General features: G+C 33.0%; 6 protein-coding genes across 8 annotated transcripts; all 6 read right to left on the bottom strand.

Annotated features, from left to right (window-relative positions):
• Positions 1-3,685: 3,685 nt before the first annotated feature.
• On the bottom strand, positions 3,686-4,504 carry LOC112033018 (zinc finger protein ZAT11). The gene has a single exon (XM_024065790.2). It carries the CDS (start codon positions 4,413-4,415, stop codon positions 3,900-3,902), a length of 516 nt encoding a protein of 171 aa, XP_023921558.1. The 5' UTR covers positions 4,416-4,504; the 3' UTR covers positions 3,686-3,899.
• Positions 4,505-14,222: 9,718 nt separating this feature from the next.
• Positions 14,223-21,501, bottom strand: LOC112033025 (uncharacterized). The gene is given in 5 exon segments (XM_024065802.2): positions 14,223-14,899; positions 20,374-20,384; positions 20,873-21,147; positions 21,150-21,323; positions 21,326-21,501. Coding segments are annotated over 5 exon segments (1,125 nt in total). The 5' UTR covers positions 21,378-21,501; the 3' UTR covers positions 14,223-14,286.
• Positions 21,502-25,108: 3,607 nt separating this feature from the next.
• On the bottom strand, positions 25,109-34,991 carry LOC112033000 (kinesin-like protein KIN-5B). 3 transcript variants are annotated; one of them, XM_065773231.1, is made up of 24 exons: positions 34,696-34,991; positions 34,128-34,326; positions 33,333-33,462; positions 33,063-33,218; positions 32,626-32,963; positions 32,364-32,502; positions 31,968-32,065; positions 31,723-31,879; positions 31,555-31,624; positions 31,396-31,472; positions 30,996-31,049; positions 30,833-30,913; positions 30,637-30,748; positions 30,453-30,539; positions 29,929-30,104; positions 29,662-29,823; positions 29,455-29,562; positions 29,178-29,336; positions 29,009-29,092; positions 28,703-28,908; positions 27,774-27,875; positions 27,574-27,683; positions 27,337-27,488; positions 25,109-25,699 (listed from the first exon to the last, which is right to left on the bottom strand). In XM_065773231.1, exons 2-24 carry the CDS (start codon positions 34,304-34,306, stop codon positions 25,523-25,525), a joined length of 3,114 nt encoding a protein of 1,037 aa, XP_065629303.1. In that variant the 5' UTR covers positions 34,307-34,326; positions 34,696-34,991; the 3' UTR covers positions 25,109-25,522. The 3 variants fall into 3 exon arrangements, with proteins under 3 accessions (XP_065629303.1, XP_065629302.1, XP_065629301.1); XM_065773230.1 differs by lacking the exon at positions 25,109-25,699 and adding an exon at positions 26,332-26,532 and having other exon boundaries at positions 30,637-30,706; positions 34,696-34,986; XM_065773229.1 differs by lacking the exon at positions 25,109-25,699 and adding an exon at positions 26,332-26,532 and having other exon boundaries at positions 34,696-34,985.
• Positions 34,992-47,878: 12,887 nt separating this feature from the next.
• LOC112033020 (sm-like protein LSM36B) lies at positions 47,879-48,368 on the bottom strand. Its single transcript, XM_024065794.2, has 2 exons — positions 48,218-48,368; positions 47,879-48,097 (listed from the first exon to the last, which is right to left on the bottom strand). Exons 1-2 carry the CDS (start codon positions 48,351-48,353, stop codon positions 48,051-48,053), a joined length of 183 nt encoding a protein of 60 aa, XP_023921562.2. The 5' UTR covers positions 48,354-48,368; the 3' UTR covers positions 47,879-48,050.
• A 618-nt stretch (positions 48,369-48,986) lies between these two features.
• Positions 48,987-50,814, bottom strand: LOC136061499 (sm-like protein LSM36B). The gene is made up of 3 exons (XM_065773232.1): positions 50,674-50,814; positions 49,326-49,439; positions 48,987-49,205 (listed from the first exon to the last, which is right to left on the bottom strand). Exons 1-3 carry the CDS (start codon positions 50,786-50,788, stop codon positions 49,159-49,161), a joined length of 276 nt encoding a protein of 91 aa, XP_065629304.1. The 5' UTR covers positions 50,789-50,814; the 3' UTR covers positions 48,987-49,158.
• A 3,852-nt stretch (positions 50,815-54,666) lies between these two features.
• Positions 54,667-59,561, bottom strand: LOC112033009 (diaminopimelate epimerase, chloroplastic). The gene is made up of 9 exons (XM_024065778.2): positions 59,156-59,561; positions 58,895-59,062; positions 58,679-58,749; positions 58,309-58,366; positions 57,941-58,120; positions 57,135-57,219; positions 55,998-56,057; positions 55,803-55,876; positions 54,667-55,310 (listed from the first exon to the last, which is right to left on the bottom strand). The coding sequence occupies exons 1-9, from the start codon at positions 59,444-59,446 to the stop codon at positions 55,194-55,196; spliced, it is 1,104 nt and encodes a 367-aa protein (XP_023921546.1). The 5' UTR covers positions 59,447-59,561; the 3' UTR covers positions 54,667-55,193.
• Between the last annotated feature and the right edge of the window lie 12,528 nt (positions 59,562-72,089).

Below are 72,089 nucleotides of genomic sequence, written 5' to 3' on the forward strand. Positions count from 1 at the left end.
TAAAGTAATTTAATTTTGGCCACAATTTGGGCCAAATTAACTTGAGTTTTTTACATTTTGAGCCAATGTAGGCTTGACCTATTAACACAATGTAAGCATAACTAACTCCTAAGAAAATTTCCTGGCTCCGCCAGTGACTATATGGATGTGTGTTTGAATTTTTTTTTTTTGACTTATCTTCGCCCCCCCCCCCCCTTCACCCCCAACTTGAAATCCTGCGTCCATCCCTGGTTATGACCTTTCAATGTGGCAGACATTGCTTCGTGGGGAGTATGTTTCTACATGCTACGCTCCACATGAAGTGCTTTATTTTGTTTAGGCACTATAAGTTCCGAATGAGCTTCCAAATAGCTGACATTTTGGAATTATCCAAGTACCCTGGTCCACCTTTGCTCCCCATAGCTTCAGTGAGATATTTTACCGCCACTTTGTATGCACTCTTGACAGAGAAAATGCCAAGAGTTGATTTTAGTTGTTATGGGACGATCGAACTAGGACCTAGCTACTACTACTAGAAATTTAAAATTTTTCACTGACCATGTCATTCATACAAATAGGGCTGTCTAAAACAACCCGCCACCCGCCCCACCCGCCCAGACCCGACCCGATCCGACTGCTTTGGCGGTCGGACTTGGGTCCTAACTTCAAAAACCCGTCGCCGGCGGGTTGAGTGGCTGTTTTCTTCTCCAAAACCCGAGCCACCCGACTCGACTGATGTTATCTACAAACCCTCCCAACTCCAGCGAGATCAAGCTCAGATTCGAGGAGATCTGGCGAGTTTTTCCAGGATTCGACGAGTTTTTCTAGAATCCGGCGAATTTTTCCAGATTCTGGTGAGCTTTTCCAAATTTTGGTGACTCTTTTTTCTCAGATTTCGTTGATTTCTTTATTCCGGCGACCCAACCGGCCTGACCGATGCTCATCCTCATGAGAAACCGACTCGACCGATTTTCAGACGGGTCGAGTCCGGGTTTCTCCGTCCCCCACTCGACGGCGATGGGTCGAGTCCGGGTTGGGTCCAAACCCGACCCGTGGACAGCCCTACATGCAAAGACGACAAAGAATACAAGATTGTACTGTGTTCACAGTTTACGCAATATTTTTCTTTTGGGTTGAATTTTACAAGTTACACGCTGTGCTACTCTCTAAAATATAAACAAAATTTAGCTACAAAACTTATTGTAATTTAAGATTACAACCTTATTTAATAAAATAAATATTATTACATATTTTGAAAATTTAACTGTTGAATTGCATATTTTTTATGCTCTTAATAGATATATCAAATTTTGTATCAATCATATATTATTTACTATATAAAACTTATATTTTATGCATAATTTTAAACTACAAAAACTTGCAATTTAAACAATTTTTTGATGACATAATTATTAATCTTTAATTTTTTAAAAGTCTTGTAAGCATGAAAAATATGAGAAAAAGATATAATCTAATAGTAAATTTGTCAAAATTCACTTTCAATAAAAAGATATTGAGTAAAGTTGTAGCCTAAGGTTATAACTAATTTTATAACTAAACTTTATCCCTAAAATATATACGCACACTTTAAGGTTGTAACTATATTTTTTCTAATGTTAATAGGTGGTCTAGAGCATTTGTTAATGAACTATTTTAGGGAGAAAAATGCTATATCCATAACATTTTTACAAAAAAATCGTATGCGGCAGATTGTGACTAGTTGTTACTGATGGATAAAAAAGTAATTTCAGTGATAGGTCCAATTAAAACCAACAAGAAGTTACTACCTATAATTTTTTGTGAAAATATTATAGACGTAACATTAATTTTTTAAGAAAATTTTAATACAACTTTCATGAAAAATATAAAAAACTATCAAAAAAGTTCGTTGCTCTTTTTTGTTTTTTTGTTTTTTTTAAGTAAATACTAGTACATATTTGTTATTACCCATTTATTTTGAACTAAAATCATGACTTAAAGTCACAGCACAAAAAGTGTGTGAGTATACTATTGAATAAATAAACACCAACATTTTTATGGATGAACGTTCCAGAATGTTTTGTAGTATTCGTGTCGGTTGATAGAATAGTAGTTAGAACTCCTACATCAAACTATCATATTAGCACCTTAATTTTACGCGGTCCAGTTTGATTATTGTTATTAATATTATTATTGGCCTTCTTTTGCCGTTTTTGGCTTACTCCGCAGAAACGTATTCACATAATAACTGAAAAGGCCACCATCAATATGACACCTAGAATGCCTCAACGTGTGGGGCACACCGCACACTACTTGACTTGGAATAATGTTTGGAGCAAATTTGTGAATGTTTAGAAAATGTTCACATGCAAGAGCAGCAAGTGGTAACCAACTTCGGGAGGAAGTATTCTGTGTTTCAAGTGTACGCTTCTTTCCTTCACAGTTGGTGGGATCTATCAGTTGTGAGTTCATGTGTGATGGGAAAAAACATATACCTGAAACAGATTGTATTTTCTCTAAGTTCTTGGAAATTCAACATTATTGTTCCAAGAGGTTTCTAAGAAGACTCATGAACAAAAAATGGAATAGCTTAGCTAAAGATTAAGACACCACTTTTTATATTATAATGTTTTTTAAAGTAATGGAAAAGAAATTAAGGCTAGCTATTTCAACATAATAGTCAAATTTTAAGTTCTTATTGAATTTTTCAAACACCCTACCCCTCTTTACAGTGCTTAGCAAGTCCAAGAGTCATGGATTGGACCTCCTAAATAAAATTGTAAATCACAAGATAAATAGGCAATAGCGTGTAAGAATTATTCGGTAAAACACAGCCACCAATGAAATATTCAACATCAACATAAAAAAAATGCACATGTTGGATAAACTACACATGGAGCTACCTTCACATTTCAATTTTGACCTAACAACTTGGACTCATACTTATCGGTTAATGAGCTTTTGTGCACATACATTCAGCATTATAATTTTCTTCCAACATGCTTCATAAAGAAGAATTGTCACAAGATACATTGTGCCATTTACCAAAAGAACTATTCAACTTTTATTAAAGATACATGTTGCTCAAAAACATGCACTTCCTAGGTTTTCTGAATAAGAAATTTGTATCATCCACCTTGACATGATATTTGGACTCATTCTCATCAGTTGATGAGCACAATTCTTGATGGAAAAAGGAGATTTAGTTAACATACTATCAAGCTAGCTTTAATTAATATCTTTCCATCATTATTAAGGAGTTAACTAAAACTAACACTAACTAATCTGAAGTCAATTTAAATCTGCAAAAGGAGTTCTCTGAAGATGCGGTATCTTGCTTTCTGTAAGAGCCAACTTCACTCCTTTCTCTGAAATTTGATAGGCAGGTGTTCTCATCTCCTCAATGGATGCCAAACTTAAGGACATGCCAATGCAAAAGGCCAAAACTATTTTTACAACTAAGATCCAGGGTACGTTTGGTACGCTGTAATAACTTCTGTAATGGAATAGCTATTCATGTGTAGTATCAATTCAGTCATTTGGTTGCATCTTTATTACATTGATTAATTATTACATTGGAATAATTATTCTTTAAATTGAAGAATAGCTATTCCTCTTTAAAATGGATGTAATAACTATTCCTTAGTGTATATAATAGGTTTTAAAATTAATATATTTCTAGAAATGTAAAGTTTCCTTATACATCTTCTTTTACAAGTTTTCCATATGTAACAACCAAACTTATGAATAGTAATAATTATTTCATTACAATGTCTTCTATTTTTAGTAATAAAGATTACCATTTCTAATGTAATTTACATTCAGTTTACCAAACGTACTCCCAATATATTCAATACAAATTGGAAAAAATTAAAAAATAAAATAAATCAATGAATCTGAAAGGAAAAATTGTTAGCACCTACTACAATTGTGGTATCAAATCAAATCATCAAAGTAAAGTCAATTTGAGGAGCCTTCTTCCCAAATAGCAACTTCAAATCGTTCTCCAAAGGTGTCAAGTTCAAGTCCAAGCACATAACCCTCGTACTATTTGATCTTTTCAGCACCGGCACTTTCTTTTCTATGGCAGCAGAAGAAAATCCACCATCCATCATTGCTCTATGCCTCCTCATGTGACCACCCAAAGCTTGCCCCATAGCAAACTCAAGCCCACATATTGAGCACTCATGCATCTTAGGCTTATTCCCCAAGTTCTGAGTTTTTGTACGCTCTTTCAGTTCTTCCCCCATCAATTTTGGTCTCTTGTGGCTCGCTGATCTGTGGCCACCCAAAGCTTGAAACGATGGGAATTGACGATTACAAGTCTTGCACTCAAACACATCAGCCCGTGAGGTTTTCCTGGGCTTGGTCTCTAAGCTATGAGAGAGCAACATTAGACAACTAGCCATGTCTAAGCTCTCTATCCCACCATCTTCTCTCATTCTCTTCATTGTCATAGCTATGTAAAAAGAAGTTTGAACACAAGTGTTGAACTTTTGGTAACGAAAATGATATGAAAGGCAAATGTTTAACGAGGAAGAAAAGCAAGTCGGTCTGGGTATTTATAACAGGCGTGTCGCGTGTGGGCGAGTTAAAGGGTCTAGAAGTCAAGAATGGTTTTTTGGACCAAATTGAACGGGATTGGACTGAGCAGCGGTTTCACACTATAGAAATATAGTACTATTAGTAGCATCTTGGACTATTTCTTTGACTAGAGCAATCACGAGGGAATAGCAATATTATTGGTATATATTACTTTTATGTTAAGAATCTATAATAGTAATTCCCTGTCTTTTTCGTATTAAATGATGAATGATGAATTGATGATATAGTTTTATACACGTGTCCTGCCCTCCACGTTATAGGTGACGATGTTCAAATTTCATACCGTGTGGCGGCCTGTCTTAATACTTAATTAAGCATATAAATTAAATAACGTGTGAACTGTGACTTTTATATTTTAGAAAAGTCCTATATATTCACAGAGTATTTTCATAATATTTTATAATATTTTTACAAAATATTAATGTGACAAATTCTTTCTAGTTCTAATCTGAGTCCACTACTAATATCACATTTTTACTTACCAATAATTATTTTGAAAATACTTAATCCATATCAGCAATTTGTAAAAATGTTGTAAAATAGTTTGTGAATGTAGCATTACTCATAAATCATAAGTGGTAAATTATTATAATTTCTAATTTGAACACATTGTTGCAATTACTTTTTTGTCCGCTAATAAAAACTAATTGTTTATAATTTATTGTGAAAATGTTGTGAGAATAAAATTTCTCTATATTTTATTGTATTATTATTATTATTATTATTATTTCTTTTAATTTGGGGTAAGACGTAAGTAGTGACTCTAAGTTGATGAGCCAACAGATTAATATGAGGTCATGAGTGGCGAGCTAAGCTAATAAATGAATCTTCCTCTAGGCTTCCCAGGTTTTAAGAATAATCCTGCTAGATTGAAATCTCAAAGTAGGTGTAGGTTATGGTCTCAAAAAGTGTCTTAATCCCATTTTCTTTCTAAAACAGGGTACATCAAGATTTGAAATCTTAATTAACATCGTAAGGACATTAGTTTATAAGCTATTTCTAAAAATATTTTATAAAAAAATGATAAAATAATTAATTTTTTTGATAACATTTTATATTTCTCATAAAAGTGATATTAAAAATTTTTTTAATATATCCTAAGAACCTTCATTAACACGATCCATTTATTTTCATTCGATAGGAACCGCCACAAACTTTTTTGGTGGGCTCTAGCAGATAAACTACACAAAAGTTTATCTCCAGTCTAGTGCAGATGTTGATTTCAGTTGTTAATTATGGAACGGTCGAATATCAGGGCCTAGTTGTTAATTATAGTACGTACAACTAAAAATTGTTCTCTGACCATGTCGTTCATACAAGACGACAAAGAATACAAGATTGTACTGTGTGTTCACATTTTGCGCAATATTTTTCTTTTGGGTTGAATTTTACAAAGTTACACTGTGCTGCTCTCTAAAGTATACGCACGCTATAAGATTGGTTAGCTTACGTTCTCATGAAGAAAGAATATGAAAGGAGAGTGTCTGCTGTTTATATTTTTTTTTTAATGTTAAAGGTGTGTTCAAGCATTTGAGAGTGAACCATTAAATAAATAAAAAAATATTATATCTACAATATTTTTATATGAACACGGATTTCCTCCAAACATATTTGGAGAAAATGCTGCAAACAGGACAGCTATCAATTAAATAAAAAGACACTTAAACTTGGAGGCATGTGCAACGCACATGACCCATTTTAAGTAAAGAGCTGTTAACCTAACGTTAACAGCATTAGCCAAACAGTCACACCTCTCACCCACAGCAACAGCCTCTCTCTCATCTCCTTAACAGAGCTTCCTCTCTTTCAACCTCCAGCCACTTCTGTTTTTCTTCAGCAACCTCAGATCGGCAAGGGCATCTACTCTCTCAATCTAACCCAGATGGCACACAGCCAAGCCAAGCCCCTCTCATCCTCCTAACCACCGATACATAATCGGCGAGACCAACAGCTACCAATCGGTGGTGAATCTTGGTTTCTTCACTATTTTATTTGAGGTTTGGCTTGGAGTAGGTTTGATTTGGTATTTTCTGTGTGGGTTGGATTTTTTTTTTTTTTTTTTTTACACCATCCATCATTGCTCTATGCCTCCTCATGTGACCACCCAAAGCTTGCCCCATAGCAAACTCAAGCCCACATATTGAGCACTCATGCATCTTAGGCTTATTCCCCAAGTTCTGAGTTTTTGTACGCTCTTTCAGTTCTTCCCCCATCAATTTTGGTCTCTTGTGGCTCGCTGATCTGTGGCCACCCAAAGCTTGAAACGATGGGAATTGACGATTACAAGTCTTGCACTCAAACACATCAGCCCGTGAGGTTTTCCTGGGCTTGGTCTCTAAGCTATGAGAGAGCAACATTAGACAACTAGCCATGTCTAAGCTCTCTATCCCACCATCTTCTCTCATTCTCTTCATTGTCATAGCTATGTAAAAAGAAGTTTGAACACAAGTGTTGAACTTTTGGTAACGAAAATGATATGAAAGGCAAATGTTTAACGAGGAAGAAAAGCAAGTCGGTCTGGGTATTTATAACAGGCGTGTCGCGTGTGGGCGAGTTAAAGGGTCTAGAAGTCAAGAATGGTTTTTTGGACCAAATTGAACGGGATTGGACTGAGCAGCGGTTTCACACTATAGAAATATAGTACTATTAGTAGCATCTTGGACTATTTCTTTGACTAGAGCAATCACGAGGGAATAGCAATATTATTGGTATATATTACTTTTATGTTAAGAATCTATAATAGTAATTCCCTGTCTTTTTCGTATTAAATGATGAATGATGAATTGATGATATAGTTTTATACACGTGTCCTGCCCTCCACGTTATAGGTGACGATGTTCAAATTTCATACCGTGTGGCGGCCTGTCTTAATACTTAATTAAGCATATAAATTAAATAACGTGTGAACTGTGACTTTTATATTTTAGAAAAGTCCTATATATTCACAGAGTATTTTCATAATATTTTATAATATTTTTACAAAATATTAATGTGACAAATTCTTTCTAGTTCTAATCTGAGTCCACTACTAATATCACATTTTTACTTACCAATAATTATTTTGAAAATACTTAATCCATATCAGCAATTTGTAAAAATGTTGTAAAATAGTTTGTGAATGTAGCATTACTCATAAATCATAAGTGGTAAATTATTATAATTTCTAATTTGAACACATTGTTGCAATTACTTTTTTGTCCGCTAATAAAAACTAATTGTTTATAATTTATTGTGAAAATGTTGTGAGAATAAAATTTCTCTATATTTTATTGTATTATTATTATTATTATTATTATTTCTTTTAATTTGGGGTAAGACGTAAGTAGTGACTCTAAGTTGATGAGCCAACAGATTAATATGAGGTCATGAGTGGCGAGCTAAGCTAATAAATGAATCTTCCTCTAGGCTTCCCAGGTTTTAAGAATAATCCTGCTAGATTGAAATCTCAAAGTAGGTGTAGGTTATGGTCTCAAAAAGTGTCTTAATCCCATTTTCTTTCTAAAACAGGGTACATCAAGATTTGAAATCTTAATTAACATCGTAAGGACATTAGTTTATAAGCTATTTCTAAAAATATTTTATAAAAAAATGATAAAATAATTAATTTTTTTGATAACATTTTATATTTCTCATAAAAGTGATATTAAAAATTTTTTTAATATATCCTAAGAACCTTCATTAACACGATCCATTTATTTTCATTCGATAGGAACCGCCACAAACTTTTTTGGTGGGCTCTAGCAGATAAACTACACAAAAGTTTATCTCCAGTCTAGTGCAGATGTTGATTTCAGTTGTTAATTATGGAACGGTCGAATATCAGGGCCTAGTTGTTAATTATAGTACGTACAACTAAAAATTGTTCTCTGACCATGTCGTTCATACAAGACGACAAAGAATACAAGATTGTACTGTGTGTTCACATTTTGCGCAATATTTTTCTTTTGGGTTGAATTTTACAAAGTTACACTGTGCTGCTCTCTAAAGTATACGCACGCTATAAGATTGGTTAGCTTACGTTCTCATGAAGAAAGAATATGAAAGGAGAGTGTCTGCTGTTTATATTTTTTTTTTAATGTTAAAGGTGTGTTCAAGCATTTGAGAGTGAACCATTAAATAAATAAAAAAATATTATATCTACAATATTTTTATATGAACACGGATTTCCTCCAAACATATTTGGAGAAAATGCTGCAAACAGGACAGCTATCAATTAAATAAAAAGACACTTAAACTTGGAGGCATGTGCAACGCACATGACCCATTTTAAGTAAAGAGCTGTTAACCTAACGTTAACAGCATTAGCCAAACAGTCACACCTCTCACCCACAGCAACAGCCTCTCTCTCATCTCCTTAACAGAGCTTCCTCTCTTTCAACCTCCAGCCACTTCTGTTTTTCTTCAGCAACCTCAGATCGGCAAGGGCATCTACTCTCTCAATCTAACCCAGATGGCACACAGCCAAGCCAAGCCCCTCTCATCCTCCTAACCACCGATACATAATCGGCGAGACCAACAGCTACCAATCGGTGGTGAATCTTGGTTTCTTCACTATTTTATTTGAGGTTTGGCTTGGAGTAGGTTTGATTTGGTATTTTCTGTGTGGGTTGGATTTTTTTTTTTTTTTTTTTGAATTGGTGGTGGTGGTTTTCTATTTGTGGGTCTCGTTGGTGATGGATTTGGGTTTGAGAAGAGCTGGGTTTTGTTGAATTTTTTGGTGTTTCTGGGGTGGGTTTATGAACCTTGAGTTGTTTGAATATTGTGTATTTTCTGTGTATGTGAACTGTGATTTGTAGGTATGAATTCAAACCCAATCTCTCCTTTGTTTGGATACTTCTCTGATTTGGGCAAGTGTTCTTCAAGGGACAATGACATTGATCTCATGGCATCGATAATGACAGATTTGGTTTCACCGATGGTGGTGCATGGGTTTAGTGGTTTGGGTGGCTGAAATTGGTTTGGCTTGGCTGTGGATTTTTGAATTAGTTTGATTTAGGTAGCTGTGACCATGGGTTTGCGGTGGTTGGGTTCCTATTTATGGTTTTAGCTTGTGGTGGTGGACTTTGTAACGATGGTGGTGAGGCAATGGTTGTGGTCTTAACGAGTTGATTTGTCAGTTGTAGTGGTTTTTTTTTGGGTGCAATTTGAGTTCGGACTTGTGGGTTGTGTCATGAATTGCGAAGTCTGTGGGTTGTGGACCTTTGGTGTGTTGTGCTTTGGTGGTTGGGTGTGTTGTCGTCTGAGTATTGGTAGTCACGATGGTTGTTTGAGAGGAAAAAGAGGTCTAAGATAGAGTGAGAGAGAGGTGTGAGGAGATGGAGGAGGATGAGAGGGGCTTGGCTTGGTTGTGTGCGGTCTGGGTTAGATTGAGAGAGTAGATGCCCTTGCCAGTCTGAGGTTGCTAAAGAAAAACAGAGGTGGCTGGAGGTTGAGAGAGAGGAAGCTCTGTGGAGGAGATGAGAGAGAGATTGTTGCTATGGGTGAGAGGTGTGACTATTTGGCTAATGCTGTTAACGTTAGGTTAACAGCTTTGCACTTAAAATGGGTCATGTGCATTGCACATGCCTCCAAGGTTAGGTGTCTTCTTATTTAATTGACAGATGTCCCTGTTTGCAGCATTTCCTCCAAACATGTTTGGAGGAAATCAGTGTCCTTTTTATATTACTTTCACAGTGAATAGTAAGTGACATGTTGTAACTGGTTGTTATTAGTAGATAAAAAAGTAATTCTAGTGATAGATTTAAATTAAAACCAATAATAAGTTATCACTTATAATTTTTTGTGAAAATGTTGTGGACGTAGTACTCATCTTTTAGGAAAGTTTTAATACCATTTTCATGAGAAATATAAAAAGAGTAATGTTACTGACACAAATTATTTTACAACATTTTCACAAACTGCTGACGTAGTTTTAACATTTTCCAAATAGTTATTGTAAGTAAAAATGTGACGTCAGTAATAGGCCTAAATTAGAATTAGTAAGAATTTGCCACTTTAATAGTTTGTAAAAATGTTATAAAATAGTTTGTCGCTATAGCATTTATATAAAAAACAGTAAAAAAAAAGTTAGTTGCTTCTTTCTTTTTTCTATAAAAAATTTCTAAAAATATTTTGTTAGGTTTTAAATATTTAGTCTTAAATGTTTAGGTTCTAATTTTGCTATATGTTGGCAAATTGAGAACAAAAACAAGTCTAGTTTAAGATCTTACTGTCTTAGAAGTGTTTTAGACATTGCTCAAATTGATACAAGTCAAGATTTAAGAACATAAAAGTTGCAGAAAGAAGAATTCAGAATCTGTCAAGCTCAACCAATCAAAGAGAAGCCTCAACTGATCGAATTGCGATTCTGCAGAATTTTAAATAAGGCTTAACAGCCCACGAAATGTCTAGGGTTTGAGTCCAACGCTACTAGGACTAAAAGGGAAATCCTAATACACATTTTTCAAGTCTTGAGAGTTACTCATGTGAGATCTGTAAGGTTTTATAACTTTTTAACTCTACAAGCATCTACCAGAGATCAAATCCATATTGCTAGTATCGGTGGAATAAAGTTGCTGCCAAGCCTTCAGCAATCAAGTGTATTGAAGATCATAGCATGACTAAGTGGTTCATGTGAGAACAAGATCCAAATCAAGGAAGTCTGTGGAGTCAGAGCCTAGTTTGGTAACTGTGTTAGATTTACTACAAATTGGTATTCGTGATTGTAAATCTCAATTTGATATAATGAATTGTTCTCTTGGGATAGTTCCCTCCCAGTTTTTTTACCTTGAAACGAGTTATTTCATTAGTTTTCTTGAGTCATCACATCTTGTGTTATTTACTTTTGCGTTGTGTTTATTTTATGTGATGATTGTTTAACCTAGATCTGAATAATTAATCTAAGTAACTACTTAGCTAATATATATATATATATATTTTTTTTTTTTTGAGAATGAACTTAGCTAAGTTAACTTTTCCTTCTTCTTTTTTTTTTTTTTTTTTCCGTAAATACTAGTGCACATTTGTTATTAAAAACAATTTTTTTTGAATTGAAATCTTGATTTATAGTCATGGTGCAAAAAGCGTGCAAGTGAAATAGTATATATAATAACAAGTGTGAAATCAACACCACCATTTTTGTGGTGTGAAATAAACACCAACATTTTTATGGTGTGATGTCGGTTGATAGAATAGCAGTTAGAACTCCTACACCAAATTATCGTATTAGCACCATAATTTTACGCGGTCCAGTTTGATTATTGTTATTAATATTATTATTATTTACCTTCTTTTGCCGTTTTTGGCTTATCCGCAGCTATGTAATCACATAATATCTGAAAAAGCCACCATCAATATGACAGCTAAAATGCCTCGACGTGTGGGGCATACCGCACACTACTTGACTTGGAATAATATTTGGAGCAAATTTCAGGTGAATGTTTAGAAAATGTTCACATGCAAGAGCGGCAAATAGTAACCAACTTCTGGAGGAAGTATTCCTCGTTTTGTACGTATGCTTCTTCCCCTCATAGTTGGTGGGACCCATTGTTGTGGGTCCATTAGCTGTGGGGTACATACATCTAAAGGTGTATTTTTTCCAAGTTCTGGGTTATTCGGCATTGTTCCAAGAGATTTCTAAGATGACTCATGAATAGGATATTGAATAGTTTAGCTAAAGATTAAAACACCGCATTTTTCTATTATATATATATATATATATATTTTTTAAGTAATGGAAAAGAAATTAAGGCTAGCTAACTTTCAACATAATAGTCAAATATTAAGTTCTTATTTGAATTTTTCAAACACCCTACCCCTCTTTACAGTGCTTAGCAAGTCCAAGAGTCATGGATTGGACCTCCTAAATAAATTTGTAAATCACAAGATAAGACAATAGCGTGTAAGAATTATTCAGTAAAACAGAGACACCAATGAAATATTCAACATCAACATTATAAAAAATGCACATGTTGGATAAACTACACATGGAACTACCTTCACACATTTGAATTTTGGCCTAACAACTTGGACTCATACTTATCCGTTAATGAGCATTTGTGCCCATACATACAGCACTATAATTTTCTTCCAACATGCTTCATAAAGAAGAATTGTCACAAGATACATTGTGCCATCTACAAAAAGAACTATTCAACTTTTATATATGATACATGTTGCTCTAAAACATACACTTCCTAGGTTTTCTGAATAAGAAATTTGTATTATCCAAGACATTTCAACCTTGACATGATATTTGGACTCGTGTTCATCAGTTGATGAGCACAATTCTTGATTGAAAAAGGAGATTTACTTAACATACTAACAAGCTTGCTTTAATTAATATCTTTCCATCATTATTAAGGAGTTAACTAAAACTAACACTAACTAATTAGAAGTCAATTTAAATATGCAAAAGGAGTTCTCTGAAGATGCAGTATCTTACGTTTTGTAAGAGCCAACTTCACTCCTTTCTCTGAAATTTCATAGGCAAGTGTTCTTTGTTAATGACATATTTTTATGTAATTGACATATCATTTGACAGAACGCACTTTACTTGTATTTGGGTATATCTAAGAAAGTTCAAGATGATCATCACAAGTGGTTAAATTGAGGACACGAAGATTACTCAAGAAAAGTGTAATCTGCAAGTCTCGATACTTTCTCGACAGAAGCTTGATCTATTGAGATTCATTAAAGCTCGACACGTATCTCGATCTATCGAGCTTACGGGATTCAGACTATAGCTAGCAACGTTTTTATTCTAAAAGACTATTTGTTTATGGGTTTGTATAATCCTTATTAGACTAGGAAAACCTAAGGTTTGTGTATACCTATTTGGAATAGGAGAGCCCATTGAGCTCATATTTAAACAAGGAGGTAGAAAAATAAAAACCTAACCTTAGAGAGCTTCATAAGTTTTTCTTTTTGAAACCTTAGCCTCCTCCTATAAAAGTAAGAGTTTTTGTCGCGTTTCTTGTACGCATTTGAGTTCTGTAACCAAGCAATGTCTCTCATACCATCATTAAAGATCTTATTGGTGTTTCTATGTAAAGCTGTTACAAATCAACTACATCAATCAAAGGGTTGCTATGGAGTTAGACCCGTACTAGGATTCGTGCAAAGGAGTTAGTCACGTACTAGGATTCGTGTATCATTAATTAGTCATGTACTAAGAGTCGTACATTGAAAGGAGAGATTGCCGCTACATTACAAGTCCAATTGGGAATTGGATTAAGGGTTCAATTGTAAGTTGGTATTAGGTACTGGGATTTCTTTTACTTGTAACCGCTTGTTTTGATATTAGTAGATTATAGAGAGTAGTGACATTAAATTCACCCGGTGGGGTTTTGCCTCGATGAATTTCTCCATTTGTAAACAAATAACCTATGTCAAATTTATTTCTACTAAATTTAACTTAGTTGGTGATTTGTTAGTGCTACCAAGCTTACTGCATGTAATTAAATCTAATTAATTTCACTTGGCTAATTAATTTGATTAAGTTACCAAAGGGGTCAATACATTCTTGGCCTATCATTCTCATCTCCTCAATGGATGCCAAACTTAAGGACACGCCTATGCAAAAGGCGAAAACCATTTTTACAACTAAGATCCAATATATTCAATACAAAATTGGAAATTAAAAAAAAAAAAAATGGCATTCTACATAAAAAATAAATAAATAAATAAATTCAAATGAATCTGATATGAAAAATTGTTAACACCCATTACAATTGTGGTATCAAATCAAATCATCAAAGTAAAGTCAATTTGAGGAGCCTTCTTCCCAAATAGTAACTTCAAATCATTCTCCAAAGGCGTCAAGTTCAAGTCCAAGCACATAACCCTCGTACTATTTGATCTTTTCAGCACCGGCACGTTCTTTTCTATGGTAGCGGGAGAAAATGCACCATCCATCATTGCTCTATGCCTCCTCATGTGACCACCCAAAGCTTGCCCCATAGCAAACTCAAGCCCACATATTGAGCACTCATGCATCTTAGGCTTATTCCCCAAGTTCTGAGTTTTTGTACGCTCTTTCAGTTCTTCCCCCATCAATTTTGGTCTCTTGTGGCTCGCTGATCTGTGGCCACCCAAAGCTTGAAACGATGGGAATTGACGATTACAAGTCTTGCACTCAAACACATCAGCCCGTGAGGTTTTCCTGGGCTTGGTCTCTAAGCTATGAGAGAGCAACATTAGACAATTAGCCATGTCTAAGCTCTCTATCCCACCGTCTTCTCTCATTCTCTTCATTGTCATAGCTATGTAAAAAGAAGTTTGAACACAAATGTTGAACTTTTGGTAACGGAAATGATATGAAAGGCAAATGTTTAACGAGGAAGAAAAGCAAGGAAGTCTTGGTATTTATAATAGGTGTGTAGGCGAGTTAAAGGGTCTAGAAGTCTAGAATGGTTTATTGGACCAAATTGAACGGGACTGAGCAACGGTTTCAGTAGGCAACTTGGACTATTTCTTTGACTAGTGCAATCACCAGAGAATAGCAATATTGTTAGTATATATTACTTTTATGTTAAAAAACTATAATAATTCATTGTCTTTTTCGTATGAAATGATGAATGATGATACAGTTATATCCACGTGCCCTGCCCTGCACACTATAGGTGACGACGATGTTCAAATTTCATACCGTGTTGCGGCCTGTCTTTATACTTAATTAAGCATATAAATATCATGTGAACTGTCACTTTTATATTTTAGAGAAGTAGTACGTTTCACAGAATTTTCATAACATACCACCATGCACTCTTGATGCAGTAGTTACTTTATAAGTATAAATATTTGTAGGGTATAGGAGATAAGAGCCGGAGTTCAAGTCTCCAAGAGAGCTTTACACATATATATATATATATACTTAGATTAAGTTAGAGTAAAAATTTTATCTTGTAAAAAAAAACATTTTTACAATAAATCATGAGTAATGCTACATTTACAAACTTGTAAGGTTGAAATTTATCAACTATCTTGTTGGCTTTATTCCATGCCAATTTGCTTGTAATTTAACACTTAGTAATCCTGTATTTATATAGGATTAATGTAAGGGTAGTGTGTGAGAAGAGGTGAAGAAAAGTTTAAGTATGTGCAAGAAAGTAAGGGTTCGCGGATAGGACTCGCGGCTAACTCGCGACTTAGACAAGCCGCGAGGTCAAGCCGCCAATCAGCCCTATTTGGCAAAAACTAACTCTTCGTATTCCAAACATACACCACTATATATAGACCCTTATACTCACTAATTTGAGAGAGCTTCCAGAGAGAATTTTGTGAGAGAAACCCTAGAGAAAAACAAGACTGCCTCATCCCCAATCTTTACCTTAGAGACTCTACAAATTCCTTACTCTCTTCCTCTCCATTGTTACATTCTTGAGAGACCTTTAGCCAAATCCTTATCTCACCACACCCACGTCTGTGAGAAGGTTTATTTGGTGCTGTTGGGAAGCAGTTTGGAAAGAACCAATATACATTGGTTGATGCTATGGTCTAATAGCGAAATCCGGTAAGTTAGAAAAGAAAAAGACTCGGCGCAACCTCGTTGGAGCAGGAAGCTTTGAGGGCTTAGGTACCTGGGTAAATTAGGCTTGGAAGGTCTATTTCTGTTCATGTATCCCAACTACATTTTCTAGTGGATTATTAACCGCTTGAAGGGCGGCGGAGAGGTTTTACGTCGAGAACTTCGGTTTCCTCTTCGATAACACATTGTGTGTTGTTCGTGTATTTGCATCTTCCTTCCCTTTATCTTTGCCTCATATTTACTGCTGTGAATGTGTTTATATTTGGCTTAGATTGTTTATCAATTCTGTTATGAGCTTGTTATTATATTCCGCACATTAATTGTTTGATATAAAACTTGAATTGGTAACTTTGTATTTGGGAGTCTAAACATTCAAGAGTGTTTTATACACATATTGAACTTTCAAAACTATTTTACAATAATTTTACAAACTATTAATGTGACAAATTTTTACTAGTTTTAATCTAGACCCACCACTATTATTACATTTTTATTAACCAATAATTATTTTTATAATACTTAATCCATATCAACAATTTGTAAAAATGTTGTAAAATAGTTTGTATCCGTAACATTACTCATAAATCATAAGTGGTAAATTATTATTATTTCTAATTTGAACACATTGTTGCAATTACTTATTTGTCTGCTAATACAAACTTATTATTTATAATTTGTTGTGAAAATGTTATGCAAATAAAATTTTTCTATATTATTATTATTATTAATTTGGGGTGAGACGTAAATAGTGACTCTAAGTTGGTGAACCAACAGATTAATATGAGGTCATGAGTGGCGAGCTAAGCTAATAAATGAATCTTCCTCTAGGCTTCCAAGGTTTTAAGAATAATCCTGCTAGTTTGAAAGCTCAAAGTAGATGCAGGTTATGGTCACAAAAAGTGTCTTAATCCCATTTTCTTTCTAAAACAGGGTACATCAAGATTTGAAATCTCTTAATTAACGCCTTAAGGGCATTGGTTTATAAGCTATTTCTAAAAATATTTTATAGGAAAATGATAAAGCAATTAATTTTTCTGATAGCATTTTATATTTCTTAATCCCATTTTCTTTCTAAAACAGGGTACATCAAGATTTGAAATCTCTTAATTAACGCCTTAAGGGCATTGGTTTATAAGCTATTTCTAAAAATATTTTATAGGAAAATGATAAAGCAATTAATTTTTCTGATAGCATTTTATATTTCTTAATCCCATTTTCTTTCTAAAACAGGGTACATCAAGATTTGAAATCTCTTAATTAACGCCTTAAGGGCATTGGTTTATAAGCTATTTCTAAAAATATTTTATAGGAAAATGATAAAGCAATTAATTTTTCTGATAGCATTTTATATTTCTTAATCCCATTTTCTTTCTAAAACAGGGTACATCAAGATTTGAAATCTCTTAATTAACGCCTTAAGGGCATTGGTTTATAAGCTATTTCTAAAAATATTTTATAGAAAAATGATAAAGCAATTAATTTTTCTGATAGCATTTTATATTTCTTATGAAAGTGATATTAAAAACTTTCCTAATATACCATAAGAACATTCATTAACATGATCCATTTATTTTTATTCGATAGGAACCGCCACAAACTTTTTTGGTGGGCATTAGCAGATAAACTACACAAAAGTTTGTCCCCAGTCTAGTCCAGATGTTGATTTTAGTTGTTAATTACAGTACGTACAACTTAAAATTGTTCTCTGACCATGTTGTTCTTACAAGACGACAAAGAATACAAGATTGAACTGTGTTCACAGTTTGCGCAATATTTTTCTTTTGGGTTGAATTTTACAAAGTTACACACTGTGCTGCTCCCTAAGGATTGGTTAGCTTACGTTCTCATGAAGAAACAATATGAAAGGAAAGTGTCTACTGTTTATATATTTTTTAATGTTAAAGGTGCGTTCAAGCATTTGTTAGTTAACCATTAAAAAAAAAAAAGTTATGTTGACAATATTTTTACATTACTTTCACAATAAATAGTAAGTGACATTATAAGGTAAAGCGAGACAACCAGCAGCTACGATTCTGCAGAAGGCACGGTTGTTGCTTGATGAGTTTCAACTAGCAAACTTCCAACCTTCAAGGCCGGTGCTGCATGATAGGGGACAGTGGACCACCCCTTCTCTGCCATGGTACAAGGTCAACGTCGATGGAGCGGTATTTGAGTCCCAACAGGCCTCGGGTGTGGGTGTCATAATCAGGGATCATGGTGGTTTAGTAGCAGCGGCCTTGAGCAAGAAGGTGGTCTGCCCTTTAGGACCTTTAGAGGCAGAAGCGAAAGCTTTGGAGGAGGCAGTGGACTTCACTTGGGATGTTGGCATTAGGGATGCTCATTTTGAATGTGACTCAAAGATGGTTGTAGATGCAATGCTCGGTGTTAGCTGTCCTCAAGCATCCATCTATAACATCATTACAGGCATTGGTCAAAAGGTACAAGCATTCAGATCTTTCCAGTTCTCACATGTTAAGCGCACAGGGAACCGGCCAGCTCACATCTTGGCTCAGCATGCCAAGAATATTGACAACTACGTAACTTGGATAGAGGAAAATCTAGTTTTTGTTGAGTCTGCTTTGGCTCAAGATGTACTGTTTTTATCTTCTTCGTAATAAAGTTATTGTCTTCCTATAAAATTAAAAAAAAAAAAAAAAAATAGTAAGTGACAGGTTAAGACTGATTGTTATTGATAAATAAAAATGTAATTTTAGTGATAGATTCAAATTATAACTAATAACAAGTTACCACTTATAATTTTTTATGAAAATGTTTTAGGAATGTTAATACCACTTTCTTGAGAAATATAAAAAGAGTAATGCTACTGATACAAACTATTTTACAACATTTTTACAAACTGCTGATGTGGCTTTAACATTTTCTAAATAGTTATTGTAAGTAAAAATGTGATTTTAGTGATAGGCCTAAATTAAAATTAGTAAGAATTTGTCACATTAATAATTTGTAAAAATGTTATAAAATAGTTTCTCATTATAGCATTTATATATAAAAAAAAAAGTAAAAAAGTAAAAAAAAAAGTTAGTTGCTTCTTTCTTTTTTCTATAAAAAGTTTCTAAAAATATTTTGTTAGGTTTTAAATATTTAGTCTTAAATGTTTAGGTTCTAATTTTATTATATTTTGGCAAATTGAGAACAAAAACAAGTCTAGTTTAAGATCTCATTGTCTTAGAAGTGTTTTAAATATTGCTCAAATTGATACAAGTCAAGATTTAAAAACATACAAACTATAGAAAGAAGAATTCAGAATTTTTCAAGCTCAACCAATCAAAGAGAAACCTTGACTGATTGAACTGCGATTCTGCAGAATTTTAAATAAGGCTCAACAACCCGCGAAATGTCTAGGGTTTGAGTCCAACACTACTAGGTATAAAGGGGAAATCCTAATACATATTTTTCAAGTTTTGAGAGTTACTCTTTTGAGATTTGTAAGGTTTTGTAACCTTCAAACTCTACAAGCACCTACTAGAGATCAAATCCATATTGCTAGTATCGGTTGAATAAAGTTGCTGCCAAGCCTTCAGCAATCAAGTGTATTGAAGATCAAAGCATGAACAAATGGTTCATGTGAGAACAAGATCCAGATCAAGGAAGTCTGTGGAGTCAGAGCCCAGTTTGGTAACTGTGTTAGATTTAGATTTACTACGAATTGGTATTCTTGATTGTAAATCTCAACTTGATATAGTGGATTGTTCTGTTGGGATAGTTCTCTTACAGGTTTTTATCTTAAAACGAGTTATTTCGTTTGTTTTCCTAAGTCATGACATCTTGTGTTATTTACTTTTACGTTGTGTTTATTTCATGTGATGATTGTTTAACTTAGATTTGAATAATTAATCTAAGTAACTACTTAACTAATATATTAGGTTAAACAAACTGTGTTTTTAAGAGTTCTAAACTTTAACATATTTCATAAACCAATACCTCTAAGGACATTAGTTAACTTTTCCTTGTTTTTTTTCTTTTTCTTTCTCCAGTAAATACTAGTGCACATTTGTTATTAAAAACAATTTTTTTGAATTAAAATCTTGATTTAAAGTCCTGGTGCAAAAAGAAAAAGCGTGTAACTGAAATAGTGTATATAATAACAAGTGTGAAATCAACACCACCATTTTTATGGTGTGAAATAAACACCACCATTTTTATGGTGTGATGTCGGTTGATAGAATAGTAGTTAGAACTCCTACACCAAATTATCGTATTAGCACCATAATTTTACGCGCTCCAGTTTGATTATTGTTATTAATATTATTATTATTTACCTTCTTTTGCCACTTTTGGCTTACTCCGCAGCTACCTATTCACATAATAAATGTAAAGGCCACCATCAATCTGACAGCTAGAATGCCTCAACGTGTGGCGCACACCGCACACTACTTGACTTGGAATAATATTTGGAGCAAATTTCAGGTGAATGTTTATAAAATGTTCACATGCGAGAGCAGCAAGTGGTAACCAAGTTCTAGTGGAAGTATTCCCTGTTTTTGTTTCGGTGTATGTTCCTCCCCTCACAGCTGGTAGGACCCATCAACTGTGGGTTCTGTGAGAGGGAGGGGAGAAATAATTGAACGTAATGTTAGGAATTCCATTAGTCCAACAAACCAACAACATAGAGGATGTAAACTAGTTTTAATACATTAGACATGAACTAAAATAAGAGTAAAATTGTAATTCAATACAAAAATTGGAAAAAATAAAAAGAATGGTATTGTACATGAAATAAATCAATGAATCTGAAATGAAAAATAGTTAGCACCCACTACAAATTGTGGTATCAAATCAAACCATCAAAGTAAAGTCAATTTGAGGAGCCTTCTTCCCAAACAGTAACTTCAAATCATTCTCCAAGGGTGTCAAGTTCAAGTCCAAGCACATAACCCTCGTACTATTTGATCTTTTCAGCACCGGCACTTTCTTTTCTATTGTGGCGGAAGAAAATGAACCATCCATCATTGCTCTATGCCTCCTCATGTGACCACCCAAAGCTTGCCCCATAGCAAACTCAAGCCCACATATTGAGCACTCATGCATCTTAGGCTTATTTCCCTGGTTCTGAGTTTCGCATGCTCTTTCAGTTCTTCCCCCATTAATTTTGGTCTCTTGTGGCTAGCTCTGTGGCCACCAAGAGCTTGAAATGATGGGAATTGGCGATTACAAGTCTTACACTCAAACACATCAACCCGTGAGGTTTTCTTGAGCTGGGTCTCTAGGCTATGAGAGAGCAACATTAGACATTTGCCATGTCTAAGTTCTCCATCCCACCATCTTCTCTCATTCTCTTCATTGCCATAGCTACGTAAAAAACAGAAGTAAGAACACAAATGTGGTTAATGTTGGGGGTTTTTTAGAGGTCAACTTTTGGTAACGTAAATGATATGAAACTATGAAAGGCAAATGTTTTACGAGGAAGAGAAGCATGGAAGTATTGGTATTTATAAATTATAATAGGCGTGTGAGCGAGTTAAAAGGGTCTAGAAGTGTAGAATGGTTTATTGGACCAAATTGAGCGGGACAGTTCTGACCTACGGTTTCACAATTCACATCAAGGAAATATAGCAGCAGCAGCAGCAGCCTAGTAGGCAACTTGGACTATTTCTTTGACTAGTGCAATCACCAGAGAATAGCAATATTATTAGAATATATTACTTTTATGCTAAGAAACAATAATAATACATTGTCTTTTTCGTATTAAATATGGATGATGATATAGTTTTATCCAGGTGCCCTGTCCTCCAAGTTATAGGTGACGATGTTCACTTGTTCAAATTTCATACTGTCTGACGTCTTGTCTTAATTAAGCACATAAAATAGCATGTGAAATCTTTCTTTTAAAAAAAAAAAATTGTGAAATCGGTAACTTTTATATTTTAAAGAAATGTAATGTACACCACATTTTCATAATATGTTCATAATAAATTATAAATTATAAATGACAAATTGTTATTAATTTTTATTTGAACTCATTGCTACAATTTTTTTTGTCTACCAATATAAGTTAATAACAATCTGTCATTTATAATTTATTGTAAAAATATTATAAACATTACATTTTTTTATATTACATTATATTTTATTTTGTTGCATTATTATTATTATTATTTCTTTTAATTTGGGGTGAGACGTAAGCAATGACTCCAAGCTGGTGAACCAACAGATTAATATGAGGTCATTAGTGGTGAGCTAAACTAATAAATGAATCTTCCTTTGAAAGTTTGAAGCTTCCAAGGTTTTAAGAATAATCCTGCTAGTTTGAAATCTCAAAGTTGGTGTAGGTTACGGTCTCAAAAAGTGCTTTAATCTGAATTTTTTTTCTAAAAAAGTACAACAAGATTTATTTATTTATATTGGATAGGAACCGCCACACACTTTTTTGGTGGGCACTAGCAGATAAACTACACAAAAGTTTTTTTTTTTTAAATCATAAACTACACAAAAGTTTATCCCTGTCCAGATGTTGATTTTAGTTGTTATGGAATGGTCGAATCAGGACCTAGCTACTACAACTAGAAATTTAAAATTGTTCTCTGACCATCTCGTTCATACAAAGACGACAAAGAAAGAATAAAAGATTGTGTTCACAGCTTACGCACGTTTTTTTTTTTTTTGGGTTGAATTTTACGAGTTACACACTGCTGCTCCCTAAAATGTGGACTGGTTTAGAGCATTCCACTGCAGCAAAAAAATTTATGTTTATTTTAGGATAAAAACTTATATTTTTATATATTTTACATAATTAATTTTCAATAATAATCTATTTTAAACATTAGTTCAATAAAATTTCAATTTTTTAGTTATTTTTCTTTCTTTATATATAACAACCATTATTTATTCTCTTTCTTCGTCATCAAGATATGTAAATAAAGAAGAAAAATATACTAAATACAAAATGAATAGTGTTAGTATATATTTACATAGTTGTTACTTGTTATAGCAAATTTGCAAATTTACAATGCATTCGCATTAATTCGTGCAAAATTTATTGTCTATTTTAATATAAGAACTTACTTTTTTTTTTTCAATTTTTTTTTTTTTTTACAGATGATTCTCAACAAATTGTGAAAATATTATAAACATATTATTTTTTATTGCATTATTATTATTATTGCATTATTATTATTATTATTATTATTATTATTTCTTTTAATTTTGGGTGAGACGTAAGCAGTGACTCTAAGCTGGTGAACCAACAGATTAATACGAGGTCATGAGTGGTGAGGTAAACTAATAGATGAATCTTCCTTTGAAGCTTCCAAGGTTTTAAGAATAATCCTGCTAGTTTGAAATCTCAAAGTTGGTGTAGGTTGCGGTCTCAAAAAGTGTCTTAATCTGAATTTTTTTCTAAAAAATTTCAAGAAGATTTATTTATTTATATTGGATAGGAACCGCCACACACTTTTTTGGTGGGCCCTAGCAGATAAACTACACAAAAGTCTTTTCTTTTCTTTTTTTTTTAATCATAAACTACACAAAAATTTATCCCTAATCTAGCCCAGATGTTGATTTTAGTTGTTATGGAATGGTCGAATCAGGACCTAGCTACTACAACTAGAAATTTAATATTGTTTACTGACCATCTCGTTCATACAAAGACGACAAAGAATACAAGATTGTGTTCACAGCTTACGCACGTTTTTTTTTTTTTGGGTTGAATTTTACAAGTTGCACACTGTGCTGCTCTCTAAAATGTGGACTGGTTTAGAGCATTCCACTCAAGCAAAAACTTCATGATTATTTTAGTACAAGGACTTACATTTTTATTTATTTTATATAATTAATTTTCAATAATAATCTATTTTAAACATTAGTTCAATAAAATATCAATTTTTTAATTATTTTTTTTCTTCATATAGAACAACCATTATTTATTCTCTTCTTTCATCATCGAGGTATGTAAATAAAGAAGAAGAAAAAAATTAAATACAAAATGAATAGTGTTAGTGTATATTTACATAGTTGTTATAGCAACTTTGCAAATTAACAAAGCATTCGTATTAGTTTGTGCAAAATTTCTTGTCTATTTTAACATAAGAACTTACTTTTTTTTTTTTTTTCACATACTTATTTTTTAAAGCACTCCACATAAGATATCTATTTTATACTATATTTCATTAAAAATTAAAACATCAATTTTTCTTAATTTTTATAATTGTTTCTCTTTTTTCACATACAACAACTATCATCCATTCTAAATTAAATTTATATGGTTTAATGTAATAATCATATATTTTTACACAACTTTACAAGACCATTTATGTGAGTGAATTTTGGATTTGATTAGCTAAAATGTGATACTTTTTTTATTATACAAAAACGTGTAATACAGGTGCACTAATGGGTACGCTTAGATTTGTTTTCCTTAAGTTCTCACGAAGAAAGTTTTATTTTTTTTGGATGAACGTTCCAGAACGTTTCGTAGTACGTATTGGTGTCGGTTGACAGTGTAGTAGTTACTGTGTATTAGCACCTTAATTTTACGCGGTCCAGTTTGATTATTGTTATTAATATTATTTTGCCGTATTTGGCAGGTAGTGTAACAATTTGATATCAATTAGTTTTCTTTTCATACGGTGCGACTGTTCGGACACTGATCTAATTTGTCTTTTAAGAACAGAGGTCTTGGTTGCTTCCTCAACGTGTGGGGCACGTTACCACGTAGCCACGTACACCGCACACTACTCGACTAGGAATAATATTTGGTGCAACTTTCAGGTGAATGTTACAGGCAAATGCAAGATCGAGCACCAGGTGTTTGGGACATTAGGCACTATTGTTCCAAGAGATTTCCGAGCTAAATAGTAATGGAAAAGAAATTAAAGCTAGTTAACTTTCAACGTAATAGTCAAATTTTAAGGTCTTGTTTGAAATTTTCAAACGCCCTCTCTTCTTTACAGTTCCAGTACAAAGTCATGGATTCCAACCTCATGTATAAAATTGCAAATCACAAGATAAATGGGCAAGAGCTTGTAAGAATTATTCATTCAAAGACAGCCACCAATGAAATATTCAACATCAACATAAAAAATGCACACGTTGGACTACCTTCACATTTCGATTTTGACCTAACAACTTGGACTCATCAGTTAATGAGCATTTGAGCACATACAGCATTTTCAGAAAATAAAGTTGTCACAAGATACATGGGAAACAGCAGGCAGGAATTATTCAATGCCAGTTGCCAAAGAACTAGTATTGTTCAACTTTTATATAAGATACATGCATGTGCTCATACACTCCTTGGCTTTCTGAATAAGAAATTTGTATTATCCAAGACATTTCAACCTTGACATGATAATATTTGGACTCGTGCTCATCAGTTGATGAGCACAATTCTTGATTGAAAAAGGAGACTTAATTAACATACTAATAAGCTAGCTTTAATTAATATCTTTCCATCATTATTAAGGAGTTAACTAAAACTAACTTTCTAATCAGAAGTCAATTTAAATCTGCAAAAGGAGTTCTCTGAAGATGCGGTATCTTGCTTTCTTTAAGGGCCAACTTCACTCCTTTCTCTGAAATTTCATAGGCAGGTGTTCTCATCTCCTCAATGGATGCCAAACTTGGCACTACTATAACTCGTTTCTTTGGTGTTGTGCTAGTATGGTTATCTACCTGTTCATGCAAACACCAGTAAACAGCTTAAAATTCTGCAATAGCATCTCCAGAGCTTTGTTTTTCATTATTTTGAGATCATCAATCAAGAGTTCTGTGTATTTGCCTAGGTGTCTAATAATCACTTGGTAAACCATTCTCACATTTGGGCCCAATTGGTAGAGGTTATCAAGTATTGATGTTCAAAATGATGTGAAAATTATGATTTAAAAAATGTTGTGAAAATACGAGTTTAAAGTATTTATAATGCAAAAAATGTGTTTGGTACCATATTTCAAATAGAGTGATGCTACATCCACAACATTTTTACAACAAATCATAGGTACTTAGTTGTCACTGGTTAAAATTTGAACATAACACTAAGATTACTTTTTTATCCCAACAATAACAACCAATAATAACCTGCCACTTAAGATTTGTTATAAAAATGTTGTGAAAATATTGTGGACATATCATTTCTCTTTCAAATAACATATTTTAAAATGTGAAAAAAAATATAATTGTGTGTTCAATATGTGTATGTGTTTTTTTTAGTGATGATTATATAGTAAAAGAATACTATTTTATTGAAGGAGAGAGAAAAAAAGAAGAGAGAAGGAAAAATAGGTGCGTCCATAGGAGGAAAAAAAAAAAAACTAACACTTTCTAATCAGAAGTCAATTTAAATATGCAAAAGGAGTTCTCTGAAGATGTGGTATCTTGCTTTCTGTAAGAGCCAACTTCACTCCTTTCTCTGAAATTTCATAGGCAGGTGTTCTCATCTCCTCAATGGATGCCAAACTTGGCACTACTATAACTCGTTTCTTTGGTGTTGTGCTAGTATGGTTATCGACCTGTTCATACAAACACCAGTAAACAACTTAAAATTCTGCAATAGCATCTCCAGAGCTTTGTTTTTCATTATTTTGAGATCATCAATCAAGAGTTCTGTAGTTTATCTGTGTATTTTCCTAGGTAAACACCATTCTCACATTTGGGCCCATTTGGTGTTCAAAATAATGTGAAAACTGTGATTTAAAAAGTGTTGTAAAAATACGAGTTTAAAGTATTCATAATGTAAAAAATGTGTTTGATAATTTTAGAATGTGAAAAAACATAATTGTGTGTTCGGTATGTATATGTGTTTTTTCTTTTAAAGTGATGACTGTATAGTAAAATAATACTATTTTATTTAAGGAGAGAGAAAAAAAGAAGAGAGAAGGACAAAGAGGTGCGCCAATAGGAGAGAAAAAAAAAAAAAAAAAAGAGGTTGGTCTTGTCAATGGGTATGAATTCTCGTTTACAAAATACATGTTTTAAACACTATAATTTGAGAATTATAACTCAAAAACCCATAATAAAACATAGCTATCAAACAAGTCTTTTTCTTTTTTTTTTTGCCTACAATTTTCAGTGTTTAAACATTGAAAACTATTATATCGTTATACCAAACAGGCCTTAGGCTGTCAAAAACTCTCTTTTATATCCTATGCTTGAGAAACAAATAAGTTTCAAGTCAGAGTGAGAACTTTAAAAGAGAAAAAGGAGTTTTAAGTGAGAACTCTCAAGTCCTTTTTCAAATATTTCAGCAATTTGAGAACTCTCTCTTTTCTACGCTATAATTGAGAAAAAAAGGAGTTCTAAGTGAGAGAGAGTACCAGATAATCTTTTACTAGGCACTTTTCTGCCTGGCTTCGGATGTCTGATATGCTTGTACCATGCGTCTCTTGTATCAATTTAATTTGATCCAAGCACAAGGTGGTCATGGAGTCTATTTCCTTCTTATTCTCATGGTCCAGCATTAGCGAATCTGCCCAGTTCAGATAGGTTTGAGAAGAATGCATAATTTAATAAGAAAAAGAAACTTAAATCAACATGTAACGAAATTTAGTTACCATTAACAGCTGCCGACAATTCACAAGCTCCAGCATCAAAATCTGCATTTACAGAGGAAGATGCAGATACAAATTCCTCATGTGCAAAATGATTCGTGTATATATTTTCCCTGTTGAAACAATGGTTGAAGACACAAATGGTATAAGCTAAAGAGATACCAAGAAGAAACTTTCCAAAAAAAAAAAACAGAAAAACTTACTTCACAGTAGATTCCATATCTGCAACACCAGTCTTATTAAGACTGTTTATGGATGACTGGGCATTTCCCCATTGCTGCCAAGAATAATCCACTCTCTTCAAGCTGCATCAAAGAAAGATACAATGATATGTACGTGACAATTAATGAGATTATCAATAACACTAGTCAGAATAAGGATGTTTTTAATTACCAAAAGACTTAAATATGGCTGCTTCATCACTTCAAGCATTTTTCTATAACATCACCTGATACTACTCAGGATTTGTATTTTCTTACCCATATACCCAAAAAAATATAACAGAAAACAACACAGAGAGAATCAAATATTACAGTTAACTGGTCTTTGAAGTAAATCACAATCTTGAGTGGCAAGCATTTTTCTATAACATCGCCCTGATACTACTCAGGATTTGTATTTTCTTACCCATATACCCAAAAAAATATAACAGAAAACAACAGAGAAAGAATCAAATATTACAGTTAACTGGCCTATGAAGTAAATCGTACTCTTGAGTGGTATAATGAAGGATATGATCATAAAATTCTTTTGAAGATAACATACTCAATGAAATGTGAGTTCCAAATTGAGCAAAGACCCCTTGAAGGACAATTGTATCACTGTACTTTTGCGAAAATTACTAACAAATTTACTGTAAACCTCAACACATCCTTTCCAACTGACCATTGAACTACTAATTTTTGTATAATTTCTGGAGAATATTTCACTCAAAGATACTTCTGTGCTGTATTATTTTAGAGAGGCAATGAGGATAATTGCACCCTATATGATATCAGTTATAAATTTAAATTGCTTCTTTTGTCTTGGTTTTTATTATTTGCCTTTTCAGTATCTTTCCAAAATAATCACCCGGAATGAAGCTGGGGTTCTTGTTAATTTTGAAATTGAAGTCATGAAAATAAAAGCTTACCACTCATGGAGGCATTCTTCCATGATAGCCCTAGACTCAGTGGCTGAGAATGTGTCTTCTATGAAATGGCTTTCTGCCTTTTCTATGTATTCACCCAACTCCTCCTTAGCAACAGTTGAAACTTGCTGCATCTCAGACATCTCTTGCTTCAGTTTTTTGCTCTCATGTATACTTGAGTCCTGGATGTTCCTTGCTGCCTCTGAGACCTAATATAACATTTTTAATTGTCAAGCATTAAAAATTTGCACACTGTTCAATTTAAGTTAACATAATAACATTGAAATAACAGAGAGTGACTTAACCCACCATAGCAGTTTTGCTAGATGTCAAAGTTGCTAATATTCCTGCAATTTTCTCCAGAGCCTGTTTTTCTTCTCTAGCAGCCTTGTCCTGTTTAATAGCAGTAGAAGTCAATCAACCTTCAATCTGTTCTTGACATAAGTAAATCATGGAGTGGGACTCAAAATTATCTTACCTTAAACATCTTCTCAAAATTTACTAATTGATGATATCTCTCCGTTTGGCTTTCTTCAAGAATTGTCATGACTTTAGAAGAACGATGATAAAGGTTATTAAAGAATTCCACAGTTGCCTTTGAAATTACTTGTGCTGATACAAAACTACGTTGTAACCCCTACGATTCACAAAGATTAAGTATTTTCAATACGCATTATATTTGTAAATTATCAAGAAAAATAGCCAAGAGATTTTGGTGATCAAGAAAACAGATTTTCACTTATAATCTAATCTACCTCCTCCTGTTGTCTAGTGGAAAAAGCCAGTAACTGTTTTTGATCATCAAGAGAATTTTGGATGTCACAAATAACTTCGCTGGCCTCCGAAACCGCAGTGACAAGAAACTGTAAAGGCAACAAATTTTCAAATCATTTATTAATCTAGCACCTACATAAGCAAAAATGAAAAAAAAAAAAAATGCATCTTCTTCTTTGGCTTTGTACATTCTCAACTGCTGTTGCTTGCAATGAGATTGTAGAATTCATCTCTTCAAGGTCTGAGGAAGCTTTCCTTTGGAATGCATTAGCAAGCTCCTTCAAGGTTGCTACACCTGAAGTATAAGTCTCTGCCATTTTCTTAATCCTTGATTCAAGAGCCTGCGTTGCCTGGAAATATTGATAAAAAATTTAAAAAAAAAAAAAAAAAAGAATCAGAGAACAAGTACAAACTATGCAAACATAAAGAGGAGACAAAAATTATTCTTTCCTTACATCAGATTTACTAGCAAGATGTGAGTGGACATGTTCTTCCATGCATCTTAAATGTAGCTGTTGTTGAGAAACAGACCCCAGTATGGTCCTGTGAAGGTCTTTTAAGCTCTGATCAAGCTGAGAACCAAAATTCAAAACCATACTCTGGTTTTCTGTTTCCATCTTGTCTTTCTGATCTGCAGAGTAATAACATTCATATGCCACATCACAATAATTAAATAGCCTTTCAAGATGGGGTTTAGAAGGCACATGAATACATTATTTATCATGTATGTACTTCTTCTTTGTTTCCTCTTCTACTTCTATTTTTCTTTAAAAGAAAAACAATAAATGTAGAGTGTGAAGTTCACTTATCATCTCCAAAGACATCAACAACAAAGCCTTAGTCCCAAAGATGTAATTTCCAAAAAAATGTCCACTTTTTAAGAATTAAAATTTATTTTATAGGTTTGAGAAGATTGACATGCACTACAAAAAATATTCAAGAATGTAACTTTAGAGTGGAAGCAAAGAAGTTATCATACCTAATTTTGTAAACAGTGAATCTATATCCTCTGATGCACTTTGCAGATTGGTGCGTAACTGCTTTGCATTTTCAACTAAAGAATTTTCTGTATATGCATTGATAAATACATTTATAATTTAATAATGGGACAAATATACAGCAAGAAAGACAAAAGCTTGCCAGTACTCTTTCTGTTGACTTACCTGAGCATAGCAGTTTGGATATGATAAACTCTTTTTCCTTCAGTGTTGAGATGGCTAACCTATAACTCTCCTGAAGATCAAGCAATGCCTTGTTACTGCTTTCGAGATTTATCTGAAAGAACAGAATTTTTCTTGATAAAACAGATATATGCACTGAAAAACTAAGAAAAAACTAAGAAGAACAAAAGTTTCCTACCTTGCAATCCTTGAGCTCACTTTCAAAATCCAGTTTCTGTTCTTGCTCAGTTACATACAGCTCACGAAACCTGTCCACTTGCTGCAGGAAGAGGGCATTTATAATTAAAACAATCACATAGTAGGAGAATGATACAATTGAACAAGGAGCAACTGAATCAAACCTTCTCGCTCAGACTGAGATCATTCTCCAATTGCTCTATCTTCTCATTCCTTGCCTGCAGGTGTTCAAATACATCAGACTACATAGGAAGAAAACTGTTGCCAGTTACATGTTTCAGCTGTCCTTAAACTGTGGATGGTTTAAAGTAGGTCATGGTCTAGCTTGAGCTGGCCAAATAAAATGATATTTTAGTCCCAACTAATTAGGATCAGCTTGACAAATTCAAGTGATATCATCCCAAATCTATAATTTTCAATAATAGAGTATCGGTGAAAAATCTCAGTGCCAACCCAATTAACATTGGACCATTAACTGAATCTCATCCTTAAATATTATTAGCAGATATTCGTTTTCAATTAAAGACGTATAAAAAACTGAATATAAACACCATTCAAGTTCACCTTCTTTTCAGCTTCTTCCCTAGAAAATCTTTCATGCGGAATATAAACACCATTCTTATCCCTGGCTGCTCGAACATCTGCATTGGTTTTCAAAATTATGACTCAGTTTGGATCTTTTGTAACACAATACAATACAAAAAAGCAAGTGAATCATCAAACCTTCTTTCATTCTCTCAATTTCTGAATACAAATCTTTGAGCAACACAGCTTTGGACATTTTCTGGTTTGCCTGAAGAAATAAGCTTTGTCATCAGCACCAAAATAAATAAATAAATATAGAAAATAGAATAGAATAAATTGGAGAAAAAAGGAGCAGTAGCAACAAACCTCAGGTTTGTTTTTTATGTTTTTGGCACGACAGGCATAATCTAAAGTGCTTAGAGTTTCATCCAAACAATGAGCAGAAGGAGAAATTGTAGCTATAATGCAAGTTTTTGTTTTCCCCCCTAAGGAGTCCCTCAATAGCCTTGTAAGCTTGCTATCCCTGAAGTCAGAAAAAATGGAAAATGCATTGGAACATAATTACAAGAAATCCAACATATTAGGAGAGTAGATAAGATTTTGGCATGAACCTGTAAGGTATATGGGCAGAATGTTCCACAAGTGCATTGATAACACGGCCTAGAGTGAGTAAGCTTTTGTTTATCTCCCCAGCTTCTCTTGCACGACCCTGCAATTAGATTTCACACTTGATCAAAATCTGATAGTCAACCAAAAGGTAGAATTGAGAGATTCAGAATCTAATTGTACACTGCTGTAGATATGGACATACTTTTGAAATTGAAACTATATAAAAATATATACTAGCAAACATGAAGTGTCTTAGGAGACAAAAAGCATCATGACATTTATGCCTCGTGTAAAGTAATCTTCCGAGAATTACTTTAAAATAGCTTCCACTGCCATCTGTCCTAATTGAAAGACAAGGTGAAGTAATCTTCTGAGAACTTCTAGCAATATTATCATACCTCTCGTGCACCTGAGCGAGATATATTCTCTGACCCTGCTAAATCAACAAGATTAAGCTTGCCGCATTTAATTAGCTCCTCATCACCAAGAGCAGCTTCTTTTATATAGACAGTAATGGAAAAGATAGAATGAGAACGGCTGAAACAAAGAAAATTAATTTGGTAAATCATGGTTTTTTTTTAAAGATCCAACATCCTTATTGGATGAGAATAACAAATAATTGAATGAAAACAAGAAAAAAAAACTAAAGCAAAAATTTACCTGCTGCGCTTGTTTAACAAGGTATCTGCTGTACGCCTTTTGGCTGCCCCCCGTTCTAAGAGAGTATAAATTTCATTTACACTGTATACAGCTTCTTCTTCAAGTCCTCTTACAATCACACAACCCTTTCCATCCTCCATCAAGGAAATAGGTTTCTTTTGTTTATCTTCAGTTGATCTTGAATTGTCCTCAGGAGCCAGCAAATCAGTTATTTCTTCATTGTAAAGCTCTGAAAATGTAACTTTCAAGCTATAGTCAGCATTTTGTGCCTCCAGCATATCAAAGATTTGACGAACTGCCCGTGGAATAACTCCGGCTTCAGCAGGCAAATCTCCACCCTGTAAATCATAGTATGAAAAATGGCTGTGATGGTCAGAGAAGGACTATTCTGCTATCATTTAGAAATGTAAGGATATAATTAGAAGACCAATCTATACCTTTTTTCTCATCCCACCCTCCATTGTATATGTTTTACCAGTGCCTGTCTGCCCATATGCAAAGACAGTGCAGTTGAATCCATCAAGAACTTCGTTAACAATTGGGGCAATGGCTTGGTCATATATAGATCTTTGCTGTGCTTTGGGCCCAAAAACCTAGCATATGTTACAAAATAGAAAAGGATTTGTATATTTAAAATATTAATCGTCTGTAAAAACCATGGAGGCAAAATAGTCATAAAGCATAAAAGAGGGAGAAGAGAAGCACACCTTGTCAAAGGTGAAAGCTCTATCTACTTGCTTGTTAGCTAGATTTTGAATTACGGTGACTTCTCTTTTATGTTCATTACATGATATCACCCTCGGCACATTTGACCTTATCTCATCATCATTTAATGGCCTGACATTGAAATCAAATGAAATATAATCACACACAGTTTAAATGATATACATGAGTTCTAATACAGGGAAGAAGTATACACTCTCTATTATGTTTATGTCACATAAGTCATTTATGTCAATCTAAGCACAACCACGAAGCTACAAGAGAACTTCATCAACACAACAAGTGCAAACACAAACAAATACATGGTCTCACATGCTAGAAATACAAGGTTTTCCTAGAACAAAACTAACCTAATTCTTTGCAAAATCACCAAGTGGAATGTGGTCATTGATAATTTATAACCTATGACTTGTCAATATTCTCAAAACCATTAAGAAATACAAAGGAAGTAAAACAAACAAAACCATTTTTTGTCTCCTCCAATTTACTTTACTCACATAAAAATCTTTCTTTGAAGACTATCAACCACCAAGCAAGTAATTTTCAACAAATAATCATGGGTACTCTAGGAACTATATCAATCAACTAATTCTAAATCACATATTGTCATCCATTAGCATTAGCAATTGTATCAGTCATGTTAATCCAAAGGGCACCACAAGCAAACATGAATCATCATTGGGATACCCGAAAATCGACACTTAACCCTAACATCTAGAACTTGATCCTATCAAATACAATCACAAACAGAGAAACCAATAAACATCCGAACACCAAACCTGCATCTTAGTAGAACTTGAACATTGGTCTCTTTATCCCTGTTGTCCTGACGGCTTGAGTTCCAGTCTGCGAGTCTCGGATCAGTACGCCGCCGTTCAGGACGAGGCGTAAGAAAAGGAGATGGAGATGGTACCAAACCTAAACCCACTTTCTTGGATTGATCAGGAGTGAACGACATCTTCTTCACTCAATTCAGATCTTAATTATCACAAACACAAACAAGAACCCTAATCAGCGTCTAACCATGAAAATTTACAATTTATATTTTTGAAGCAATTCTATGTCTCACAATCAGATTACAAATATACAACCAAAAAAAAAATCAAAAATCAACAATCAAAACCTAACCCTCCCGTTTGGTTGGTGAGAAAATGAAGGAAAAGAAGAGAGATCAAAATTGTGAGAGATTTTTTTTATAAAAAAAAATTCACTTTTTTTCTCAAGAATAAGATCTTATCTAATTTTGATTTCTTTTAGTTTTCTCAGAAACTAAATAGAAAGTACTTCCAGATCATATCTAAGTTGTTAAAAACACAAAAACAAAAACAAAAAAAGAGTTGTACTTACAGAGTGTTTGGGTGAGAAAGAGGGATTTGGATTAAAAGCAAAAAAATGATGGGAGAATCTGATGAAAGAGCGAAAGAGGAAAGGGCTTTTAATTTCTGTCTTTCTTGGTTCTCCTGTTTCTGAGAGATATGGGGAAATTTAAATTTTTGGCTTTTTGCTAATATGGAAGATTGGAGGAGTGTGTGTTTTTTTTTTTCAAAATGAGGATGCCGAAAGGGTTTTGGTTTTTTGAATCTCTAACGGCTACTTTGGGTATTTGTAACTTGTAAGGGACAGCCGTTGTGGGGACAGGGAGATTCTATGGCTTTTTGAAAAAGTTGTGTAAATTTTCAAATGGGACGCGTAGCCTGGGTTGCACTTTTTTTAGGTAAATCATCTTATATACACCTTGTGTTTAGGAGCTTCACTTGTTACTAATGATGGCATAAAGAATGAGAGTGCTTGGACAGCATTAAACCAATTACTTGGTTTTATATTTTTTCAACACACTTATAACTCCTCATGCCAAACTAGTAATGCTCTTAAGGGCTCTTTGAGGGAGACCTGCCCAGTCTCCCTACTTGAGTCTCCCTACTTGACTTGGATCAATAAGTAGGATGAGGAGGCAGCATGTGGAGGCACCTTACTCTAAATGATGCCCCAAGGCCATAGCAGAGGAGGGTCATGGTGAGCAGAGATGGATTTTGATGATGGGCAACAACAAGTGGTGCTAACCCTATGTGATGGTGCATGGCATCGGTGGCTTAGTTGCTGGTTTCTTTTAGTGGCTTGAGTGCAAGGCAGGCTGAGCTGCTATGATGATTAAATGCTGTGTGCAAAGCATTGGGCTAGTGGGTGTTGGCTAAATGCATGGACAAGTGCTAGTGGACTGATGGCAATTACTTTGTGTGTTGCATGTGGGCATGTTATGTGGGCTATATTGTTGATGGGGAAGCCTTGAGCATGGACCAAGCCTCCCAAAACGTGTGAGAACATGTTGTGTGGGCAGCTGGAGGATGGGCAAAGGCCCCATGGTCTGTTGAGACATAGGCTGTGCATGTGCAACATGTACAGTAACAATTACCAAGCAATTCCTAGCTTTCCTAATGATCAGACCTACTGTGTGGGGGTTGCAAACGTGGAGAGTAGGCCAAAACAACATCAATTGAAGGTGTCTTAAGTCAAAACACAAGTGGTAGATTGTCCAAGACCTAAGCAGTAACTGCCACAGCAGTTAATTCTGTGTATTTAACCCTAAAACTGTTGGAGATGTCAACAGCAGAGTATATTGAGCCTTGGGAAAATTTTGTATAATTCTCTAGGGTTGTAAAAGGGTTTTCTTTGTACTTAAGATTAAGTAATAAATGTTGGGGGTGGATTCCTTGTAAATATTGTGTGTGTTGTGTGTATATACGTCCCTATATAATTTGTTCTAAATGTTACTGCAGTGTGGGTGCGTGGTGTTGGTTGAGACTAAGTCAAGGAATTAGGCCTATCACAAGCAGAAAATTTGAGGGAAAAATTGACCCTGTGACACCTTGTTACCCACAAACTTACATACATTTTTTTTTTAAAAGAACTTACATACATTTCATTTTAAAATCGTGACTTGAACAACATGGTACATGTAATAAGCAACATCCGTTTATTTTTGGGTAATCACTGATACACACAGTGTGTACATAAACACCCTACGTGCAACAATCACTATCCTTTTCTTTTCTTTTTTTCATTAGGGTTCCCAACTTTTAAGCTATATGTCAATTTGATTTATAATCTTTCAAATATTCAACTCATTCCTTAATGATTTAGTATTTTGTTAATATGGTCCCTATTATTAAATGATGGATGGAAAATACTAATGTAACTAATGGCGAAATTAAATATTGTTTTCATGCCATGTATATTGACATGTCAGCATATAAAAAAAATAAATAAAAACGAAATGGAACCAAAAAAAAATGATCAATATAAAATGGGCCAAATGTTAGGAGTTTGTTTCCTTTTATATAAGCGAAACGTGCTTTAGTCCTTTTTTTTTTTTTTTTTTTGGTGCCAAATATTCACTTTTTGACACACACACACACAAAAATTAACAAGCCTCTAGCTCTAGCTGAAGTTATTTAATTATGTAGCCTCTTTTGAAACTTGATTTTTCTAAAATTGAGTTTTGAATAAAAATAGAGTTTAGTGTACTCAAGATTTAAGCAAATGGACGTTTACATGAATCATCTGATGTAGCCGTGCCTAAAATCGAGTTTCAAAAAAGGCTACATAACTAGATAATTTTGAGTAAAGACTTTTCAATAATATTTTTTGCAAAAATAAGCCAACAGCTACACTTGCATGAGAATGGTTTCAAGGTTTTTTTTTTTTTTTTAATTCAACAATTGTGGGAGGGGGATTTGAACCATGCATATATCCTTTTGAAACACTTGAAGTAGAAAGTGTCAATACTATAAGGCTTTTGACAAGACATTTCTCAAGTTGATTGGAAATAAAATTCTTTCATGTTCGTATATCTTCAAAAATATCATGGCCATTGTTTAACAGTAAAAATTGTTACAATATACAAGAAATATAATAGCAAATTTAATTAATCACTTAGAATGACATTGATACAACAATGACTCATTGCCTCCTTGCTTTCAAAGGCCAACAACTTCTCCAATTACAGACACCAATTTAATTTCCAAGTGAGTCTTTTTATGCTCAACTCTATTTTATTTTTTCAACTTTAGAAATGTGGATTGTTAGGCTTTAATTGGAATAATTGGTCTTATTCCTTTAATAGTTTTATCTTCTACATAATTCGATTGTAATTTCCTTTGATATTTTGTTAATATGTTATATTAATCACTTAGAATGACATTGATACAACAATGACTCATTGCCTCCTTGCTTTCAAAGGCCAACAACTTCTCCAATTACAGACACCAATTTAATTTCCAAGTGAGTCTTTTTATGCTCAACTCTATTTTATTTTTTCAACTTTAGAAATGTGGATTGTTAGGCTTTAATTGGAATAATTGGTCTTATTCCTTTAATAGTTTTATCTTCTACATAATTCGATTGTAATTTCCTTTGATATTTTGTTAATATGTTATCCCATGACAAACAATAAAAGCCAAGAGCAAACTCCAAACTCCAAACAACGTTGGCATGTAATCACCAAGTCTAGATTCAGTTGTGGTCAATTGTGCATTGCTTTGCCTTAGAAGTGAATACCTACATTTTAAAAAGAAGATAATGACAAAGATGATTAAGGATACAGTAAAAACTAATTTCCATATATTTTTTCATTATTATTATTATTATTATAAAACCACAAATTCTCTTATAAATTTGCTAAAATTATTATCTTATAATATATTTTGTTAATGATTGTATCATGATCGACTTTAAAGTCATAATTGTTATAATAGCAAACACATTTCAAAGATTTATAACATTTCTTATATATGGGACATGACACCACGCCATTAATTTGACCCATGTAATAAGGGATAATTTCACAATGATTCATATCCCACTTTTTGAGCTTCAATTTTCAAAATGTTCGACTCACTTCTTAAACTCATTCCAACATAAGAAGAGATCAATTATTAACTTTTCATTTTCAAACAGAAAAAAGTTTATCAGATTTCATAATATATATATATATATATTTTACTCTTTCACAATAAAACAAAAATTACAGAATATTATTTTTATAACTTTCACAATAAAACAAGAATACACAGTATCATTTTCCAACATTTTCATACAAACATCATTAACCTGTTATTAATTTCATCCAATATCTCAATAATCTTTCTTGTGAATTAATAATTCTATTTTATAATTATGACAAACAAAATTTATTTTATAGACAAAATAAGTGAAAGACAATAAAAGTGATGCAATGATGTTATCATACTATATGTGTTTTCAAATTTGGAAATGGAATGATATAGTGATAGGTATATTTCATGCCTACTCAGAAATGCAAATATCATTTTGATGAAATAAAATATTTTTTTTTTTTAAAAAGAATCAAATATCTGTATTATTAGTTTCTTTTCTTCTTTTTTTCTCTTTCCTTCATGTATAATGTACCTTGAAAACTCATTATTGGCAACTTTGTTTTGTTATGTCATTTTTCACAAAGTTGCAGGAATATAATTTTTCATTCTACTAAGACAACTCCTTTATTTAGCCTTCCACCATATCATTTTCTAATTACCACCATGTGCCACTTTTAACCTTTCACATAAGGAAAAATCTTAACGATTTTTTAATTTAATTTTTATTATTTATTTTTACTCAGTAATAAATAATTTTATTTCCTTACAATATATATATATATATCCAATTGTAAAATGCAAAAAAAAAAAAAAATGTAAATCCAGAAAGTAAAATAAGGTGTTAACTGATGCATACACTTCCTCATTTTGTCTCTGAACTTAGCATTAAATAATTGTTATCTGATTATTCCACTCTATTTTCCAACTTCTTAGATTCTTCTACTCCTAATTTCCTTAGTTTTTGAAATGAAAGGACTTTCTCCGTTAAATGGGACTTATAACATTGGTATAATCCCCTACCATAGGCTTTTTTTTTTTTTTTTTTGAGGGACAAATGTTTTTATATTTTGGTTTCTTTTGTATTGAGAATTTAATCTTCCATAATTTTTCTTGCTATATTTTTATTTTTTTTTTTTTTTTTTTTTGAGGGACAAATGTTTTTATATTTTGGTTTCTTTTGTATTGAGAATTTAATCTTCCATAATTTTTCTTGCTATATTTTTGCTTCTCTTTCCAAGAGTTTTGCTAAATTCCGATATATTTTGTTGTTAAATTCCAAAATATTTTGTTTTTGAAATAATCTCCGTAAATATGGTATCACCCAGCTTTGTTAATTCTGTGTTCTTGAAAAGTTCTCAACAAAGAGTTGAGGAAAAAAAATTGAGATGTTCATCCACAAGATCTTAAACATTAGTCTTCAAAATGTATTTCATTTAGCTTTGCAAACATCATGCAATAGAAGATTAAAAAAAAAGGTTTAAAAAGAGGTGTTGGAGGACCCAAATTAGTTGTTTGAAACAAGAACAAAATCCTCTAATACTTTTAGTATAGTAGTTGAAGGGAAGAAAACAATTAGAAAATTAAGGTTACAAGACTTGCACACCAAAAGAGGGTAATGATCTGAAATTTGCCAAGAGCCTTGTCTAGCACCTTTTAGTGTTTCTAGTGGAAACGTCTAAGATTCAAATCGCCACACTCCCAACTATGAACTATTGCATGGCACCTCCAGTCTTCAATGAACTTTGATGATAGAATTAGTAATGACACAAATTGTTTGTGACACAGAGAGTTGGAAGATTTCATTGGGATAATCAAGTATAATCAAGAAATCACTATTAATAATAATGTGAAAACTTCAACTCAAAATGTAATAGCCAAGGAGTATTTTGTCAGTACATGATTTTACTACATCAATCTAGGGAAGCCCATGGGTTGATTTAGGTCAGGTTTGAGGTAAAACCGCCACTCAACTCGATCAACTTGAGTTTCGAATTGAGCCACCCATTGACGACCATGCGTCTACCAGTCTTCGATTGCCACAGCTTTACGAATCTGAAGATTGGGTTGATAGAAACCACAATGTCATGGTGGAGCTCAAATTTTCGATGGAGATTTTGATGGATCTTATCAATTTAGCCTAAATCTTACCAAATCTAGCCGGAATCTCGCCATATCTGACGAACCAATATATTAGTAGAGAACAATAAAGTCTAATGGTTGGGATTGGTCAGATCAACTGGAATAAGATTTTCTTGCAAAAAGATCTGCCACTTGACCTATAGTTGTTGAATTTTCTTAACAAAGACCTAATGTCGACCACTGTAGTCACTGGATCGGTCAATTTTCAGTTAGGTCCAATCCTTCTAGTAGAACTTGAACATTGGTCTCTTTATCCCTATTGTCCTGACAGCTTGAGTTCCAGTCTGCGAGTCTCGGATCAGTACACCGCCATTCAGGGCAAGGCGTAAGAAAAGGAGATGGAGAGGATACCAAACCCAAACCCACTTTCTTGGATTGATCAGGAGTGAACGACATCTTCTTTACTCAATTCAGATCTTAATTGTCACAAACACAAACAAGAACCCTAATCAGCGTCTCACAGTCAGATTACAAATATACAACCAAAAAAATCAAAAATCAAAAATCAAAACCTAACCCTCCCGTTTGGTTGGTGAGAAAATGAAGGAAAAGAAGAGAGATCAAAATTGTGAGAGATTTTTTAAAAAAAAAAAAATTCACTTTTTTATCAAGAATAAGATCTTATCTTATTTTGATTTCTTTTAGTTTTCTCAAAAACTAAATAGAAAGTACTTCCAGATCATATCTAAGTTGTTAAAAACACAAAAACAAAAACAAAAAAAGAGTTGTACTTACAGAGTGTTTGGGTGAGAAAGAGGAATTTGGATTAAAAGCAAAAAAAATGATGGGAGAATCTGATGAAAGAACGAAAGAGGAAAGGGCTTTTAATTTCTGTCTTTCTTGGGTTCTCCTGTTTCTGAGAGATATGGGGAAATTTAAATTTTTGGCTTTTTGCTAATATGGAGGATTGGAGGAGTGTGTGTGTGTGTGTGTGTGTGTGTGTGTGTTCTTTCAAAATGAGGGTGATGACCTCGAATGTTATTATAACAATTACGACCATGAAGGCGAAAGAAATCTTGTTTACATTTTCTTAATTAAAAAACATTCACATTTAACAACTCTTTCGGAGGATATCTTTCTTGGTGAAACATTGAAACTGTGATATATTAGTTGAAGGCATGTACGCTGAACGATTTTGGTCATTAACTTGTAAAATATATAATACTATTAAGAATTTATAACTAAATGAATTATTATATCACATAATAAGCTACAATATAATGAGTTTTGTAAGAGAATTGTGGTTTTTAATAATAATAATAATGAAAAAAATATGGAAATTAGTTTTTATGTATCTTTATCATCTTTGTCATTATCTTCTTTTTAAAATGTAGGTACTTCACTTCTGAGACAAAGCAACACAATTGACAACTGAATAGACTTGGCAGTACATGCCAACATGGAGTTTGGAGTTTGCTCTTGTAGCTGGTAAACTTAAGTTCAAGGAAATAAGACCAATTGTTCCAGTAAAGCCTCTCAATTAAGAACAATTCACATTTCTAAATTAAAAAAAAAAATAGAGTTGAGCATAAAAAGACTCCCTTGGAAATTAAATTGCTGGCGGTAATTGGAGAAGTTGTTGCCTTTGAAAGCAAGAGGCAATGAGTCATTGTTGGATCAATGTCGTTTAACTTTAAGTGATTAATTAAATTGCCATTATATTTCTTTATATTGTAACAATTTTACTGTTAAACAATGGTCATTTTTGTTTTAATGTATAATCCTTTTTTTTTTTCAAAACTNATCTGTAAACTTATCTTGCTTATCGGTGTAAAAGCTTCAAAATGATATTTTTGAATATGCTTTCGGTGTAAAAGCTTCAAAATGATATTTTTGAATATATATGAACATGAAAGAATTCTATTTCTAAAACTTGAGAAATGTCTTATCAAGACCCTTATAGTTTAACTGATTTATATACTTCTACTTATAGTGTTTTTAAATGAGATATCCAAGTTCAAATTCCTCAATTATCAGAATTTAAAAAATAAAATAAAAACCTTGAAACCATGCAAGTGAAGCACTTTGGCGTCTTTTTTTTTGGTGCCAAATATTCAATTTTTGCAAAAAAAAAAAAAAACATTATTAAAAAGTCTTTACCCAAAGTTATTTAATTATGTAGCATATTTTCAAACAACGTGAGTGCCCATTTGCTTAAAACTCGAGTTCACTAAACTCGACCTTTAGCAAGATCTAGTTTCAAAAGAGGCTAAATAACCTAGGTCAAAGGCTTGTTAGTAATTTTATTTTGCAAAAATTGAATATTTGGCAAAAAAAAGGCCGAAGCAAGTTTCACTTATATAAAAGTAAACAAACTCCTAACATTTGACCTATTTTAGGGTTAGGCTTGTGTCCAATGGCCAGTTCCATTGGACACGTTGAGATGTGAACATGTGTTCACAACTGAACACGTGTCGGTATCTTAGTGTGTCCAGTGAAATTGGCCATTAAACATAAGCCTTACCCCCTATTTTATATTGGTTATTTAGGTTTTTTTTAAGTTTATGCTAACATGTCAATATAAGTGGCATGAAAACAATATTTTATTTTAGCCATTAATCACATTAGTATTTTCCATCCATCACTTATCAATAGGAACCATGTTGACACAATACCAAATGATTAGAGAATAAGTTAAATATTTGAAAGATTAGGGATCAAATTAACCTACAATGTAAAAGTTGGGAACCAAAATGGAGAAAATAATAGTTATTGTTGCATGTAGTGTGTCTACCTACACATTGTATGTAACAAGAATTACCCAGAGAAAAAATAATGTTGTTTATTACACACACCATGTAGTTCAAGTCAAGATTTCAATTAAAAAATGAAATGTGTGTAAGTTTATGTGAAAGAGCACTAGCATTAGTTAAATTGCTAAAATGCTATTTTTACCACCACAAACTACAAAAACTATGCTGCATCAGTGAGCTATAATGAAAAATTTTAGGCCTTGTTTAGTACATTATCTTAAATACATGTTTTCAATTTTTAAACAACATTACACGTATTTTTACATTTTTTTTTATTCACATATATTTTCAAAAAAATTAAAAACTATTGTTTAAACATACGTACCGACTCTTAGCTTTTGGGCTAAAGCGGGTAAGACGGTTTAACCCAAAAAAAAAAGGAAAAAAAGAAAAGAAAAGAAAGCGCAATCCAGGCTATGCGTCCCATTTGAAATTTTACACAATGAGCCCCACTTTTTCAAAAAGGCCTAAGAATCTACCTGTCCCCACAACGGCTGCCCCTTACAAATACCCAAAGTAGCCGTTAGAGATTCAAAAAACAAAAACCCTTTCGGACGCCACGGATATTACCCAAGTAGTAAAGGGTACATGTCCACTTTTTGGCCTTCAATTTTAAAAATATTTGACTCACTCATTCCTAGGAGAAGGTATTAATTATTTTCTTTTCTTTTTTAAGCCAAAAAAAAAATTACTGAATTCCACATTTTGAAAGCAATTAATTGGCACAATCCTTACAAAAAATAAATAAATAAAATAAAATAAAAAAACCATATTCCACCTATTAGGGGGCAAAGACATATAAACCTCCTCTTCTAGATCACCATGTGGGAAAGCATTGTTGACTTCCATTTGATGCGCACAAGAACCTTCCCTTTCACAACCAATACTAACATAATTCTAACAAAAACTGATTTAGCAACAAGTGAGAAAGTTTCTAAATAATCAAGGCCCTCTTGTTGGGTGTAATTTTTAACAACAAATCTTGCCTTGTGCCTTTCAATTACACCATCTGAATTGTACTTGATCCTATAAATTATACACCCACTTACAACCAATATGAACCTTTACCACCCTTTAAAGTCTATTTGCTTCCATTTGTATCAAAATATTAGTGTTGAAAAAAGGTATCAAGAAAATGGGCAATATAAAAAAGAATTACACAATTTTTTTTCTTGTCTTTCACAATAAAACAAGAATTACACATTACCATTTTCCAACATTTTTCACACAAACATCATTAAGTTAATTTCCTCCAATATCTCAAGAATCTTGCTTGTGAAAAATTAATTCTATTTTATAACTATGACAAAAAATTTCTATTTTATAGACAAAATAAATAAAAGACAATTAAAATAATACAGTGATGTGATCATATAATATGTGTTTTCAAATTTGCAAATTGCATGATATAGTGATAGGTCAGTTTCATGCAGAGACGGAACTAGGACTTGGAGTTAGGGGGGGCAAAAGTATAAACAATTGGGACGTCGAGATTTTCCTCAATTGGAACATCAAGATTTTCCTCAACATTAGTGGTTGGCAATGTTGCACCACTAATATTAGCTTCTAAATCATTTGAAACTTTTCTTTTGAAAAAATCAAATATAGTAGTTGACTTTTTCATAATCTACAAATAAAATATAATTTGAAATTATTATGTTATTATATGGTCAATAATCTACAATCATTACACACAATAAACAAATACTATGCACACAAACATTCAACAGCTAACCAATAAATTTCAAAATTACAAATAATTTCTTTAATTATTTATCGAACTTTNCCCTTTCACAACCAATACTAACATAATTCTAACAAAAACTGATTTAGCAACAAGTGAGAAAGTTTCTAAATAATCAAGGCCCTCTTGTTGGGTGTAATTTTTAACAACAAATCTTGCCTTGTGCCTTTCAATTACACCATCTGAATTGTACTTGATCCTATAAATTATACACCCACTTACAACCAATATGAACCTTTACCACCCTTTAAAGTCTATTTGCTCCATTTGTATCAAAATATTAGTGTTGAAAAAAGGTATCAAGAAAATGGGCAATATAAAAAAGAATTACACAATTTTTTTTCTTGTCTTTCACAATAAAACAAGAATTACACATTACCATTTTCCAACATTTTTCACACAAACATCATTAAGTTAATTTCCTCCAATATCTCAAGAATCTTGCTTGTGAAAAATTAATTCTATTTTATAACTATGACAAAAAATTTCTATTTTATAGACAAAATAAATAAAAGACAATTAAAATAACACAGTGATGTGATCATATAATATGTGTTTTCAAATTTGCAAATTGCATGATATAGTGATAGGTCAGTTTCATGAAATGCAAATATTATTTTAATAACATAAAATATAATAATAATAAAAAGAATCAAATATCTTTATTATTTGTTTCTTTTCTTTTCTTTTTCTCTTTCCTTCGTGTAATATGTACCTTACTTTGAAAACTCATTATTGACAACTTTGTTTTGTTGTGTCATTTTTTTACGAAGTTGAAATATAATTTTCATACAACTATATATAAAAGCATAACCTCCTGCGTGGGAATGAGGTCCGTATGGCACATTCTTAGATAACTCTTTTATTTAGTCTTCCACCTTATTATTTTCTAATTACCATCATGTATCACTTTTAACCAAAAATAATAATAATGATTTTAATTTAATTTTTATTATTTATTTGTACTCAATAATAAATAATTTACTTTTATATATATATATATATATATAGACACACAGACACACACACCAAGCCAATTGTAAAACGCAAAAAAGCAAACAAAGCCAAAATGTAAATCCAAGAAGGCAAAATAGGTGTTAACTGATGCAGACACTTCCTCATGTTGCCTCTCAACTTAAAATCAAATAATTGTTATCTGATTATTCCACTTCATTTTCCAACTTCTTAGATTCTTCTGCTCCTAATTTTCTTGGTTTCTACTCCTAATTTCCTTAGTTTTTGAAATGAAAGGACTTTCTCCATTAAATGGACTCTAACATAGCAAATGTTTTTATATTTTGGTTTCTTTTGTATTGAGAATTTAATCTTCCATGATTTGTCTTGCTATATTTTGGGCTTCTCTTTCCAAGAGTTTTGCAAAATTCCAGTATATTTTGTTGTTAAATTCCAAAATATTTTTTTGTCTTTGAAATAGTTTGCGTAAATATGGTATCACCTAGCTTTGTCAATTTTGTGTTCTTGTAAACAAACATCCTCTACTTTTAGCATGGTAGTTGAGGGGAAAAAAACAATTAGAAAATAAAGGGTACAAGACTTGCACCAAAGGAGGCTATGATCATAGATAAGAAAAAAAATGTTCAAGAAGATGTGTTATATATAGCAGGAATCTTTAATGAAATTTGACAAGAGCCTTGTCTGGCACATTTTGGTGTCTATAGTGGAAACATTTAAGATTCAAACTGCCACACTCTCCCAACTATTGCTATGGACCACCAGTCTCCAATGAGACTTTGACGATACAATAGTAATGACATGAATTGTTTGTGCCATAAAGAGTTGTAAGAAAGGAGTATTTCGTCAGTACACGATTTTACTACATCAATTTAGGGGAGTCCATAGGTTGGTTCAGGTTAGGTTTGAGATCAAACGGCCACTCGACTCATTCAACTTGAGTTTAGAATCAAGCCACCCCTGCCAAGCATGAGTCTACAGGTCTTCAATTGTCACAGCTTCACGGATCTGACAATTAGATCAATAGAAACCACCATGTCATGGTGGAGCTCTAATTTCTGATGGAGATTTTGATGGATCTCACCGGATCTAGCCTAGATCTAATTGGAATCTAGCCATATCTAGCAAAGAAACCAACATACTGTCGGAGAACGACAAAGTCCGCAAAAAAAGATCTGCCACTCGACCTATGGTTGTCAAATTTTCTTAACAAGACCCAACATTGAACACCGTAGTCACCAGATTGGTCAATTTTCGATTCAGGTAGGTCGCTCAGGTTAGTGGACAACCCTACGTGACTACGTCAATGAATCATAATGAAGTTTAAGTTCTTGTACCATTTGTAGAAAAACAAAGAAAGTAAAAATGATAAACTGTTAACCGTCTAAAAAAAAGTTCTTAAGGAAAAAAAAGGATCTAATAAGATGGAGTGATGGACCATTGTCGTTGCATGCATGCTAATGGAAGCAACAGAAAATTGCAGACTTACCACCGGAAGGAGCAGAAGATTTCGACACCATCCTCTACAGTCACAAGGCACGCAATAGTAGTTCCGCACATCAACCTCAGGTCTCCCAAGTCCAACCACAGGAGTTGAATGCAGAAAAAAAAATGTATATACATATATATATATATATATTTTCAGAAACCGTTCTCCCTAATCCAAACTCTAAAGCAATGAAACATAGACCAATATTTTGGAAAGTACGAACTAGAGCCTTCCATTTCACAGCAACAATACGTGCAACAATAATTTGGAAATCGGTCACCAACCAAAATGCTTCTCTTAGGTGGAGTATAATTTGAGTAAAACTGTAGTACGATGCAAAGTAGTTTTCTCACAAATTGAATCTGTCTCAAAACAAATTACTTTGATAAATCAACACAAGGTGCAAAGGATTCCTGCAAGAATGCTATGTAGAAACCTTAAATGTATAAGCAAGGCAATGGTATCATGATCATGATCATTGATTGTATTGTTAGAGCAATCATGACTATTCATTAGCAAATATCAATAAGGCACCACTCCCTAAATCAAACAGTTAAAAATCATTCCATTATACATAATAGATAAGAAAGGTTCCATTTGTCCAAGTTGTAACAGCTTTCTAATCCTCATTTCCAAAATCCACATTACATTACAATACAAAAATAAAAATAATGACTGCAGATAAATCTACATGACTTGATAAAATTTCAAAACTAAGCCCCATCTGCCAACGTCCTCTTCGATGTGCTAATGTAGAGAACTGCATCAAAAGAGAACCCGAATATAGTCATACCCTGATAACAGTAAAATAATAACGGTATGGCAAAAAAGGAAAGCTGTATAATAAAAGTAAAATAATAAGTCAGTCCCCTGAAAGTACCATTGTTTCCGCGAATGAAAGCATCACCATACTTATTCTTCAACTGCCCATTGACATATTCTTCTGTTTGCTCCATTGCTATATTCATATACCCATCCAAACATGCAAGAATACCTGCACACAGATTTGGAGACATCGTTATAGTCCATTCTGAACTAAACAAAGTGTGGTGCTCCAGTCATCAGTCAGATGTTTATTTACAAAGAGTAAGTCGAAAATTCACTACTGGCCTTAATAGTCAAGTGGTGCTTACCTTCCAAAAGCTCTGAATCTACCCATTAGTGGTATCAGGTATTGTACAATTCTTTTATTGTTTGACACGTATATATAAAACTCAAGGGTAAATTACACTTTTCCATCTGAATCTTTTATCCAAATTACAATATCCCCCCAAACTTTTGAAATGCACAATTAATTCCCTAATTTGGAAGTTTGCAACAACATCCACTATACCATCTAAATTGGTGTTAAGTCTCGTACAAAACACTTGACCCATGAACCCACAACCCTAGCTGGAGTCCACTACATAAAAGGAAATGACTAAACACGCCTCAGACCATAATGCAAAGTAGTTTTCTCACAAATTGAATCTGTCTCAAAACAAATTACTTTGATAAATCAACACAAGGTGCAAAGGATTCCTGCAAGAATGCTATGTAGAAACCTTAAATGTATAAGCAAGGCAATGGTATCATGATCATGATCATTGATTGTATTGTTAGAGCAATCATGACTATTCATTAGCAAATATCAATAAGGCACCACTCCCTAAATCAAACAGTTAAAAATCATTCCATTATACATAATAGATAAGAAAGGTTCCATTTGTCCAAGTTGTAACAGCTTTCTAATCCTCATTTCCAAAATCCACATTACATTACAATACAAAAATAAAAATAATGACTGCAGATAAATCTACATGACTTGATAAAATTTCAAAACTAAGCCCCATCTGCCAACGTCCTCTTCGATGTGCTAATGTAGAGAACTGCATCAAAAGAGAACCCGAATATAGTCATACCCTGATAACAGTAAAATAATAACGGTATGGCAAAAAAGGAAAGCTGTATAATAAAAGTAAAATAATAAGTCAGTCCTCTGAAAGTACCATTGTTTCCGCGAATGAAAGCATCACCATACTTATTCTTCAACTGCCCATTGACATATTCTTCTGTTTGCTCCATTGCTATATTCATATACCCATCCAAACATGCAAGAATACCTGCACACAGATTTGGAGACATCGTTATAGTCCATTCTGAACTAAACAAAGTGTGGTGCTCCAGTCATCAGTCAGATGTTTATTTACAAAGAGTAAGTCGAAAATTCACTACTGGCCTTAATAGTCAAGTGGTGCTTACCTTCCAAAAGCTCTGAATCTACCCATTAGTGGTATCAGGTATTGTACAATTCTTTTATTGTTTGACACGTATATATAAAACTCAAGGGTAAATTACACTTTTCCATCTGAATCTTTTATCCAAATTACAATATCCCCCCAAACTTTTGAAATGCACAATTAATTCCCTAATTTGGAAGTTTGCAACAACATCCACTATACCATCTAAATTGGTGTTAAGTCTCGTACAAAACACTTGACCCATGAACCCACAACCCTAGCTGGAGTCCACTACATAAAAGGAAATGACTAAACACGCCTCAGACCATACATGCAATCTCATCTACTTTTCACTAGGTATTATTTTCACTAAATTGTTTTTAAAAACTCAAAGTAATGCTGAATGAAATGCTTAGTCCCCATATAAAATTCGTTAATGGTGTATTTAACATGTTGCCAATATATATAAAGGAGTGCTATATACAGACACTATGTGACAGATGATGATTTGTTTTAGCGCAGAGAATTAACAGGGAAATTTTATAAATTCGAAACCAATTGTGCCTTAAATAGTTTATTTTATATATTATAGTTACAACCATGGAGGAGGCAGGATTTGAGACTGGGTTCTACTTATAAAGGAGAACAGGCAACACCACTGAGCTACAAGGCTCTTGACACAAGATTTTGCTGTCAAAATTATTATAGCTTGAAAAGTGAGATGCCACCAATCATAGCAGTAAATACCATTAGAAAAAAGTACTTAAGAAAAAGCCAATCACTTTCCAGAGGAGAGGAGGTGAACTCAAAGAAGTTGTTTTTATGTTTTATTTCTTGATTTCTGTGAGGGCATGTTATGCTCTCAGTGCAAACGTATTGTTATAATCACCTGCTGTGTGCCCCAAATATTAAAAGAACGAACAAATACATGTATGATCTTGAGCATTCTTCCAAACATTGCTTTATCAAAAATAATAAAATCCCCAAATGGAAAGAATGTTTGCTATGACAAAGATTACACTTCCATCAAACACTAGCAACAATAGTCTACCTGAATCATTCACCTAGTTCACAAAAAAGCAGAACCGTGGCGCAAATGAGCAATAGAGAAACTCACCTCTATAATCAACCCCAGAATTCAGCTTGACAACAACAGGTCGGCCGCGAATTGCTTTGAGGAAATCACCTGGGGTTTTTGTAGTTGCTGACCCTTTCTCTCCAGTTCCACTCATTTTTGCTTATCTGAAATCTGAACTTTAGAGACTGGGTTCTACTTATAAAGGAGAACAGGCAACACCACTGAGCTACAAGGCTCTTGACACAAGATTTTGCTGTCAAAATTATTATAGCTTGAAAAGTGAGATGCCACCAATCATAGCAGTAAATACCATTAGAAAAAGGTACTTAAGAAAAAGCCAATCACTTTCCAGAGGAGAGGAGGTGAACTCAAAGAAGTTGTTTTTATGTTTTATTTCTTGATTTCTGTGAGGGCATGTTATGCTCTCAGTGCAAACGTATTGTTATAATCACCTGCTGTGTGCCCCAAATATTAAAAGAACGAACAAATACATGTATGATCTTGAGCATTCTTCCAAACATTGCTTTATCAAAAATAATAAAATCCCCAAATGGAAAGAATGTTTGCTATGACAAAGATTACACTTCCATCAAACACTAGCAACAATAGTCTACCTGAATCATTCACCTAGTTCACAAAAAAGCAGAACCGTGGCGCAAATGAGCAATAGAGAAACTCACCTCTATAATCAACCCCAGAATTCAGCTTGACAACAACAGGTCGGCCGCGAATTGCTTTGAGGAAATCACCTGGGGTTTTTGTAGTTGCTGACCCTTTCTCTCCAGTTCCACTCATTTTTGCTTATCTGAAATCTGAACTTTCTCTACCTATTGATACAATGTCAACAGTAAACACAACGAATTCATCTCACACAAAATAACACAAGTAAAATTTGTGGTTATTAATTAACATCCCAAGTTAACCCCAAAACGTCTAAGCAGTATTATTTAATAGAAGCTTGACCAAAATATGAAGCACAAAGGCAAACCCACATAATAAATAGTTGTAGTTTCTTTCAAAGTAAGATACAAGAACAATAGAAAACTTCAACCCATGGGAAATAGTTTTACAATAACTGGTTTTTTAAAACAACAAAAGTGTTACAGAAAGAAGAGTAGAACCCAAATCCTTGATCTAGCTTCAAGGATAGCAAAATACCAATTACTAATAAAGAATTCACTAAAATTTCTCTAAAGGAAACATTTTTTTTCTTCTTCATCCAAATAGAGAAGAGCTTACAAAGAAAAAAGTAAAAAGAAAAATAAGCGTGAAATCAGTGACAGAGAAATCAGAACAAAGCAGGAATTTTGAAGAAAAAGAACAAGGAGTTGAGAAGCGAGGGTACCGTACCGTACCGGAGGTGATTGGAGACGCGCGTCGGACTGGTGTTGGTGTTGGCGCAGAGGGGAGGGGGGGCTTTGAATCTGTGATTTTGGAGGCTAGGGCTGTGCCTGTGTGTGACTCTCTGATTTTGTGAAGCGGGACAAGTGAGAGGGAGCCAGCAGTGGAGTCATATTAGGTTGAAATTTTGTATTTTAATTAAAATATATATAATATATATATATAATTATTTTAGTTAGGAATCACGAAAATAAAAAAAATAATAATAAAAATAAAATAAAATAAAATAAAAAAAATCCTTAGTGCTTGGTCTAGTGACTGACTGATGCCTAAAGTCTAATAAAATTTATAAAGTTTTATTTTTTATTTTTAGAAGAGATCTATAAAGATTTAAGTTCAAAACCTCTAATTGCCAAATAATGTCAATCGTATGCTTCGTTTGAGGGTTCATAAATAAATGAAATAGAATGATCATAAAAGAATGTAATGTAATAGATGTATTAAGAGCATTTTTAGCAGATTTTTCAAATTTTTGTATTATTTGAAGAATGAACAGTGACTTTTACCTTATAACTACCTACTTTTTCAAATACATTTTTCAACAGATTTTCTATCCAATTTTCTATCTCATTTAAATATTATTTCTTCATTCATTTTTTATTCTTGTTTTTTTTTTCTCACCATTTATTCTTCCTATATTCATTCCCAACAATTATATTTTTTAATGAAAAGTGTTACATTCACAACATTTTTCGCAATACTTTCACAAGAATCACATCAAAATCTTATGTGGAAAGTTGTTATTAGTTTTAATTTGAACTCACCACTGAAATTATTTTTTTACTCACCAATATTAGCTAATAACAATCTATTACTTAAAATTTATTGTGAAAATATTGCGGTAACATTTCTTAATTTCCATTTCTTAATATTAAATACAACACGTTTGAATCCCAACAAAAAATAAATAAATAAATAAATGAATACCACACGATTACATATAAAATAATAATAAATAAATAAATAAAACTAAGGGATAAACACCATCACACATTTTCATACCCAATTTAATACTCAACCTCACATTTACTTCACATTTATCACATATTCACATCAGAGAAGAGAGAGAGAGAGAGGAGAAAGATTGCTGCACAGATAGAAGGCCGGTGGAGATTGGCGTTCACCATGTAGCACTACCTCATCCGTCGCCCCACTACCACTTGTCCTCCTCCCCAACACTAGACTGGGTCAGATCAGCTTGTTTTTCTTTTTTCTTTTTTCATTTTTTCATATTTGCTTGTTCTAATTCAACTTTATTGTAAGAATTGGATTTGTTTTGTATTTTGTGTTTGGATTATGTGAAACGTTTGTAGATTGCCCTTTGTAGCAAAAAGTGAACAAGAGGAGAGAATAATTGTTCTATGAGAAGCAATGGAGATAGAGTATGAGAGAAAAAAAGAAATCTAGAGGAGAGAGAAAAAATTGATATAATAATAGCTAGTATGATTTTTTAATCAAAAAAATCTAATTGCTAATGTACAGTAGTCCATCAGAGTTGATGAGCTATTGTTCATAAGCCAAAAAAAAAATTTTGAGATTTAGAGAAGCCACTGGAGACATTTTTTTGGGTTTCATTCTCTATTATAAAGAGAATTTTGGATTTAGCTACATCGTTGGAGATGCTCTAAAGTAAGAGAAATGAATGATCATAAAGAAATGAAACAAAATTATGTAATCTTGTTTGGATATGTTAAAATGAAAGAATGGAATGAAAAATAAGTAATCATGTTTGTAAGTTACATAAAGGGAAAATAATGAAATCATTTTATTACAATATTACTACTAGATCTCTATTTTAAAATAAAATGCTAAATATATAAGAGTATTTAGAGAATTTTAGTAAAAAATTTATTAAATCTAATATCATTTCTTCCAATTTCTTCCAATTCTGTGGGAAATAAAAATTTGAAATTTTGAGAGAATAGAGAGAAATGAGTCCCTTTGCCCATTTCATTCTCTCTTAATTAAACTTCAAAACAAGAGAAGTAAGCAATATTCTATTTTTTTTTTTTTTTTTTTTTTCATTCATTTCCATTCCATTCATTTCCCTCCCAAACGAGTTGTAAGAGTATCCACAATGTTAAAAGCAGGTTATGTCATTGAACTATAAGATTCTTGGTATTCTTGATTATAATATTAAGAGGTGATCTCCTTCATTAGGAAATTAAGATTCAAATCTTTTCTACCCATTCTTGTAACTATCAAATTATTAACATATGACTTTGCTCCATCAATAAATTAGAATGAGGCTTGCTAAGGAAATTTTTGTTAACATATGACTTTGGTCCATCAATAAATTAGAACGAGGCTTAATTTCAAAATATTTTCGCAGCAGATTGAATGCCAACTCACCATAAATTAAAATAAAGTAAAATAAGGTTATAGTGTTGTGAGATTTTGTTATGTGCATAGATTTTCTAAACTAAACAACAAATATCTCAATTTGAATCATTTGATAACATTCTAAACATCTTCCTGTTGAAAAATGTGATAAAACTAGGCCCCCGAAAAGTTTTAAATAAATAAATAAAAAAATAAAAGAGAGAAGAAGGAATTGCGCAGTTGAACTGCGTTTAACCCTCTAAATTAAAGATTGGGAGAGCTCAAATCATGCATATGAAGGCGTTCAGGAAAAAGAGAAGGCATCAAAGCATTCCTTTTAAGCAATCATACAAATTTTTATTTTTCTAATCCCCTTTAATACATGGAACTGAACTAACAGGAGAAAGCATTTTGATTGATCTTTTAGGGAACACAGAGTCACTGACTACTACTTGAAAAACACACACATGATTCTCAAACTTGCGACGAACACCGTAAACATCACTGTTCCCTAATTATCCACCATGGATCATTAGGCTGAGGGAAACTTGTAGTTGTAGATGACATAGCCAGCCCCAGAAACAACATGATGATCTAAGCTGAGGTAAACATCCAGGCCCCCCAACCAGCAGGTCTTGATCTCTTGTCAAGTCTGATGGGGAAATAGGAGACAGAGCTAGCTCAACCATGGGAAATTCAACATTGAGATTTTAGAGGTATAGAAACAGAGAAAAGGTGTCCCACTTCAGAAGGGCATACTCCTTAATTCAAGAAAATTTCTGTGAACTGAAATAATGAGTCTCCCACTGATGGAGAATATTTTAATCACCACAATATCAGAGGGGTACAGATCCATAAAACACAACTTCGGCTGGGCCTGTCATGTAGATATGATTATCTTCCTCCCTCCACTCAATCTGCAATGGTCCTCCAGGTAGATCAACCGTGCAATTCTATGTCAAAGAAAGAAAAACTGAACTTTTAGACAAGTAAAAGCAAGCAGAGAGAGGTAGAGAGTTCGGGTAATTTGGAAACTACGAGCAAATAATACAATTTGCTTTTCAATAGTAGCATATGAGACCGGCCAGAGACCAATCATTTCTAGTGAAACAACAATAAAAAAGAAAGTTTGACAATCATAATTTTTTATAGTGAAACCACAAAAAAAAAAAAAATAAATAAAAAAATAAATAAGTTTAACAATCATGAAGGTTGTTTAAGAAAAGTTAAAAAAATGGGCACAGGCCCACAATCTTAAGGAGGCCAAACGTATAACAAGATATAATTGGTGGGAAATGATAGATTGTCTAGAGCAAATGAGTAATATTAATGCTGCTTCCAAAGTAAAAGGAACAGATTCATTCTTCTGGTGCATATACACCAACTAAACAATTATCTCCTCTCCTCTCTTCTCTCTCTCTCTCAATATTGCATGCTATACTTACCCTTTCAGCATGACCTTCAAGAACTGCTGCAACAACAGTTGCACAGGCTCCAGTTCCACAAGCTAGCGTTGCTCCTACAATTAACAGTTCCAGAGTTCAGCTTTCCAATCAAAAAACAAAGAAAGAAAGAAACCAGGAAGTGATTGGTGAAGCACATGACTACATTCAATTTGCACAAAGCTCACAATAACTGACCTGCCCCGCGCTCCCAGACACGCATTTTTAGGTGTGAACGGGAGAAAACTTGGACAAACTCTGCAAATCAGTTCAAATGGGAATCATAATTAGAAAATCATACGTTTCAGCAATAAGATGTTGCATATTACAATTAATAAGACAACATTGAGAGACCCAAAATATTCTATTCAAAGCATAATATCTAATTTTTAGTAAAATAACATGAATGACCTTCATTTGGTTGTGTAGTTTTCTACTACCACCAAATTAAGCAAGCAGGAATGCAGGAGGAGGACAATTTCCTATATCCCATTTCTGTGGTTAAACATGGATATGTTTCTAGATTATTTTTAAGTCCTACAAGCCTCTTTTTTCCTCATTCCACATAAATAATTCTCTAACTGTTACTGTAAATGTGGCAGATGTGTTACTATTACTCTCAAACCACCATATTAATTATGCAAAGTGGAAAGCATGAAACATTTATGTATATTTGCAAAAAGTAGATCCAAGAACATAAGTATTAAATACATGCAAGATATGACAAAAGGTAAAAGGCACTAGGCTCCTAAAAGTTATCTGGTTCTGAAAAAGCACTTGTCTGTATCAATAACCAGAAATCATCATACTTATCAAAAAAATAACCAGAAATCATCATAAAACAGATAAGGAGCCTCAACAACAATCCAACTTAGTTTTAAGCTAGCAGACCCATAAGGAGGCCGCATTGCCTATAACTGGAAAAATTGCACATCTTCAATATATTTCAACAAATTAAAACCAAGCAGCAACAAAATAAAAACTATTATAACTAGAATGTGATCAGAATTCAGAATTTAAGTCAAACCAATTCCAATAATTATATAAAGGAAATTCTACACATGCAAGATTGTTGCACAATTTGATATGAAACATTTATGTCATGCCATGTCTCACATGGTCCCACCATCCATGCATTTGGAATGCAATATGTAACTGGGGGCTGCCATGTCTATTTGTGCACAATACCAGTGCAAATAGCACTACTTTTAAATAAAAGAAAGAAAGGACAGAGCCAAAAATAAATAAATACTAGTCTACATCAATGAATCCTGAGGGGAAAAATACTCATAATTTATTCCAATTACAAAATCAACTCCACAGATTAAATCTAACCTGTGTTAGTTCGCGCAGGGAACATCTCATGATGCTCAAAGTTTGGACCAATTTTGGCTAAATCTATTTCATCAACCTGCAAATTCTGTTTGATGACAAGCATAGAAGCAAAATATTAACATCAACAGAGCTAATGGATGACAGAAAAACTATTTTTTAGCTGATAAACAGCAAAAAAAAAAAAAGTTTCAACAAAGGAATAGAGGCAGACTGAGTCGTGTAACTATAAAATTTATCATGTCCAGCAATTGGTTGACAATGAAGCCAGTCCATAATACATTTGGTAATTCAAATTCAATTTCAAGTACATATATGCATACATTTAGTACTTGAATTCCTATCATAGAGAGCTAGTTGCTATTGATTGATTGAATTACCACATGTCAAAGTCACACAGCATTCCTAATTGGGCACACATTTTTTAGCTCATCCTGAAGAATGCAAAAACTAAATGGTCATATGATGACTCAATTGTAACTTATTTCTGGGAGTTTAAAAGTGCGTTTTTAAAACCCAAAACTTTGTTTCCCAACAGCAACTCCTCATAACTTTTTTACATACGCTCATTTTAAACCTAAAACACCATTTTGCAATAGCTTATCCAAACGCACCCTAATTGTTGGAAAATAATGTGCTACATACCACATGATATTATCAATCAGCACACCTTCCAATTATATCTTTAACTTCACATAGGTTGAAAAATGTGCCAAAGAGCAGAGAGTTCAAAGCAAAAACAGCATAGAAGTGCTATAAAAGTGAATGAAAAGGCACAATTTCTTCTCTCAACTGTCAACAATGCATACCTGACCTCCTTTTGCACCAAACGTCACGCAGTGAGGATTTCCCATACTAACACAGGTCACACACCAGGTTACTCCATCAACATCTAGCTCTGACTTAATCACAGATTGATCTTTATTTGCAGGCAATTTTGTGGGTACATCTGATCCTTTAAGTATTGGTTCTCCCATGTCAACTCTAACCTGATATTGTAAGAAAAAGTGTCTGATAAATTGAGATAAAACACTAAATAACAAAAAGACGGCTATCAATTCCCAAGTGAAAACAGTTTCTATGCACTTTGCAAGCACCGTATTTCTAATGCCTAAAAAAGCACATCACATGTCAAAACTTATGTGGATTGCAACATCTAAGATATTGTATAACATACCTTGCCATCTTCTAGGATTTCTGGAACAATGAGACCAGCACCAGTGTGTATTGTAAAACTGCATAATAGTAAAAACAGGAATTATTGAACCAAATCACAATGGCCATTTTGAATAACTTATGTTCGAATTTATTTAAGATTATCAAAATCAAACAGCTATCAAAATTGTTTTCCAGAAACTTAGGCTTTCTTTAGACATCAATTTTTGTCCTTTAAAATTTGCAAATTCATTGTTGTCTTTAAGAAAAATCAATTTCGAAAGAAACTGAGTGTAAGCTTTGACACACTAATGAAACCACACCCACATTCACACGCAGCAATGATAGTTAAGTACGAAAAATATCAAATACAAAATAAACTTAAAAATTACCTATGCCTCCCATTCAAATTCTCGAGCTCGGCAATGAATCTAGCGAAGCATCTCACTCCATTACCACACATCTAGAATTTAAAAAAAAAAAATCAAAATTCAAAACTTCAGCAAAACCCTTATACATTCACACGAGGCATTCGAAATCATATAGACATGTATAGAACTATCAATTCAACGCACAAAGAACAAAGATTCAAGCATAGCCAATAATACCTCAGGCTCGCTACCATCTGAATTGAAAATCCTCATGGTATAATCAGTGCCGTCAATACCCGGCATTGCGAATATGACACCATCAGCACCAATCCCAAAGTTCCGATCACACAGCTTCACCGCTTGCTCCGGCGTAACCCTAGGCTCTGAAGAATCCCTATTATCTACCTATTCAAAAATCACCAATCAATATGAAACCCTAAACCAAAAAAAAAAAATTAAATTAAATTAAATTCTTTTTTTTTTCTATGCTATTTATACCAAAATGAAGTCGTTGCCGAGGCCGTGGTACTTGACGAAGTGAAGGAAGCCAGCCTCTCGTCGGTCCAGAAACGACGTCGGAGCAGTCGAGGCCTTCTGTGGAGCTTGTGTGCTCATGGAAGAAGCAGCAGACGCTGAAATGCGAAACCTAGGGCATAGCCCAGCGATATTGTACTTGGGGAAACTCAACTGAATAGTTGATGAAGAAGAAGAAGATCCGGCGAAAGTGAGTGAGTTGCGGCGGCGAATAGGTGAAGTGAGAGGCACAGAAATTGTGGCGGCTATGGCCATGGATTTTGACTAGAACAGTACCAACAACTCTTACTATTTTTCAAGTTCTCTGTCTCTCCCTCTCTCTCAAGGTAAAGCGACGCTGCCTGTCGTTATTTTGCGAGAGATTGCTTATAATTAGTATTTCGCGGTTTGAGAAAAATGGATTTAATGGGTTTTAATTTAAGGCCCATTAATGGGTAAATGGGTTTAATTACGTGGACTGGTTGTAACTTGTAATGGGTAAAGGCCCATATGTTTCATATTCATTACTCGTTTAAAGAAAAGTAACACTATTTCTTTGGATGTCAAAACAGCTAGGTCATGTTTGGTATCTATTTTTGTTTTTTGTTTTCAAAAACTTGATTTTGAGAATAAAAACAAAAAACCAATTTCTTATGTTTTCAAAATTAAGAACGTGTTTTGTCGGTTCAAAATAGCATAAAACTGAACGAGCATTTCCTCAACTTAATAACTAAGTGATGAACCTTTTTTTTTTTTTTTTTTATAATTGATTTTAAACTTTATTTATTTTGTTTTAATTTTAGAAAAAGCCAAATACTGAAATACATGAGCGTGTACAATCTCATGCCAACACAACCAGGACATGCAAATACTGCCAAAGTAAAACAAGCCCACTAAACACAAACATTGCATCTTTCAAACACATGCAAAAGCTGAACATGAGATATCAACACAGCTACAAGTCATAATGAGCTGGTCTCCACTTCCTAGCTAGGTTAAACACATTGAAGCTTCAATTTTCTAACATGATGAAATCGGTTTGCAAAGAGCTATTGCAAAATGGATCTGAATATCGTGAATGCCTAACAAGCACATATTCCATTCCAATTGTAACCTCCCTTGGTGTTCACTTCGGATGAGAATGTTGGGCTCATGTTTCGACATCTTCTTGAAGGTGGGTTTCTGGTAGGGGGTGGCAAAATAATCCCAAACTAATTTGTCCGCCCAAACTCACCCACTCTAATTGAACCCAAACCCATCCAATTATTAGTTTGGTTAAATGGGCATCAACCTAATTAGACTCAATAATTATTGGGTTTTAACTAAAAACCCATTAAGCCCCATTTAACCCAAAAACAATATACCAAAATTCAACCAAGCCCTTCCTATTAAAAAAAAAAAAAAACCCAAGAAAGTGAGAGAAAATAGAAAAGAAAAGAAATGACATTTCACTGCTAATATTTGTTGTTTCAAAGAAAAGAAATGACTTTCTGTCAAAATACACAAATTCTCAATAATTTTTTTCTGAATTAACTACAAAAACTGAAAATTCAAAAATTCTCAAATATTTTTGAAATGGAAAAACCTGAAGCCAAGCACTAGGGGCGCAACTGAGGTCGAGAACTGAGAATAAATTACTGTGGTTTTATTAGCTTGTACTGCTTCTGCATCTGCAAAAGCTGTTCTTTCCCAAACAGAGAAAGAACAGAGTTGGTGATAGATTGGGTGTTGAGGCGGGAAAATCCAAGAGCGTATTGGCGATTGTGTTGGACGAACTGTAAGTCCTCATCAGAGACTTCGACTTCGTCGTCAGGTATCTCTGACAAAAGCTCCAGCGGCAGAATAATCTTCTCACTCTTCTTCCTCCCCATCGCTGTTTCACTGGTCACTACTGCGTTCATGGTTTTGAGGGAGAGAGGATTCACCATGCAGTGCTTGAAATGACATTTCTTTGTATTTGTTGCACTGTTTGGTTGCCAAGAAAGGGATAGAAAATAGAAAAGAAAAGAAAATATTTTTTTATTTGAATTTTTAATATAATTGCTGACGTGGATGTGCTTATGTAGAATTTTTTAATCCCAAGAATGAAGACTAGAGAGTGTGGAGAAGAGAATCCAAGAAAATGTTGAGATTTTTACTTTAATGGCATTTTGGTAATTTTAATAATTGGGTAATTGGGTGAGTTGGGGTTTACCCATAATAATTGGATTGTGTTGGATTTGGGTTAGAAGCAATTAGTTAAATGAGTTTTTAATGGGTAAATGAGTTTTATATACCCAACTCAATTATACCCACCTCAAACCCACCTATTCAACACCCTTAGTTTCTGGTGGTGCTTCATTATAGGTTGATGGTTGGTTCAACAATGGTAGTGCGACAGGGAGGATTTTGTGGATGACAATAGGGAGAGAGAGTGGTGGGTTTGGCCGCACGTTTTAAAATTTATTCGTGTGCTTTTGGTTTTAATTTTTTATGGCTTAGCCAAAATTCGAAGTCTGGATATCATTTACATACACTTGCTTAAAATTCAATACATCCTACCACCCCTAACATCATTACGTCCAAATATATGATAAGATAATATGTTATATGAGGATTGAATGGGGTAAAACATGAGTTTTACATCATGTCATTGCAAAATTTAATCTCATTTCACATTTTAAATATGGATATCAATAAAAAAAAAATGTGTACATTACATGTGAAATTATGTACCTTGCATACACAAGATATACAACAATAAATGTCAAACAGTATCTTCAGCTAGGAAATTACTAGTTGGACTTAAGCTTTACGTTCAAATGACTCAAGCTCTGCGTCGGTAGTGCCCTTGCAATTTGCCTTATTCAGACTTTTTCGTTTGTTGAGAAGATGCCTTATTCAGTTATTCAGACTGGAGTCGACATTGAGCACAATTTTTCTTTGCTATGGAGGATGGACCAAAATAGAGCCACTTGCTTATTGCAAGTGGCCGTACCTTAATTATGATAAGGAGAAATGATTATCCGTCAAAGTCAACTCAACTATATAAGAGAAAATATTGGCATTGATTTTATGGACCTTTTCAACGGTGTCCGAATAGCTACGTACGGGTTATGTGAGCCTAATATTTTCTTTGGACTGAAATATTGCATTCATTCTCGGACATTTTTCGTTGCACTTTCGAGTAAATTGCACCGTTTGAAAAATGCGAAAGACTTTGCGTCAAATTGAATGGAATGCATTATTGAATGAGATTTTTTTTTTTTTCAATATAATTGATCAAAGAATGGAGATTGGAGATTGAAGAGGAGTCAAACTCAAACTTCAATGAATTGTAGATTGGAGATTGGAGATTGGAGATTGAAGCCATTATTCTAAAGCTGGCTGTCAATGAAATGTATTTTGTAGTTGGAAAGAAAGTTTTCGAACACAAGTCACAACATTTTGGATCTACTTTCACCTGATCCACAAAATGTAGCCACAATATATGTTGAATAATGCATTTAAAAATCATTGTATGGTTTGGCAAGAATTAATCTATGGGATAATATCAATCCAGAGATTACAATAAATAATAAATCTAACGGATACAAAGTTTAGAACACTTTCAATAAAGCCTGCAACACAAAACCCATACTTTTGTTGACTCTCTGGCCTCTCATCTCATGGACTCAAATACTCATAATAAGATAGCATGTATATCTAGAGTAAATTGTTAGTTGTTCAAATAGAAAATAAACTAAGAGGAGCCTTGGATGAGTTTATATTCGTTTATCTATACTACTATTTAAGGGGCTTCTCTTGTTTGGATTCCTCATTTTTTAGTTCAATAATGCCCCTACACTCCTATGTTTAAGTAGAGACAAAACTAAAGGATAATCTGGTAAATCTGCAACTCTAACTTCCACTAAAATATTGCCTAAAAGATAGGGCAACTCTCCTGTTAATTTTCAAATTACTTTATCTACTTATAAATTAGATTCTCAAAATAAAAATTATATATATATAAAATAAAAACACAAGTTTTTTTTTTTTTTTTTTAAATTTTTTTGGCTAAAAAAAAGCCTCATCGGACACGCGAAGCGCGTGTGATGAGGCTAGTTTATTTTATGTATTTTTAAAAAATAAACTGAATAAAATTATAGGTAACTTAACCCCCCAAAAAAAGCCGTTTTATTTTTTTTAATAAAAGATTGCGAATAGTCGGATATTTTAAATGAATTTAATTAAATGGTAAAACTTAAGTGCAATTTCTTTTGTGCTTTTAAGTTTTCAATTAATTTCAATCAAGTATTTGCATAAATCAATGAATTATACAGTTAAATTTAATTATCTTAAATTTAAAAATAATGTTATTTTTATACATTGCTTAATATGATTACTTTGTTAAATTAAATTAGAAATATAATGTACACTATACTAACTATATTTTGTTCAAAATTAAAATAAATATAGAAAATTTTTTTTCAAGCATAGGCTAAAAATACATGTGAGGCAAATATTAGATCATGGGTAAGACACATTCAAACACTTTTTCTTTTTGAGTTGAAGTGTGATAGCCTAATTATAATGATATATCATATGGTGTTCATGTTCATGTAGTTTATCCTCTCCTACAAATAATAATAATCACACCTTCATCCCTTCTGATATGTATACCTGCGCGAATCTATCTAAAAAAGAGAAATATTATTTTCACAATATTTTCTTAATAAATTCTATGTAGTAGGTTGTTATGAGCTGTTAGTAGTGGGGAAAAAAAAGTAATTTCAGTGATATATTCAAATTAAAACTAATAATAACTAACCACTTATAATTTATTGTGAAAATATTATAGATGTAATAACTCCAATAAAAAAATCAATTTTCCTCTAGAGTGACTTTAAGCTGTGGAAACACGTAACTATTAGTTTATTACAGACTAAAAGTGAGGCCACCCCTTTTGAATGCAATGTGGTTCAGTTGCTTTTCGAGTTTCAACGGTTCAACCCGAATAAAGATTAAAGTGTATTGTGCTTTCGTTAGTTTTGGGAACCGTGTTGAATTTGTCAAAAGAGAGACCTAAGTACAAATCTTGCATTAGTTTTTCAAGCAAAAAATCTTGCATTAGTTTTATTTCAAAAAAGAAAAAAAACCTTGTGTTAGTTTCAAAAAAAGAAAGTACAAATCTTGTACGGAGGCTGACGTAGCTACAATCTCCAGAAGGAAATCCAAAAAATCTAAGAAAATCCAATATTGGCAAAAGTTAGAAACACAAAGTCAAAAATTAACTGGGCAAACTTTTTTTTTGAAACAGTTTCAATTTATATAGATCACTTTTATGATAGTTTTTTTATCATCACATTAAAATATTTAATTGATTTTTAGTGTAAACAAAAATAAAATTTTAAATTTCTTATTTAACCATAAAATTTTTTACTATGTAATTGACTTGGAGAATTATACAAAGCTAGTCTAATAAAACAACATTTGTTCCATAAAAAAAAAACAAAAAACTTTTGTTATATAATATCATATAGATTAAATAGAATAAACACCGTATTAAGGAGTCAGCAATTTGAATTTTTCTAATTTGTCTAGCGTGTAATTTATCATAACCATTTTTCATTTTGATATTTTACTTATGAAGAAGAAAGGACAATGTGATCATTTTTTTGCTTTTAATGTAGCAATTATTGGAATGTGATAAAATTACAGGAGCTAACCATGATATAGAATCATAGATGATACAATGACATATGTCAATGTTTTAACCAATGAATAATATATATTATACTAACTCTTTTACAGTTCAATGCCTAAATACGATTTTGATAGCTATGCTGCTATTAACAACTGGTTTTGAACTTGTACATTTATTGACTAAAATTTTCTGTCTCATTTGTTTGATAGTTAGATTGTGAAGATGAAAGGTGTAGGGATAAATGGCCCAAGTATGGGTATTGGGCCATGGGCCGTGTTCGAAAATATCAAATAGTCCGAAGACAGGTAAATTCTATTGGAAGCCTACAAATTAAGGGTCCATGGAAGAAGTTTGATCCTAAGGAACTAACAATATTGTCCGAGGAGAAGTACCTTCTCAGCTAAGCAGAGTAGAGGTCACAGGTCCGACCTTACATTAAGAACCAAGCAACGGGCAATCATGCTGGCAAAAGAGAGTTGGGAAATATTGTCAGATAAGGATAAGACAAAAGAGAGTTGGGAAATATCTGAGAAGAAAGCTGTTACCACTGCATTTAATGCTCTACAGTTAACCTCCTGACCGCATTAATGTGGAGGTGATACCTAAACATTAATTTTCAGCCTTACAGCTATCCACAAAGACTTTAAGAATGTGTTAATGAGACAAATATCAAAGCTAGCAATCTGATCTACATGTGGAGAGTTGAGATGAAATAAGGAAGGGGAATATAAAGAAGAAAAACCCCATTACAGTGGGAGGATCAGATAATTTTAGAGAAAGCACTATACACTCAAGAACTGTAATTTTGGTTAAGTCTAAGAGAAATATATAAGAACAACCTTCCTTGGACTTTGCGGAGGAGGATTTTCCTTACTCAAAACTGTTTGTTTTATGCTTTCTAAGAATAATTATCCTATTGTGATCATTTGACATCTAACTCATTGAAAGTTCATTTTCAAGCTCACTCTCTACAAATTTATTATTTTGGACTTTTTAGGCCATTGACCTTTCTTTTGGGTTTTGGGAGCAATTCGTGTCCTTACAAAAGGGTAAAGTGATCATGTTTTGCTTGTAATGTAACAATTTACTTTGTATGTGACAAAATTCGGAGAGGGGCACGATATACATGATACAATGACATGTTTGTAATGGTTTAACCAATGAATCATTATACTAGTCCTTTCACAATTCAATGCATGAGTACGATTTTGATAGTTATGTTGCAAACAACTGGTTTTGAACACCTATATTTATTGACTAACCTTTTCTATCTCATTTGTCTAAACGTGTAATTTACAATTTATAATGGAAAATTCTTGTTTAAATTTTTGCTTGCGAAGATGCAAGGGCAATATGATGATGGTCTTTTTATTAAAAAAAAAAAATTATGTTTTACACATGGATTCAATGAGTTTTAAATTCATGGTCTTACCCTCCATTTTGTGATTATGGGAAAGAAAAAGTTTAAATTCAAACCATATTTGGGTTATTTTCCTTCAATTTATTGTGTGGTGATTGAAAATATCATAAATATATAGTTTCAGTCACACAACATTTTTAATTAATTATGTGACTTATTTAAATAATACATATAGATAATCTTATAAATCGTCATGTAGTGAGTTGAAGGAAATTCCTCAAAATTAGTTTAAAACAAAACTTTATCTTTATGGAAAAAGAAGAAGAAGAAGAAGCCTCTACATTTATAACTCATTAGGCCAATATGATGATAAGTTGCTTGTAATAAATTCTTTGACAATGACAAAATTAGGATTTAGGAGAGCTCATGTGATCTACATAACTACATTGGACAATTTTCCATTTAAAAAAAAAAAAAAAAAAACTACATTGGACAATCCTTTTAATAGCAAGACTTTATTACAAGATTCTCATCTTCCAACTATCATGCATTCAATATACAATTAGTAATACCTAGTGGCCTTACAGTTTAATTACACCATCTTACCAGGTGTTCAATATACAATTAGTAATACTTAGTGGCCTTATAGTTTAATTACACCATCTTTCCAGTAACATGAAGAAGTTATCTTATTTTTCTGCAGGGACCAACAAAAAAAGAAAAATGAAAATTCAACTCGTAAGAATCCATGTGTGAATTCCATGAATAATTCAATGAATTGCATTAATTGAATAAGTCCAAAAAGAAAACAGTCTAATTCTAGATAAACTTAAGAATCGACACGATTTATCTCATTAGCTAGGAATAACAAAAGTCAATCACCAACTCCGAAGTACTTTTCTTTTAACTTTTGATTTGTTTTGAGTTGGCACCCTTAATCACCTGCTTCATATTTATTCCATTGAATAGAAAATGCTAGGGATAAAAAAATTTCACAATTATTGTCACAATTTATCATTCGGTCAATTGTGAATGATGGAGTTTAAATGGTGACTTCATACCTCCACTATTCACAACTTGTCACATAGTAAGTTGCGATAAAAATTGTGAAATTTTTTGTGTCCTTAATATTGCTCTACTTGAATTTTAATGAAACCATGTTATGGAACGTGGAGTTGACCAGATATAATGATACAAACCTTTATAAAATCTATATGGACATGTTAAAAAATTATTCACCCAATAAACAGCTAAGATTAAAAAAAAAAAAAAAAAACTGCGAGCGACGAATGAGATAATGTATGTTATGTTAAGCTCGAATGCAGGAGGTAGATTCATCTTGAAACAATCGTGTAACTTAATTAATATATATATATATATATATATATATAATGTTTTTTCAAATATTTTTTTTTTTTTTTTTTTTTGGGTGATCTGTACTCTGTAGTTATACTGTTATAGTGCTGGCCAATTTGGTTAATAATAATAACAATTAAAAAAAAAAAAATTGAAGAGCTGAACGTGAGTGCTTTAAGACTTCAAGGCCTCGTAGCGTGTAAGCCCACATCGTAACTGCATTCTGTTAAGGCCGGTTCATATTTAATGGGCCATTTTGGAATCATCTATCCTGATGGACCGAAAACCTTTTATAAAAGAATGTCAAAAGGCCACTAGCCCAAGACCCAAGAAAAAGTCCATTATTGGGTCCATCTTTGAAGTAGTTGATGGACTGCGACTAACAAAAACGGATGAAGGTGATCCATGCTCTTATTAGATTATCATATCCAAGCCCAATATTTGGACCATCAAAATCAATATATTACAAGAAGTTACATATATGGCAGTCAATGCTTCATTCTTAGCAAAGAAGTACTAGCAGTGAATATTAAATTCATCAGAGTGAAAACAATCAGGTCCGAAAGAAATAAAATAAAATTATAAAAACCAAATCAAAGCAACAGACATGTATTTGACAAGTAAATCAATCTTGGAGAACAGCTAGGGTAAAACCTATAGAAATGTTGTAATAACCACATGCATCTAATGCTTTTCTCATGCTCTTTAACCCTTTTCAGTCAAATGTCCCCCATGTCAACACATTTTTTCTTTTTATTGGTTGGGATACAACTGTAAAAGAATATAATTGTTTTTAAAAAGATACGATACCATTTCAATTTATGCATCCACTCCACATTTATTGTTTTTTATTATTAAGTCAAGCAATACCAAAAAAATTTTAGTGTAATCGGAGTTCAAATTAGACCTCAAATATTTTATTAAATGACAATAGACTTTATCTTGAGCTTAAATGGAACCACTGGACCACTGCACAACTGTAAAAGTCGACTCCACTAATGAAGTGATCCCAGCTGTAGGAGAAAAGTGGAGCCATGCATGCAGAATTCACGTGACGTTTTTCATGTGGTGGGCTAAAGAAAAGAGTGTTGTATCGTTTTCAGTTTCACGCGGTTTGTAGGTGGGCAATGTCCATAGCCACAGGCACACATTGCCGACCATTTCATGTGCCATTGAACACATTATTGTTCTTTTTCATCCACGTGAGATTTCCTTTCAATTGATTAATATATATCAGAAGATCGATGAATGTGATTATGCCTTGAGTCCAAAGAACATGTCTTAAATGACCAATTCTAGGTGACAATGACAACTCTTGGCTCGAGCAGACTTATGGGGTCAACTAGCGCCCATTAAATTTTTTTTTTTTTTAAGCTTTTCTTTTAACTACTACTTTGTTCTAAAGCCAAAAATCAGTGTCACGCTACGATCCTCAAAAATGGAGTATCTTTGAAAATTTCTAATAGATGCCCACAATACGATTAAAGAAGTTCATCACTTTCGGTCATGATAAAGTTTTATATTTTGATTGTGACTTATAAGATTTCATATCTTTCCTTAAAGTGCACGACTATAACTTCAAAAGGATCTGTGAAAAAGCCTTGTACAGACACAGAGAATTCAGCAAAGGGCCTCTAGTGTTCTCTTTTTTTTTTTTTTTCTTTTTTTTTAAGAGGTATCTTCAAGGGTATGTGATATATATCATTATCTATAAGAACATGTTTGCATGATATTGTTTGCTTTTTAGAATATTTGATTTCGTGTTCATATGGAGGTTGGAATAAAAACTAAAGTTTAATTTCTTAACTTTTTTTTCTCCCTATAATCCCTCTCTCTCTCGCCCGTGAAGCTAGGAAACAAAGAATTAGGGAACGGGTCAAATGTAAGAGGTCCATTAGTCTTCTCTGAGTTTTTGTTCCTTTTAACTTGATTCTTTGACAATGGTATTAACTATTATAAGAGGAAGATCTTCTTTGAAATCACTTATTTTATTAAGTATGAAAGATCTATTTGTTGAGATTAGTTATTTATCATTAAGCAAGCTCAACCCCCCACATTAAATGTTCCCTATTTAATTTCACTTTGAAGAGAAACAGATTCGTACGAATATTAACAACCATTATTTTTCATTAGACACAAATCTCATTTTTGTCTTTTATTTTTTATTTTTTATTTTTTGTTGAGAAAAGACAGGCTATTTTTTTTTTTTTTAAGAGTAGGTATTGAGTATTGACCAACACATAAAAGTAAACGGTTTATAACTTTATAATTCTTACGTGTCCATCTATGTAACCGTAAAAGTCAAGGCATGATTTTATTTTATTTTATTTATTAAAAAAATCCTCAAGGCATCACTCTTCTCTCTAGAACCTTAACCTTAAACACTCATGTTTTAAGTTCTTGTTTTAAAAAATGAAGTAAATCACTAATGAGTTTCTTAGTATATAGTACTTCTATTAAATTTCAAATAAGAATGGTTTTTTTTATCTGATAGAGTTTCAATTTATGACTTATATATTTTATAATTATGCTCTTTATCATCGAGCAATACACTAATTGGTTTTAGCATAAACAGGGATTGAACTCAAATCCTTTATTTCATGTTCATGAAAAGACTTTTTACCCATCATTAAGAAAAGTAAAATGTAAAAAATAAAAAATAAAAAAAAAGAAGAAGAATAAAAAAATTATTGAAAGATCTCTATATATGTTCCTATCGATTTCAACCTTATCCAACTTTATAATTTAAAATTATATTTTAAAATGGTTATCAGTGTGGCCAATCTTTTAAATTTTAAAATGTAGTATAATACCCAATACCACGTTGTTTTAACCAAAGACATAATTTTAGTATTTTTTTTTATACAAAATAAAAATTATACTCTAACTGAGTCTAACATAATCTAAGTGTATATGTATGCGAAATTCCCTCTTAGAGATTTAAATCCCAGTTTTTGTCTCTCACACCTCACAAATATTTATACTTATTAAGTAACCATCGTGCTAAAAGTGTATGGCATTTTTTTGTGCATTTTTATTCAAACTTGTAGAACACAATAATTATAGGCTATTTACTTCTTCAAGGGTGATTATATATATATATATATTCAAATTAATGAAGAAATTAGGAGGATTCAACCCAAACTTTACGGGAGGAGGAGGTTCCAAGTGACCAACAAATTAATAGCAATTACAAATTTTGGAAAAAGCCAAAGTTGTTGTTATTATTATTATTATTATTATTATTTTTATTTTTGCAAAAATTTTACAAAACTCCGCACCCGCATAAACAATTTCCTAGCAAAAAAAAAAAAAAAAAAAAAAAAGAAGAAGAAGAAAGCCTCCTATCAACAAAAAAAAAGAAAAAAGAAAACAAATGTAAAAGGCCTCTATCCCACAGTCCCACTCTTGCGACTTTATGCTCCTTCAGAAATAATTAATCATTTTCAAAAGTCTAGTAATCCCCACTGGCTATTTGTAACAGCTTAAAAGTCTCTGTCCCACCGTCCCACTCTTATTACAACTTCAACTCCTCGTGAAAAACTATTCCTTAAATGAGGAATAGTTAAATCATTATCAAGAGTCTTTGTAATCTTTATTTAGTTTATTTAAAAAATTCTTTAAAATCCTACCAACTACATGCTATATGACTTCGAAAATTGAGTAACTTTAAAGACACAACCAAGGGCACACCCGAATCAGTTGTAGTTCTAGAAATTTTTTTTAGAGTGGTCATTAAAGAACTTAAATTAAACACAATTTGAATACATTGACATCACAAAAAAAAAAATTCACAAATACATGAAATTTTACAAAAAATTTTTTATTAACAAATGCCTTAAGAACATATGTTAAAGATTAATAAAAATGTTCAATTATGAGTGTAATGTACATTTAAAAAAAAAAGAAAATACACTTGTTATTGATACATTGGTTTGCAGGCATAAATTCATTGCAGTTATATATACTTTTTTTTTTTTTTGGGATATATTCCTAAAATTTGACATACTTTTTAAAGGGAAATTTTAACCAATGCTCGGTGTGGGGACTCAACTTGGCTTGACCCGGAGTGATGGGTTTTCAGCCCAATAAGCTCAAACAATAAATTTATAGAGAGTGGGGTGAAAGGTTTAGGTGCTGACCGTCGATCACCAAGTAGGAATTTTCTTACAACAAAGAAAAGTGCTAAGAGTTTTTCTTTCAAGGGGGGAGACGCTCCTCGACCTGTGGCCGAGGAGGCCTTATCGTTCTCTTTCCCTCTCCCCCCCCCCCTCTCTACTTTACTAACTTTTCTTTTATAGTTTTCATCTTCCTATCCCCTCTCTCCATTTGTCGATCATCTATTTGCCTTCTTATCTGGCCATCCGTCCCATCAGAGGCCTTATCGGTACTCAAGTGATTCACTCTGATCAACGTTATCCTGCCAAGGGGTTACCTCCCCATTAATGCGGCCAGGGGGGTTAGTTGAATGCATTAAATGTGAGAGTGACAGCTTACTTTGGGGTTAGTCTCTCCTTAAAATTACCTTCGTCAGGCCG

Source organism: Quercus suber, unplaced genomic scaffold (assembly GCF_002906115.3).
Source record: "Quercus suber isolate HL8 unplaced genomic scaffold, Cork oak 2.0 scaffold_71, whole genome shotgun sequence".
NCBI classification, from domain to species: Eukaryota; Viridiplantae; Streptophyta; class Magnoliopsida; order Fagales; family Fagaceae; genus Quercus; species Quercus suber.

Coding starts and splice junctions, on each gene's coding strand:
- LOC112033018 (XM_024065790.2), bottom strand. CDS start 4,415: ATGACAATGAAGAGAATGAGAGAAGATGGTGGGATAGAGAGCTTAGAC.
- LOC112033000 (XM_065773231.1), bottom strand. CDS start 34,306: ATGTCGTTCACTCCTGATCAATCCAAGAAAGTGGGTTTAGGTTTGGTA. Junction 32,964..33,062: donor AGGGTGGGATGAGAAAAAAG/GTATAGATTGGT, acceptor TATGATTTACAG/GGTGGAGATTTGCCTGCTGA. Junction 29,093..29,177: donor ATTTTGAGAAGATGTTTAAG/GTAAGATAATTT, acceptor GCTATTAAACAG/GACAAGGCTGCTAGAGAAGA.
- LOC112033020 (XM_024065794.2), bottom strand. CDS start 48,353: ATGTCTCCAAATCTGTGTGCAGGTATTCTTGCATGTTTGGATGGGTAT. Junction 48,098..48,217: donor TTTCATTCGCGGAAACAATG/GTACTTTCAGGG, acceptor CTTTTGATGCAG/TTCTCTACATTAGCACATCG.
- LOC136061499 (XM_065773232.1), bottom strand. CDS start 50,788: ATGAGTGGAACTGGAGAGAAAGGGTCAGCAACTACAAAAACCCCAGGT. Junction 49,440..50,673: donor TTCTGGGGTTGATTATAGAG/GTGAGTTTCTCT, acceptor ATCTGTGTGCAG/GTATTCTTGCATGTTTGGAT. Junction 49,206..49,325: donor TTTCATTCGCGGAAACAATG/GTACTTTCAGAG, acceptor CTTTTGATGCAG/TTCTCTACATTAGCACATCG.
- LOC112033009 (XM_024065778.2), bottom strand. CDS start 59,446: ATGGCCATAGCCGCCACAATTTCTGTGCCTCTCACTTCACCTATTCGC. Junction 59,063..59,155: donor TCGGCAACGACTTCATTTTG/GTATAAATAGCA, acceptor ATTTTTGAATAG/GTAGATAATAGGGATTCTTC. Junction 55,877..55,997: donor TGTCTGGGAGCGCGGGGCAG/GTCAGTTATTGT, acceptor TGTTAATTGTAG/GAGCAACGCTAGCTTGTGGA.